At 42.7% G+C, this 72,089-nt stretch overlaps 1 protein-coding gene across 3 annotated transcripts; it reads right to left on the reverse strand.

Annotated features, from left to right (window-relative positions):
* Nucleotides 1–3,789: 3,789 nt before the first annotated feature.
* On the reverse strand, nt 3,790–57,393 carry TTF2 (transcription termination factor 2). Of its 3 annotated transcripts, NM_001080735.1 has the most exons (23): nt 57,314–57,355; nt 57,133–57,235; nt 55,155–55,241; nt 40,963–41,029; nt 38,608–39,609; nt 38,179–38,293; nt 37,442–37,624; nt 35,594–35,721; nt 33,017–33,098; nt 30,440–30,550; nt 28,685–28,835; nt 26,644–26,749; nt 21,297–21,478; nt 20,435–20,588; nt 20,007–20,098; nt 18,890–18,972; nt 18,355–18,488; nt 16,025–16,195; nt 12,074–12,132; nt 11,084–11,234; nt 9,378–9,460; nt 7,709–7,783; nt 3,790–4,147 (listed from the first exon to the last, which is right to left on the reverse strand). In NM_001080735.1, exons 1-23 carry the CDS (start codon nt 57,339–57,341, stop codon nt 4,003–4,005), a joined length of 3,492 nt encoding a protein of 1,163 aa, NP_001074204.1. In that variant the 5' UTR covers nt 57,342–57,355; the 3' UTR covers nt 3,790–4,002. The 3 variants fall into 3 exon arrangements, 2 of the variants coding, with proteins under 2 accessions (NP_001074204.1, XP_059740634.1); XM_059884651.1 differs by having other exon boundaries at nt 57,133–57,393; XR_009493796.1 differs by lacking the exon at nt 9,378–9,460 and having other exon boundaries at nt 4,123–4,147; nt 57,133–57,393.
* Between the last annotated feature and the right edge of the window lie 14,696 nt (nt 57,394–72,089).

Here is a 72,089-nt window from a genome sequence, read left to right on the forward strand (position 1 = left end):
ACTGACTCACAGTAACTAAAATGAATGTGAGCCTGAGACGGATTCCAGAATGCTACTTATAATTCATGAGACACTGCCAGCCCAGGGCTAAGATTTCAGGATGCACATCTGGTAATGACAGTGGCTCCCATCCTTGCTGTATACACCTCACATCAACTGCATCTCCCTGTTACACCAAGACAAAGCTGGGAGGCTTTGCCAGTTTAGAATCTGAACGATGAAAGCTAGAGAAACTGTTTGAGATACCAGAAGGAATCTTATAGTAGATTCCATCAGTCAGTGGGCTCTGAATATCTGAAGAGTGTACATTACAATCCCTGCATCCATCTTCAGACTAAAAGCAAGCATACTTGAACCTCAAAGTTAACACTGCCTCTCTCCTAAACAGGGCTTCACAGGTGGCTCATCAGTAAATAATCTGCCTGCCAATGCAGGAGATGTGTGAGTTTTATCCCTGGATTGAGAAGATCCCCTGGAGGAGGAAATGGCAACCGACTCCAGCATTCCTGCCTGGAGAATTCCATGGACACAGGTGTTAAAGCCACGCGTTCTGGGAAACAAACTCACTCCGAAGGACAATGCAGATAGTGGAGTGCAGTTTATTACACTGGCGGGCCCAAGGCAGAGTCTCCTCTTAGCCAAGGACCCTGATCAGCCCACCACCCCAATTTCCTTGAGACGTACACAAAACAGAGGAAGGGTAAATACAATCACAATAACCCCATCATTCATGCGTTAGGTGTTCAAACAGTTAATAATCAATAAGCCTGCGGTTACATCCCAATAGATACAGAAAGGGTTTATGACCTGTCCGGAGGCAGGCGTGATTAGAGTATGTTTTCTCTTAGGCAATGAGTAACCTGGATGTGATCTTCAAGATTCCCCTGTCCAGAGGGGGTCTTATCCTTCTATTGTAGTTTCCATAGGCACTAACCACAGAGTTCAGAGTCCATTGGAGAGGTGCCCGAGCATGATCAGCATGAACAGGCCTAAGATGGGGTCCAGCTCTGTTTCCTCATTCACAGGAGCCTGGTGGGTTACTGTCCAGAGTCGGACATGACTCTGTGGGGTTACTCGGTGGGTTACTCTGTGGGGTCACAGAGTCGGACATGACTGAGCACACACACACACTCTCCTAAACAGTGCCCGGAAAGGACACTGATAGTGTTGATTTAATGTGCCTTCAACTGACATGACCCACCTGTCGTGTCAAATGGGTATAGTGTGTGTATGTATGTTGTTAAAATCCCTGTGGAGCAGTGAGTGTATGCCAATCCTCACACCTCACAGACGGAAAGAACTGAGGTGCCTGGGGAATCTGCAACTAGCTAAACACCAGACAGTCAGCAAATGTTCCTACCAGCCTGGGAGCCAGGGCTTCTCAGGTGACATTCCCTTTAACCTGGTGTGTGGAACATACAACCAAACTCTCGGAGGGTAATCTTACATCTTCTATTTCCTGATTTTATCAGGGACCTCACTGTAGCTGCTGAAGTTCTAAAAACAATGCCCACCACAGTCACAGAGACCAAAGTGTGGAGAAGGGAATGATTTCTTCAAGGCTACACCCCCAGCTAAGGTGAACCCGGACTCTTTCCCCCAGGCCACCTATCTCTACCTTTGCGGCCTTTAGACTATGTCCTTAGAGGGCACCTTTGCTTAAAAAGGCCCCAGGGCCTCAGTCCACACTGTGACTGGCCTAAACACAGGGCTTTGCCATGTAATCCTAACTCAAAAGAGGGCAACAATTCTAGCGAAGAAGAAATACAACTCTCTTCAGCAGAAATTTGCAGAGTAAGTGCTTTGAAAATGACCGCCAACAGGAAGAAGAGAATCTGAATAGTTCCCCAAAGGGAAATTCTCAAAGAGTTTGTATTGGTTAGGATACAAACTGCTATATAAACAATCCCTAAATCTCATAGCTAAAAAAAAAAAATTATTTCTTGATTAGGTCATAGTCCGACGTGGGTGAGCTGGGATGGGAAGGTAGGCACTGGAAGCCTGTGTTCCGCTGTCATTCAGGAGCGGAGGCTTACCAGTCTACCGAAGGGTCCATGGCCAACAGCAGATTAAAAACCTCTGATCTAGTGGCTCCACAGTTCTCTAGGGCCCTGCAGTTGTCCATCAGTTCCTTTGTATTCAGCGAGCCAACAAGAAAAGAAACAGCACAAAGAATCATATGCAAAGTTTTAGAAGGGCAGATAAGAAATGACTTACACATCGCTTCTCTCCACATTCCACTGACTTAGAACTGCGTAATACGACCCATGTAACCGCAGTGAAGAATAGGAAATGTAGTCTCTGGTAGTGGGGAGGAAAAGGGACATGGGGGTTAGTGGACACAAAGCATTATCTCTGCTACACGTCAAACACATATTTAGTGGATTATGCCAATGATAATACAAATACTATATGGTTCAGTAATCCTGAATATAACAATGAGACTAAGTGCTTCTATACCACAAATGTGTAAAACTATAAATACTATAAAAATACAAATGTTAAACTACATGACACAAATACTACATGACAACAACACAAAATGATATAATAACATAAATGATATATCAAATTCTAAATGATACAATAATATAAATACTACCCAACCACGTATTAGGTAGGAACCCACTTCTGCTCAGCCTATACAGAGATGGTTACTATAAAACTCTTAGAGGAAACACAGGCAGAACACTCTTTTGACATAAGCACTAGGATCTTTTTTGACCCACCTGCTAGAGTAATGAAAACAAAAACAAAAATCAACAATTGGGATCTAATTAAACTTAAAAGCTTTTGCACAGCAAAGGAAACCATAAACAAGATGAAAAGACAACCCCCAGAATGGGAGAAAAATATTTGCAAACAAAGCAATGGACCAAGGATTAATCTCCAATACACACAAACTGCTCATGCAGCTCAACATCAAAGAAAAAAAGACAAACAACCCAATCAAACTCTGGGTAGAAGACCTAAATAGATATTTCTCCAAAGAAGATCTAGAGATGGCCAACAACACAAGAAAAGATGCTCAACATCGCTCATTATAAGAGAAATGCAAATCAAAACTATAACAAGGTATCACCTCATACCTGTCAGAAAGAAAGGCCATCATTAAAAAATCTACAAACAATAAATGCTGGAGAGGGTGTGGAGAAAAGGGGGCTCTCTTGCACTGTTGGTGGGAATGTAAATTGAGACAGTCACTATGGAGAACAGTATGGGGGTGCCTTAAAAAACTAAAAACAGAACTACTGTACGACCCAGCAATCCTACTTTCCATATACCCAGAGAAAACTATAATTCAAAAAGATACATGCACACCAGTGTCTATTGCTTCCATGTCCTGGCTATTTACAACAGCAGAGCCAAGACATGGAAGCAACCTAAACGTCCATCAATAGAGGAATGGATAAAGAAGATGTGATGCATGTATACAATGGAATATTAGCCATAAAAAGGAACAAAACTGAGTCATTGGAGAGATGTATACAATGGAATATTAGCCATAAAAAGGAACAAAACTGTAGTCATTTGGACCTAGAAACTGTCAAAATAATGTAAGTCAAAAAGAGAAAAACAAATATTGTATATTAATGTGTATATGTGGAATCTAGAAAAATGGTCTAGAAGAGATGGTTATAGGAGCAGCCTTGTTGGTAGGAACTGAAGAGATGGGAGGGAGTCTGTGTTAGAAAAGGCAGTAACACCGGGTCCCCATCAGCTGAGAAGAAAAAGGCACAGAGGGCTTTTTAAGTGTTTCCTGAAGCTTAGGTACAACTCTCCCAGGGCTGTTTATCCAAAGTACTTTATTGGTTTTATTTAATACACTGATTGGTTAACTAGCTGGTTAACATGATAATTCATCCTCGCTTGGAGAAGGGCATCAGGCTTGAAGGTGAAACTGAAAGCCAAGGAGAGCTCAAAGGACCAGGGTCAAGTCGCTCCCCGCAGATCCTAGTGCAAACCAACCGTGGCGCTATTCTGCGCCCAAGAAACAGGAAGTTAGATGCCAAAAAGGACTTTGAGGTCAGCCAAGGAGAGCTTGGTGACAAATTCTTCAGATCCTGATAGAATCTGTTTGGCTAAATCTTTCTTTTTTTCTTGGAGTTGCAAGATCTTCTCTTCCACTGTTTCCTCACAAACAAATCTGAAAAACAGACAAGCAAACAATCAAAACCCCAAAGCAGCATATCTCAAGAAATATTCAAACTCTACGTATGCTTAGTTTTTAAAGGAGATTTCTTCCTCTATTTTTCCTTAGGTTTGATTAATAACTCTATGTTTAGGAAACCTAAACAACTTAGACTAAATATATACATGCGTTTAAAGTGATCTGAACTCAGACTGGCTTTTTATTTCTTTTCAAAGCTGAGATAATTGAGAAACGCCAGAATCACAAGAGATATGTGCCTAGTCACTCAGTCGTGTCCGATTTTCTGACCCCATGAACTGCAGCCTGACGGGCTCCTCTGCCCTTGAGGATTCTCCAGGCTAGAATACTGGAGTGGGTTGCCATGCTCTCCTCAAGGGGATCTTGCCAACCTAGGGATCGAATCCAGGTCTCCTGCATTGCAGGCGGATTCTTTACCAACTGAGCCACTAGGGAATATGCCAACCCCAAAAAATAAAAATTGTAGAGATCCACCTTTCACACAAAAAGCTCCATCTTGGCAAGTTCAGAAGGTGTAAAGCTATCAGGCTTCTGCTAGAAATATGTGTACTGGTTAAAGTACAGAGTGTCTTCTTTCACGGCTAATTCACACTGAAAACAGGTTTGACCAGTTGAGGAAATGCCACTGTTGTCCTTTCTTCACTCATTCAATAAGAACTGATGGAGATTCACTGTATGCCACGCACCATGCTAGGTATAGGAACATAAGAGACGAACATGCTCGTGCAGTCAGAGGACACAAGATAAGGACGTGAAAACAAACAGCAAGAATAATGACAGGCCCTGGGAACTGCTCTAATGGAAATATGTCCACTGTACAAGACGAGTGAAAGGAAATCTGTCTGGGCTATTCAGGGACGACCCCATTGACGAGTTAATTCTTCATGTGACTTGTAGGATGAGCAAGGGTTTGCCAGATGGAACAATGGGGAGGGCATCCCAGGGAATGGGAACATGTATAAAACCATGGCTAACATGTGCAGCAACACGGATGGATCTAGAGATTATCGTACTAAACCAGAAAGAGACAAATACCACATGATATCACTTATATGTGGAGCCTAGAATACGACAGAAATGAACATATCTATGAAACAGAAACAGACTCACAGGTACAGAGAACAAGCTTTGGCTGCCAAGGAGGGTGGGGGTGGAGGAGGGACGGCTTGGGAGTTTGGGGGTAGCAGAGGCAAACTATTCTATGATGGATAAACAGCAAAGTCCTACTGTACAGCACAGGGAATTATATTCAATGTCCTGTGATAAACCATAAGGGAAAATATAAAAAAGAATATATATAACTGCCACTTTTGCTATACAGCAGAAATTAACAAACACTGTAAATCAACCGTACGTCAATAAAATTAAAAATAACAAAGAAAAAACAGAATGAATGGAATAGAGAAACTGTCCAACTCTTTGCGATGCTATGGACTATAGCCCGCCAGGCTTCCCTGTCCATGGAATCCTCCAGGCAAGAATACTGGAGTGGGTTGCCATTCCCTTCTCCAGGAGGTCTTCCTGACCCAAGGATCGAACTCAGGTCTCCTGCATTGTAGGCAGATTCTTTACCATCTGAGCCTCAAAGGAAGCAGGAGTATGATTACATGTTTAAGCTATAAAGTAACCACTTACATTTAGAAAAAAAGAAACAAAACCTTTGCCGAGTTTTGGAACATGGTATGCTTGGGGAGGTCATTCAATCTGGCCAGGGCAAAAGGCAAACACTACGCTGTACTACAACGTGGTGGGGGCGGGGTCATGAGTGACCATTCCTGCAATGCTAAGAAACTTAAGAGTTGAAAGAAGGAAATGGCAGTGGATGGGAAGAAAGGGATGGTTATAAGAAACATCTAGGAAATAAAATGAATGGACATGGTTTGTGAAAAGAAGATGGAGTCTGGTTTTGGCTCCATGATTAATAAACAGAGGCACTATTCACAAAGATAAGGAATTCAGAAGAATCAACAGATACGGGGAAGTAGGGAGAAACCATCTCAGCGTGTGATACTGTGAGTCCCTGGAGCATGTAACTGTACTTGCTACAGGGGGACTCCCCACTTTTGTTGTCTGTTTAGTTGTGAAGTCGTATCTGACTCTTTGCAACCTCATGGACTACATTCTGCCAGGCTCCTCTGTCCATGGTATTTCCCAGGCAAGAATACTGGAATGGGTTGCCATTACCTTCTTCAGGGGATCTTCCCAACCCAGGGGTCGAACCCAGGTCTCCTGCATTGCAGGGGAGTTCTTTACCACTAAGCCACCTGGGAAGCCTAATAGGTATTCATTGTTTTGAGTTGAATGAGATAAATCCATGAGTAAATGAATAATGGGTGCGGATGTGGACACTTGGATTCATATATTTTGTGGGGATTTGGATATCTGGGCCTGAAGGTTAGGAGACCTTGGAACTGATGGTATAGATTTTGGACTTGCTGGAGTAGATAGGATTATTGAGAGGTGCATACAAAGTAAGCTGAGAAGACAGCTAAAGACAGAACAACTGACACAACTGCTGTACCTGGCACATTCTGGAATTCATGGGTGCCCCTTAGCAAGAGCAGCTTCAGTGACGTGACAGGGGTGAAAGCCAGTTCATACAGGTTGAGGAATGAATGGGAAATAAGTAAAGACAGACAATGATTTCTAATTCTTCAAGAAACTTGGCCATGAAGATGAAGGAAAGCAGTCCATAACTGGGCTGGATTGCACTGTTAACGCAGGTTCTAACATTGTTTTTAAAAAGAGGAGGGAGTCACGTAGAGGGACATTCTACAAAATAACTGCCCTGTGCATTTTAAAAATGTCACTGTCAGAAAACACAAAGAAAGACTGAAGTGTTGTTCCAGATTAAAGGGGACAAGAGAGTCAGGAGAATTGAATGCGATGCAGGACCTTTTGCTGGTAAGGACATCACTGGAAAAAGTGGCAAAATTGAATAAGGTCCATAGATCAGATGATAGTATTGTATCATTGTTAACATCCTGGTTTTGATAACTTTATTGTGATTATGTAAGAGATGTCATTTTTAGAAAGTGCCTATTTTAGTATTTAGAGGTAAAGGAACATCATGTCTGCAACTTACTGTCAAATGGTCCAGAAAAAAGCTTACACACACACACACACACACACACACACACACACACCACAAATGTCACAGCAGTCAGGAATTTTTTGGTATTATTCTTACAATCAAGAACTCTGGGGTATTTTTGTAAGAATTCTTACATTCTTTCCTATGTCTGAAGTTATGTCAAAATAAAAGCGAAAGAAAGAAAGAGGAGGGTCCTTTCATGGGCAGCCTTGACTGAGATAAGGCTCATCACTGTACTTAAGTTTTCTTCTGCAGGGACCAGCTCCAAAGTTACTCCCAGATTGCTTGAGTTCCCCTCCTGACCATGAGTGCCAAGGAGGATGAGCCCCACAAAAACCATCAGTACAGTGACCACCAAATACTTTACATTCTGTTTAAACACTACCCAAGAAAAGATTTTCACAGGAGCAGATCTTGGCCCCAGGAGACCTTTACATACTTACTTATGTATGACGACATCTTTTTGCTGCCCTACTCGGTAGATTCGGTCACAAGCTTGATCTTCAAGTGATGGATTCCTGTGAGAAGACAGGGTTTGAGCTCAGGGGAACTGACATCCTCGACAAGGGGCGGGCAAATCCCACAGGCCAAATCCAGCCTGCAGTCTGTCTCTGTATGGCTCTTGAGTTTGAAATAGCTGTTACATTTTTAAAGGTTGGTAAAAAAAAAAAAAATCAAAACCAAAATCCACAAAAAAGAATATGTGACAGAGACCTATGTATCTGCAAAGCCTAAACTATTTATAGAAAAAGTTGGTAGATCTCTGTTCTAGTCTATGTGGGGCTTGGAGACTCCCAGATGTCTTCTTGACCTCTCATGAGAAACTGGGCTCAGATTTGCCTCCAATAGGAACTCTTAGCACCACCATCAGCTGAAAACTATAGGTAACAGAGGCTAAAGTGATGCTCAAACCCAATCATTAACTAGCTGGATGACTCTGGGCAAGTCATCTAACCATAACCTAAAAGGCTTGGGAATGGGAGGACTGGCAAATGATCATTAATGCCTTTATCTTTTTTAAGATTTTTTTTTAACTGTGGACCACTTTTAAAGTCTATATTGAACTTACTACAATACTGTTTGCTTTATGTTTTGGTTTTTTAGCTGCAAGGCTTATGGGATTTTAGCTCCCCAACCAGGGATTGAACCCACACCCCCTGCGATGGAAGACAAAATCTTTTAACTACTGGACCATCAGGAAAGTCCCCTCTAATGCCTTTTTCAACTTTTAACTTTCTATGATTCAAATAAGAAGACTTAATTTGTTTCCTTCTTTCTAGATTCTCCTTTTCAATTCCAAACTAGTTTCTCATCTTACCTCTTTAAAAACTTGAATAACATTTCTCCAATTCAGAAACCAGCATGATTCCAATTCTGCTTTCCTCATGTATGGGGGTGGGAGGGGTCCCAAGTAAGACCTAAACACATTCTCCAGGAAGATAACAACAGGTGGGCCTGTCTGTGCCCATCTGGGCTGCCTGGAGAACAAATGACAATCCCTGGCAACGGTGCCTGGTGCAGCAATCCCTAATTGGCATTGAAAAAGCAAAACTGGGACAGATTATGATACTTTCTCCTAGCAACACATGATCATTTGCTTCATATCTAGGAAGGATGCTGCTATGCTCCTGGTGTTGACACTATGAGCGGTGAGTCCAAGACTACGTGTTAAGCATGTATCTAACATAATTAGAAAATTTCTTTGCCTTTTCCTTTAGGAGTAATGGTTCTCCTTCTTTGCCAATGCTGAGATATCCTTGGACGTGAACAAGTATGTCTGAAATACAGTATTTTGAAGAGATAAAACTCTTCGTTGAGTAAAGTAGCTCTTAGCCATGAGAAAAAGCCCTACTCCCAGTTTCCATGGAAACAGACATTAGGTTAACAATAAAGTGAACAAACTATTTCAAATAGTCATTTGAATCCTGCCTTGCTCAGGAATACAGGGCCATCAACTCAGCCTATACCATTTTGATCTGTATCTATATACACATATGCACAGAGGCAGCTCCACAATACGAAAGGAACACACTCATTATGAGGTCAGGTTTTACTGCCCCTCTGGTCTCCCTGCGATGCAGGGACAACTCAAGAAAAATCCATAACTGTTACCAGTGCATGTCCAGAAGAAAAAGATGGTTTCCTCCAGTCAGGTTTAGACCGACACCTCCAGCCAAGAGAGAAATTAGCATAACCTTCAAAAGGAAGCACACCATTCACTTTACACAGATTCGGTCTCATAAAGCATCTCTCCTCCTGTTACAGGTTCAATACCAAGACCAACACAAATAAGCAACATGTTCTTATCAAATTTCCTTCTGCAGTTATAAAGGCACTGTTTCAAAACTTTGAGATGCTATTTTCCCTGCCTCACCTTTGAGAAGATTTTCATTTAACCTTGTTTTGGTGAGTCAATCTCAAGACATTAATTGCGTGCCCGCCAAATATATGAATACTACCATTTAGAGGACTGCAGCTGGTCAGTTCAATACACTTTCCATCAACCAGATACTGTCTAATCCACCAGTCCCCCCCCACTGCTATGACTCTCCTGCCTATCACTCAACTGCTGTTTGGTCGCTCAGTCATGTCTGACTCTTTGTGACCCACAAAGAGGACTCTAGCCCACCAGGCTCCTCTGTCCATGGGATTTCCCAGGCAAGAATACTGGAGTGGGTAGCCATTCCCTTCTCCAATGAATCTTGCCAATCCAGGGACCAACCCCAAGTCTCCCCCTTGGCAGGCAGATTCTTTACCACTGAGCCACGAGGGAAGCCCTAAATTCCCATCATCCATAATTAGATGTTTTTGAGAGGAGAGGGAAAAAATTGGCTTAAAACTCAAGATTCAGAAAACTAAGATCGTGGCATCGCATCCCATCACTTTATGGCAAATAGATGGAAGCAGTGAGACACTTTATTTTGGGGGGCTCCAAAATCACTGCAGATGGTGACTGCAAGCCATGAAATTAAAAGACGCTTACTCCCTGGAAGAAAAGCTATGACCAACCTAGACAGCATATCAAAAAGCAGACATTACTTTGCCAACAAAGGTCCGTCTACTCAAAGCTATGGTTTTTCCAGTAGTCATGTATAGATATGAGAGTTGGACTATAAAGAAAACTGACCACTGAAGAATTGATCCTTTTGAACTGTGGTGTTGGAGAAGACTCTTGAGAGTCCCGTGGACTGCAAGGAGATCCAACCAGTCCATCCTGAAGGAAACCAGTCCTGAATATTCATTGGAAGGACTGATGCTGAAGCTGAAACTCCCATACTTTGGCCACCTGATGCGAAGAGCTGACTCACTGGAAAAGACCCCAATGCTGGGAATGATTGAAAGTGGGAGGAGAAGGGGACGACAGAGGATGAGATGGTTGGATGGCATCACTGACTCAATGGATATGAGTTTGAGTAAGCTCCAGGAGTTGGTGATGGACAGGGAAGACTGACATGCTGCAGTCCATGGGGTCACAAAGAGTCAGTCAAGACTGAGTGACTGAACTGAACTGACTGTTCTCCCACTGCCCTCCATCTTTCCTCATATCAAGATCCCACACATCCTTCCAGGCTTGCCTTTTCCACAAAGAGTTTCTTGATCCTAACCAGTTCTGTCCTTACTCTCTTTAACCTTCATATTTTATTCTCTTAGAGTATTTTCACACTTTGATATGTACCCCTGATAAATGACAAAAGAATCAAAAATACCTGGAGGGATCAAAGCTATGAATATTTTTCAAATGATCTATGTTAAAATTTTCTGTGTAATCGGGAACAATCTGCTCTTAATTACAGAACTCAGCTGTGATCAGCTCATACCTGAGGGCCCCGGGGGCTGTTAAATGCCTCTACCAAGTCCATTCTCTGTTTAGGGTTGACAGAGCCATCGATGGTGGCATAAGTAAATCCACATCTCTTAAGATGCAAGGCTACAACCTTCAGCATGCTGGTCCACTGAGAGACAATGACACTGGAAGAAAGGAGAAAACAGAAAACCAACGCAGATGAAACAAACTCATCTGCAGGGCTTCAACACCTGCTATCCATACGATTCAGTTATCAAATGTGGAAGAAGGAAAGCCTTCTGATACCTAAGGGTACACACTTAGGTGACATAAGATTATAATGCTCCCAGGTATTTCTATATCTAGTCTGCAACTTATCTTGTGTGAAATGAAGTCAGAACAAAGTGGTGGTGAAACTCAAGTGACGGCCGCAGCCTCCGATTATCTGGGGGCCTAGTTCTCATCTACAGGAGGTCTGTCCTCCTGCAGAAAAGGAGGACAGGCCCCTCCCCTTGCCAGTCAGAACCATAAGCCTCTAGGGCTTCTCTGTTCCCCCCATGCTGTGCTTTAATTAGAGTTTTACATGTTTAGATCAAATCTTTCTGATCTACAAATGCAGCAAGTAACACAGAGTAAAGTAAAACAAACAATGACTGAACCTCCTGCATCCCCGCCCCTAGCTCAGCAACATGCCCAGCACTGTGGGGGCTCCCAGTCTGACCACACCCCTCTCCCTCCATCTCCCTCTGTTATTGTCTTGCTTTGTTTAAGATGCTTCTTCTCTGCTCTTAAACACCTCTTCAGATGCTCAGCTTACTTAGATCCTCCAAGGATTGCCTTTGCAACCAGTGTCAGAAATATTTTAATTAGAAATCACAGGGAATTTGTGCTGTAACCTCAGTACTTTCTGCTGAGTGTGACTCAAGGTCCTTGATATAAAAAGCTAAGATTTGTAACCATTCACAATATCCAATTTTCTTGCATAATTACAAGCAACACTTGGATAATGAAATAACACACTTACCTCTTTTGGGACCCTGAATTTCTTCGGACTGCCTCCAATTCTGCCAACAGAGATGAAATCTGGGAAAAGGTTGAATTAACATAAGTAGGTTTAAGCAAATTTGCTTTTCTCCATTTTCTCTCCCCTGAATGAAGGAATCAATGTCCCCCAGGGCCTCTCGGCTTTAAGTATTACTCCTCTCTGGTTCCCTCTCCTCTCTGCAGCCAGAGGACTATTTCCAAAATGCCACTTTCTTATTTTCTTTTGCTGACTGAAGAACCTCCAGTGGCCTCCCACAGAGAATAAAGCCCAAGCTCCTTACAATGACCTCCCAGATTCTCACTTCCTCTCACATCTCCAGCCTTATCCCTCATTACACCCAAATGATGCTTGGGTGATACCAACATTCTCCCTCCACTGAGCCGTGCTTTGTCTCATCTTTGTCCATTCTGTTCCCTCTGCTTAGAACAGCCTTCAGTTCAGTTCAGTTCAGTCCAGTCACTCAGTCATGTCCGACTCTTTGCGACCCCATGAATCGCAGCACGCCAGGCCTCCCTGTCCATCACCAACTCCCGGAGTTCACTCAGACTCACGTCCATCGAGTCAGTGATGCCATCCAGCCATCTCATCCTTTGTCGTCCCCTTCTCCTCCTGCCCCCAATCCCCCCAAGCATCAGAGTCTTTTCCAGTGAGTCAACTCTTCGCATGAGGTGGCCAAAGTACTGGAGTTTCAGCTTTAGCATCATTCCTTCCAAAGAAAGCCCAGGGCTGATCTCCTTCAGAATGGACTGGTTGGATCTCCTTGCAGTCCAAGGGACTCTCAAGAGTCTTCTCCTACACCACAGTTCAAAAGCATCAATTCTTCGGCGCTCAGCCTTCTTCACAGTCCAACTCTCACATCCATACATGACCACAGGAAAAACCATAGCCTTGACTAAATGGACCTTTGTTGCCAAAGTAATGTCTCTGCTTTTGAATATGCTATCTAGATTGGTCATAACTTTCCTTCCAAGGAGTAAGCATCTTTTAATTTCATGGCTGCAGTCACCATCTGCAGTGATTTTGACGCCCAAAAAAATAAAGTCTGACACTGTTTCCACTGTTTCCCCATCTATTTCCCATGAAGTGATGGGACCGGATGCCATGACCTTAGTTTTCTGTTGAAAACTAAGATCCTCCTGCCCCCAATCCCTCCCAGGGATTGGGAGATTGGGAGTGGGAGGAGAGGGAACCAGAAAGGAGTAATACTTAAAGCCGAGAGGCCCTGGGGGAGACTGATTCTTTAATTCAGGGGAGAGAAAATGGAGAAAAGCAAATTTGTTGAGTTTTAAGCCAACTTTTTCACTCTCCACTTTCATTTTCATCAAGAGGCTTTTGAGTTCCTCTTCACTTTCTGCCATAAGGGTGGTGTCATCTGCATATCTGAGGTGATTGATATTTCTCCCGGCAATCTTGATTCCAGCTTGTGTTTCTTCCAGTCCAGCGTTTCTTATGATGTACTCTGCATATAAGTTAAATAAGCAGGGTGACAATATACAACCTTGACGTACTCCTTTTCCTATTTGGAACCAGTCTGTTGTTCCATGTCCATTTCTAACTGTTGCTTCCTGACCTGCATACAGATTTCTCAAAGGCAGGTCAGGTGGTCTGGTATTCCCATCTCTTTCAGAATTGTCCACAGTTTATTGTGATCCACACAGCCTTAGGTGCCAGCTTAATGTCATTTCTTGGAGGTCCTCACCAATCCAAGGTGCCCACTGACTATGTGCAACTATACACCGTTTCTTTCTATTATCATGGTCTTTTAAAAAAATTATATACTAATTGCTTATTAGTTATCTCTTGCTTTCGAGGCCAGAGATGCTCCAAGGAGGCAAAGCTGGCATGTGTCTGGTTCATCTGCACCCTTAGCACCCAGCACACTGCGGGACCACAGAAGATACTATCCTAATATTTGCAGAAGGAGAAAGTAAAAGAGCCTGACCTGGTCTGAGGCCTGCTGCACATGGTGTTGAAGAAAACCTTTCCAGATTGAGGAACACTTGCTCAAGCTTTGTGACAAGCTCCCTGGCTATTTATCCAAAACTGCTCAGGGCACATTCAAGTCAATGAAGGAACAGACAGTAAGAACACATGGGCAGGACTTCAAAGAGTAACTGAGTTCATTCTTCCTGACTGCTAAGGTGAATGACCTTTCTAAAGTTTCTAAGAGGCCTAGAGTTCATCTCCAGAGTGGTAGAAGAGGAAGAGCATTAGACTAGGAACCAGGAGATGAACAGCGTTCCTACTTTGCAATCACAGGGCTAGATCACTCTGAAACTCCTAGGGAAGAGTTCAGCTTCCTCATGGGTAAAAGGAGCTGACCCAGAGCAATGGAGATGCGCTTAGCTCTTCCCCTCTATGCTGTCATGACGTTACTGGTAACCTGTAGAGGCCCCCACGTGAGGCTGCATTCCAATCTAAACAAACATTCCCATGACTGGGCAGAAAGACAGTCATAGGACTGTATCATTTTGAATCAGTAGGAATTAAAAAAGCATGTACGTGAAGTGCCTGGTGTTCTGACAACTTGAGAAAGTTGTCAGAAATCAGAAAGTTGACAACTTACAGAAAGTTCTTGAATTGCCACGTAAAAAACCTAGCCATAGGTATTTTGAAGGAAAAAAATGCAGTGGGAGAGCAGGATTTATGGTCTGTGAGATGTAGACTTATTCTAATAACATTCTGTATGAGTTTTGGTTTGTGCTATCGAACAAACTCACTTCCTTACGTGAAACCACCTTAAGAGGTTTGAACTATGAGTAATGTGCTCACAATAAGAAGGCTTGTGAATCATTAACTGAGCATCAGACAAGTTGTGAGGAACACAGATTATTAGGAATGTGAGGTTTCAAGCCATCTGCTAACTGAGGGTGCCAGGGCCTGAAACCTGGCCACACAGGGTGCCCTTCACATGTTCCCATCAGTTACTGATGGTAAAGACTTAGGTAAATATTTTTAAATCTCTAATTAAAAGTAACTCTTAGGTAACACCATTTCCTTGGCAGTGACCTCCTTCCTCAGTTCAGTTCAGTTCAGTCGCTCAGTTGTGTCCAACTCTTTGTGACCCCATGAATCGCAGTACGCCAGGCCTCCCTGTCCATCACCAGCTCCCGAAGTTCACTCAAACTCATGTCCATCAAGTCGGTGATGCCATCCAGCCATCTCATCCTCTGTCGTCCCCTTCTCCTCCTGACCCCAATCCCTCCCAGCATCAGGGTCTTTTCCAATGGGTCAACTCTTCACATGAGGTGGCCAAAGTATTGGAGTTTCAGCTTTAGCATCATTCCTTCCAATGAACAGCCAGGGCTGATCTCCTTCAGAACAGACTGGTTGGATCTCCTTGCAGTCCAAGGGACTCTCAAGAGTCTTCTCCAACACCACAGTTCAAAAGCATCTCAGTGTCCTATCTTTTTGCCTTTTCGTACTGTTCATGGGGTTCTCAAGGCAAGAATACTGAAGTAGTTTGCTATTCCCTTCTCCAGCTCCCGTGGGAATAGAGTGACTAATGAGGACAGAAGGCTGGTAACAATCAAACCTGGCAGATTGAAGCCTCTCAACAAAGGAAAGCAATTGGCGCTCAGACATAAGACATTGTCTCACGGCTCAGGTCTTTGCGGTTTTCCCAAAACAAACTGCTCACTTGCCCAGGCCCCGTCGCCATGTAAACCTGACAGACTCTTTCCCCAGGAATCCACGCCAGAAATCTGCCTTGATGTGAGAGGTGGGCCCAGGCCACTCTCTGAAAGCCCACTTCCGTTCTATTCGTGAAATGAAACCAGAATTCAGGACTAGAGGGAGAATTTGACCAGCCAACATCTGGTAGCTCCAGCTCTGCCATCAAATGGCTAGACCCACTTGGACAAATACAGCTCTCAGGGAAATATGTGAGGAGTTGAAGTCTTTCTACTAGAATAGAGGTAATCATACTACCTTGGTGCTCTCTCTCTTGTCATCAAAAAGCTCCACCTTGAAGGATTTGCCATTAAGGGAAACGGAGGCAGACGGCTCTGAGTTGTGGAATTCGGACAAGGTCAAAGCACTGAGCTGCTCCTCCAGGGAAAGGGCCAGACCTTCACTCTTCAGCTCCGTCGGATCCAGGGCCTGACCAGAATCAGACAGGGGATACAGCAAATGGGCGGCTGAGGCAGCAAGCCATGGGACTTGCAAAGTGCTGACTGTTCAACACTGCACGTGGCAAAATGTTTTGTAATTTACCATCAGTACCCCCTTGAGTAAACCCAGATTAAAATGAAGCCTTAACAAGTTTTACTCACTAGATCAAAAATAAACCAAAGTGGAACTTTTTAGAAAATTGCCAGATTGACTACAAGATTATTCTATTTGCCCCAGCTAGAACAATAGAGTTAATTAAGCTATTGATAATCAAGACATAATTTACAGTACTACCAAAAAAAAAGACACATTACTTCAATGCCTCAAAAAGATGATATATTTCAATAAAAACTTTTTAAATAAAAAGAATTTTCAAGTACTAAGTAGTTTTTTTTTCTGTTCATAAAAATGATATATGCTTATTACAGAAAATCTGGAAAAGTTCAGAAGAGTATAAAGAAAAGAATCATTGATAACCAAGGAGAAAATAATATAAATTTTAACTGCCAAGGAGGAAAAAAAGTAACGTATTTCTCTTTTTTTCATTGAAGTATAGTTAATTTACAAAGTTCTATTAGTTTTGAGCATATAGCAAAGTGATTCAGTTTTATATACATATATATTCGTTTTCAGGTGCTTTCCCATTATAGGATATTATAAGATACTGCGTTTAGTTCCCTGTGCTATACAGTAGGTCCTTGTTGCTACCTATTCAACATATAGTAGTATGTATATGTTAACCCCCAACTCCTAATTTATTCCTCCCCCTAGCCCTCTGCTATCCCCTTTGGTAACTATAAGTTTGTTTTCTACGTCTGTGAGACTATTTCTGTTTTGTAAATAGTTCATCCATATCATCTTTCTGGATTGCAGTTGTCTTTCTCTTACTTAATATGAACTCTCTAGGTCCATCCATGTTGCTGCAAATGGCATTATTTCATTCTTTTTTTCGACTAATATTTCATCGTATGTACGTCTGTATGTATGCATGCATGTGTGCATACATATATATGTATATATATATGTATACATATCACATCTTTTTTATCCATTATTCTGTTGATGGACATTTAGGTTGCCTCTATACCTTGGCTACTGTAAACAGTGTTGCTATGAACACTGGGGTGCATGTACCTTTTTGAAATGGTTTTCTCTGGCATGTGCCCGGAGCACAATTGCTGGATGGTGTGGTAACTCTATTTTTAGCTTTTTAAGGCACCTCCGTGCTACTTTCCATAGTGGCCGCACCCATTTGCATTCTCACCAACAGGGTAGAATGGTTCCTTTCTCTCCACACCATCTCCAGCATTATTTGTAGACTTTTTAATGATAGCCATTCTGATCAGTGAAAGGTGGTAGCTCATTGTGGTTTTGATTTGCATTCCTCTAATAATTAGCAATATTGAGCATCTTTCAATGTATCTGTTGGTCATCTGTATGTCTTCTTTGAAGAAATGTCTATGTGAATCTTCTGCCCATTTTTCGACTGGATTGTTTGGCTTTTTGATATTACCTCTATTAGTTATTTGTGTATTTTGGAAATTAATCCCTAGTCAGTGGCATTGTTTGCAAATATTTTCTCCCAGTCCATAGGTTGGTTTTTCATTTTGTTTACAGTTTCTTTTGTTTTGCAAAACCTTTTAAGTTTAATTAGGTCCCATTTGTTTATTTTTGCTCTTATTTCCATTACTCTAGAGAACAAATCCAAAAACATATTGCTGCAATTTATGTCAGAGTGTTCTGCCTGTAACATATCTTCTTAATTATGAATGTGTCTCTATCCATTATAGAGACAACTTTTCCAATTGTATAAATGCTTGAGTTTTCGTAACTAAGCTTATTAGCTTTATGACACTCCAAAATTCCAAAGTATTCACAAATGGTTTCCTTTATAATGAGGTACTATTTTCTATTCTAAAATAAAGCTATTTTTAAAAATAAAATAAAAAATAAAAACTGTTCTCCACATCACGGGAATTAGCTCAAGATCACTAACAATTAAAATACAGTAAAATAAGCAGTCTCCTCTTTGCTGCCCCACCAAAATACAAAATACCCTCAAATCCCACTTTCCTTGAGCCCAGCTACAGGAGACTGAGGCGGCCTTCTCCGCAGCCCTCGAGGCCCCACACGGGCCCTCTGCTTACCGACTTCAGCAGAGACAGGTGGCAGCAGCACTGGCGGAGCCTCAGCAGCTGGGACAGTATGTGGACGGCGCTGGATGTCGCCTGGCTGCCTGCCGTGGAGGGCCCGGGCCCGCTGGACCCAAACTCCTGGGCCACTTCCAAGAAGGAAAACAGACACAGGAAATACTACAGTGTTTAAAACAGAAACATGGGGAAGAACCCTGAACTAAATGAGGAGATCTGAAACCTTCTTTGATCTGAGGTTCAATAACACAGTTCTAACTCACTTCTCTACTAATGAAGAAAAACAAAATACTCATTTTCTCTACAGACTTACTGTATTTGCATTTTAATAAAACAGACTTCGGAAATAACTAAAAACAAGTTCACATCACCAGGTCTGGTGCTTGCAGATTATATTTTACTTTAGTCTGAGGTTCTAAGCTAAGGTCAAGTCTCTGCTATCAAGAATTCATGACCCCCCATTTCTGTAAGTTTACCAAACCTGCACCCACATTTTCACGAGTCTCTGTATTTACAAGTGCCCACTGCTCACCTCTATTGAATGGATTGTCAGGGCTTCTTCCAGACTGGCTGCTCCCACTTTCATGTCTTTTTAGATAGTACTGCAGAGCCAACCTGCCTCAGATCGAGAAACAAAATGCACGTGCAATGGTCACTAAGACCAAACAGGTCTACCATGGTCACTGCTTAACTGTGATAGTGGCGGGACCTTGAAAAATTATAGAAGTGGACTTGGCCTTCCCTGGTGGTCCAGTGGTTAAGGATCCACCTGCCAATGTAGGGGATATGGGTTCAGTCCCTGCTCTGGGAAGATCCCACATGCAGTGGGGCAAGTAAGCCTGTGTGCCACAACTACAGAGCCTGCACGCTTTAGCCCATGAGCCTGTGCTCTGCAACGAGAGACGCCACCGAAACGAGAAGCCAGCGCAGCACAAGGAGGAGCAGCTCCCGACTGCTCCAGCCAGAGAAAGCCTATGTTCAACAACAAAGACCCACCACAGCCAAAAATAATTAATTTAAAAAACAGTGGAAAAGTGGACTTGTTAAATGAAGGCAGGCTCACAGCAAGCACTGGCCAAAGGTAATAAAAACAACTACTGTAAAAGCTAAACCATTTAAAAATGATTAATAAATATTAACAAGCTTATTGATACTATAAAATATTATTACATTCTATATCAATTTAATATTAAATATGTAACAGTAATATAGTTGATTAATATTAAAATGTTTATTAATAAATATAAGATCTACAAAGAGAAAAAACTTAATCACTTTGGAAGGTTTGATGAACAGCTTCTTAAAAGCTCTGCTGAGAGGCTGGATGACAGGTCAAAGGTCAAAGAGATGTACTAAGTTGGCCAATACTTTCCTAATACAGCCCCACAATGACCAGAAAGACCTGGTGACAGTGTGCACACCCTAGACCTTCTATACAAGAAAGCCAGTGGAGAACAGGTTCACAGTGTATATGAGATGAAGGTGAGCTGGGGGCGAGGTGAGAGAACAAGGGAGCTTTTTTAAAAAGAACACAGATATTCAGCTTGTCAATAATACCATAATTGCAGTTAGAAGAACCTTGACTCAATCCCAAGCAAGAAGAAGAATAAAACAACAGCTGTGAGAAGGTGCTTCTTCACAGCACATACCTCGATCTTGCAAAAAGGACACTATAAACAGTCTCTTCATCTTCAGAGAGTTTTAAATGGTGCAACTGAAATTTACGGTGGGGCAGCACCACCTGGAAGAGTAAAAGACAAAAGTAGCTGCAATGAAGTTCTACAAATTAACTGAATATTACAGAGCACGTTCCCCAGAGTTGACACTGGAAATCTAGTCAACCCTTGGACGGCAGCTCCCGCCCTCCCCTGAAAGCAGAATGGCTCTAACACACCACAAAACAGGACAGCTATGACCCCGGGGGCAGGACAGCAATCAAGGGCCTCTGTGTAGGAACACGGGAGACTCAAAAGCTCCTAAAGCAAAGGCCATGGCGGTGCAAGCACAGTCAAGGCCATGGTCACCCTCCTTCCTGACCCCCCCACATCCACACAGGGACAAGTGTCAGTGGGGTTACCAAGGGCTTGCCGGTGGAGTCCAGCTGGTCCTTTGTTCTCCTCAGCAAAAGGCTCCTGGTTAAGATATTTAACCGTTCTCCTCCTTTCTTTGAGCCATTGTCTACTTGACTCTTCCACAGCTTAAACTCATCAAATGGAGAACAACGGAGAAATCTTTTTCATTAGAGGACAGAGAACAGGAAAGAAGCATGGGAGGATGGAGGAGAGAGTCAAAGACAGACATAAGATGAAAGGCAAATCAGGTTTTACATGTCATCCCAATCAATGTTAAAAGTCAATTTCATAGCAAAGCTCTGCTAGACAGAGCAAAAGGATCCAAGTCAATAACCACATCATAAAACCACATTATAAAAATGTGCCTTTTCCCATTAAAATGTCTATATCATCATAATAGGACATATAACCAATAGCTAGAACTCATTCCTAAAGGTTCAAAGGCTAATATAAAAATTCTATATCCTCGTATGAGCTGACTTAAATAAAAGCAAGTATTTAAAAATCAGCATTCTTTTCTGTTTGCTTCAAATAAACTGTAGCCCTGACCTCAGGCCATATGTTTTAAAGCAAAAGTAGCTCAAAACATTACTAGGTCTGAAGAAAGTGACTTCTGTTTCCTTTAATTTAACTGGTCCTGTATTTTTCCACATAGAAGGACTGCATGTCATAAAAGCCCTGCATCAGCCAGTCAATCAGCAGATTATATTCTCATAAATATTAATTCCCTTGTCCTTTACACGTTGACAGGTTTGTCACCTGCTACACACGCTAATCTGGTGCACACACCGGTGATACGAGATATGAAATAATCAAGAAGGGTACTGAAAGGGCTCACAACTACCTAATCTCAAAGAGTTTACTCACTTCAGCAGTGAATACATGTCCAACAAGTTGTTCTGAATTGGGGTTCCAGTGACAGCCCAACGGGCTTGGGCCTGGAGCTTACACACGGCCATGGAAGTCTGTACCCGGGGATTCTTAACGTTGTGAGCTTCATCCAATATGAGTCGAGCCCACACTACTCGAAGCAAAGGTGATGATGTGCCCTGGAAGAAACACAAGTGAAATCTAGCAAAAATACAGGAAAACATGTGTGTCTTCCAGGAATAAGGGGAAATAAGCAAATTTCAAAGACTCACTCTTATCTTCAAGTTTGAGGACCTAGATCAGGTACACTGAAATAAGGATTAAGCTTAAGAAACCAAGAGCAGAAACTCAATGAGTACAAATAAACAAGTCATTTGACTTCCCCATTGTTGAGCATAAGATGTTTAAGGGTAAAATGTTTCCTCATTTTAGTTTTCTGTATTCTTTCAACCCACTTTTGAGCAATGGCCACAGGTAAGGGATACACTAGCTGTCAAGGCTGCAAAGTCATTCAATCAATAAAATATTTACTCACTTTCCCTAAATTTACAATAGTTCACTAAAAATTTACTAAAAGTCTGCTTTGTTTCCTTTTTTGGCCATACCACACAGCATGTGTGATCTCAGTTCCCCAATCAGAGATCAAACCCACGCCCCCTGCAGTGGAAGCGTGGAGTCTTAACCCCTGGGTCACCAGGAAAATTCCCTAAAAGTCTCCTTTTACATGTAAGATACTAAGCCAGACACAAAGATCATTTCTTCTCTTCAAGGAGTTCACAATCTAGCGGGGGAGAAAAAAATAAAACAAGCATAAAGATCATTATATACAATGTATATACAGCAAGTCCTACTAGATGATTTAATACACAACAGTAGGAATCTAGTGGGTCTTGCTCACTGCTGTATACCTGCATCTGGTACATGGTAGATACTCAGTATTTGCAGAATGAATGGAGTGTCGAGGTATAAGCCAGCAGTAGGTGCCAGGAGATGCATCTGAGCACGGAGGGCAGCAAAGCACTCCATTCAGAGGGAGAATGGCTCAATAACACGACAGAGTATGGAGGGAAGTACAGCCCTTGGTACAGCTGAGCATGGGGTTGCCCCTGGGAGGGAGGCGGGCAGGTAGGGGACTAGGGACACTCAGGAAGGGCAAGACTGTACAAGGCCTAAAAAATCATTTAAAGGAATGGTTTTAACCTGAAAGCTAAGAGAAACCATTGAGGAATCTGAAAAGTTAATCATCTGCAAGAAGGCAGAGCTGGTCAAGAGATGGGTAAGCACTCTAGTCAGTTCAATCACTCAGTCCTGTCTGACTCTTTGTGACCCCATGGACTGCAGCACACCAGGCTTCCCTGTCCATCACCAAACTCCCGGAGTTTACTCATTCATGTCCATCGAGTCAGTGATGCCATCCAACCATCTCATCCTGTCATCCCCTTCTCCTCCTGCCTTCAATCTTTCCCAGGATCAGGGTCTTTTCAAATGAGGCAGTTCTTCACATCAGGTGGCCAAAGTATTGGAGTTTCAGATTCAGCCTCAGTCCGTCCAATGAATATTCAGGACTGATGTCCTTTAGGATGGACTATTTGGATCCCCTTGCAGTCCAAGGGACTCTCAAGAGTCTTCTCCAACACCACAGTTCAAAAGCATCAGTTCTTTGGTGCTCAACTTTCTTTACAGTCCAACTCTCATATCCATACGTGATTACTGGAAAAACCATAGCTTTGACTAGACAGACCTTTGTTGGCAAAGTAATGTCTCTGCTTTTTAATATGCTGTCTAGGTTAGTCACAGCTTTTCTTCCAAGGAGCAAGTATCTTTTAATTTCATGGCTGCAGTCACCATCTGCAGTGATTTTGGAGCCCCAAAAAATAAACTCTGTTTCTGTTGTTTCCCCATCTATTTGCCATGAAGTGATGGGACCAGATGCCATGATCTTAGTTTTCTGAATGTTGAGTTTTAAGCCAACTTTTTCACTCTCCTCTTTCACTTTCATCAAGAGACTCTTTAGTTCTTCTTTGCTTTCTGCCATAAGGGTAGTGTCATCTGCATACCTGAGGTTATTGGTATTTTTCCCAACAATCTTGATTCCAGATTATGCTTCATCCAGCCCAGCATTTCATATGATGTACTCTACATATATGTTAAATAAGCAGGATGACAATATACAGCCTTGACATACTCCTTTTCCGATTTGGAAACAATCTGTTGTTCCATGTCTGGTTCTAACAGTTGCTTCTTGACCTGCATACAGATTTCTCAGGAGGCAGGTCAGGTGGTCTGGTATTCCCATCTCTTTCAGAATTTTACAATTTGTTGTGATCCACACAGTTAAAGGCTTTGGCGTAGTCAATTTAGCAGAAGTAGATGTTTTTCTAGAACTCTCTTGCTTTTTCGATGATCCAACGGGTGTTGGCAATTTGATCTCTGGTTCCTCTGCCTTTTCTAAATCCAGCTTGAATGTCTGGAAGTTTATGGTTCAAGTAGTGTTGAAGCCTGGCTTGGGGGATTTTGAGCATTACTTTTGCTAGTGTGTGAGATGAGTGCAATTGTGCAGTAGTTTGAACATTCTTTGGCATTGCCTTTCTTAGGGATTGGAATGAAAATTGACGTTTTCCAGTCCTGTGGCCACTGCTGAGTTTTCCAGATTTGCTGGCATATTGAGTACAGCACTTTCACAGCATCATCTTTTAGGATTTGAAATAGCTCAACTGGAATCCCATCACCTCCACTAGCTTTGTTCATAGTGATGTTTCCTAAGGCCCACTTGACTTCACATTCCAGGATGTCTGGCTCTAGGTGAGTGATCACACCATCATGGTTATCTGAGTCATGAAGATCTTTTTTGTACAGTTTTTCTGTGTATTCTTGCCACCTCTTCTCAATATCTTCTGCTTCTGTTAGGTCCATACCATTTCTGTCCTTTATTGAGCCCATCTTTGCATGAAATGTTCCCTTGGTATCTCTAATTTTCTTGAAGAGATCTCTAGTCTTTCCCATTCTATTGTTTTCCTCTATTTCTTTGCCTTGATCACTGAGGAAGGCTTTCTTATCTCTCCTTGCTATTCTCTGGAACTCTGCATTCAAATGGGTATATCTTTCCTTTTCTCCTTTGCCTTTTGCTTCTATTCTTAGCTATTTGTAAGGTCTCCTCAGACAACCAAGTTGCCTTTTTGCATTTCTTTTTCTTAGGGATGGTTTGATCACTGCCTCCTGTACAGTGTCATGGACCTCCATCCATAGTTCTTCAGGCACTCTATCAGATCTAATCCCTTGAATCTATTCCTCACTCGCACTGTATAATTGTAAGGGATTTTATTTAGGTCATACTTGAATGGTCTAGTGGTTTTCCCTACTTTCTTCAATTTAAGTCTGAATTTGGCAATAAGGAGTTGATGATCTGAGCCACAGTCAGCTCCCAGTCTTGTTTTTGCTGACTGTATAGAGCTTCTCTATCTTTGGCTGCAAAGAATATAATCTGATTTCAGTGTTGACCATCTGGTGATGTCCATGTGTAGAGTCGTCTCTTGTGTTATGGAAGAGGGTGTTTGCTATGACCAGTGCGTTCTCTTGGCAAAACTCTGTTAGCCTTTGCCTTGCTTCATTCTGTACTCCAAGGCCAAATTTGCCTGTTACTCCAGGTATCTCTTGACTTCCTAGTTTTCATTCCAGTACCCTATAATGAAAAGGACATCTTTTTTGGGTGTCAGTTCTAGAAGGTCTTGTAGGTCTTCATAGAACTGTTCAACTTCAACTTCTTCAGCATTACCAGCTGGGGCATGCTGCTGCTGCTGCTGCTGCTGCTAAGTCGCTTCAGTCGTGTCCGACTCTGTGCGATCCCATAGACGGCAGCCCACAAGGCTCCGCCATCCCTGGGATTCTCCAGGCAAGAACACTGGAGTGGGTTGCCATTTCCTTCTCCAATGCATGAAAGTGAAAAGTGAAAGTGAAGCCGCTCAGTCGTGTCAGACTGGTAGCGACCCCATGGACTGCAGCCCACCAGGCTCCTCCATCCATGGGATTTTCCAGGCAAGAGTACTGGAGTGGGGTGCCACTGCCATCTCCAAGTTGGGGCATAGACTTGGATTATTGTGATATTGAATGGTTTGCCTTGGAAACAAAGATCATTCTGTCGTTTTTGAGATTGCACCCAAGTACTCCATTTCAGACTCCTCTGTTGACCATGATGGCTACTCCATTTCTTCTAAGGGATTCCTGCCCACAGTAGTAGATATAATGGTCATCTGAAGTAAATTCACCCATTCCAGTCCATTTGAGTTCACTGATTCCTAAAATGTCGACATTCAGTCTTGCCATCTCCTGTCTGAGACAAGCCATGCTGTGTAGTGCTGTACTGTATAGAGCCATACCGTGTGGGGCCACCCAAGATGGGCGGGCATGGTGAAGAGGTCTGAGAATGTGGTCCACTGGAGAAGGGAATGGCAAACCACTTCAGTATTCTTGCCTTGAGAACCCCACGAACAGCATGAAAAGGCAAAATGATAGGACACTGAAAGAGGAACTCCCTAGGTCGGTAGGTGCCCAATATGCTACTGGAGATCAGTGGAGAAATAACTCCAGAAAGAATGAAGGGATGGAGCCAAAGCAAAAACAACACCCAGTTGTGGATGTGACTGGTGATGGAAGCAAGGTCCGATGCTGTAAAGAGCAATATTGCATAGGAGCCTGGAATGTCAGGTCCATGAATCAAGCACTCTAGAGATCACCCAAAATATAGGAAGCTGTGAATATTCTATTGCACTAAGAATAAAAGTGTATGCAAAACAGCAGGTCTTGGAACAACACTGCATTTTCAGGGGGGAAAAGCACATAAGAGTTATGCAATAAAGCCCCTACATAACTGAGACTAGCCTGGACACAGCAACATTCAGGTTTTTTCCCCTGGTTATTGTTTAGCCTCTGGCTCATTGTAGCCTTTTTCTTAGCAACCCCTTTTCCTGGGAGGTGGAGTAAAGGAAGGGAATAATGCCTTAATATCAAAATACTAGTCCTGACACTGAATACAAAACACATCCTGAGAGTACACCCCAAAGACTCTCAAACACTGCAACAAGTGAAGCTTCCCTATATTTACACCGTGATCAATGCAAATGCAAAGTAGTCATTATTTCTAAAAAGCAGCAAACTGCATCTCCACCTTCAGCACTGAGGAGGACGCCTACAGTAAAAGAGAAGGGACAGAGGAAAGAACTGTTTCCACAGGAGAAGCAGCACGAATGCCCCCGACCCCAGGAAGGGGACCTTTCCATCTCTGATGCTTGAAAAGACTCCTGTTATCTGCGGTTCTGACCCTACTTCCCCAGCAGGGTCCACGCCTCACCTCCACACTGGGGTTTGCACCCGGGATCTGTTCGTCTTGTTTCGCTGTGGGAATCTCCTTGGCCAGGAGGCTGTAGGTGGTGATCACGATGTCATACGTGGACAGGCTGCAGATATAACACAAAGCAAAAGATAAACCATCCAGCATGACTCTGACAAAATAAGACAGAGTTGATTTCCTTCACAAAAATCCCTCCAGCAGAACTCATTAATTTGTGTCAATTCACACACACACACTCACACACACTCTGAAGAGGTAAATTTTACACTCTTGACTTCCTTATCACTTACCACTGGTCATTTTTAGAGACTACTCACTGTAACTAGAACAGCCCCCCTCTTCCCAGCCAAGTCACAAAGGATCATCTCTGGCTGGGGTCAAATTAAGCTTGATGAAATCTGACAAGAACAGAAAGTTGGGCAGGATTGGAATTTAATATTTAGTTAATTTGACACAGATGATTCTAAAGTCCCAAGGAAGTAAGAAAACTCTGAAGTCATGTTCATCTTATATCAATGGTGCTTTCTCCCCATTGTTCTGTAATGGATTCGTGAAAACCCATTCATCTAGCTTTGATATTTGGGCACAAAAATACATGCTGTACACTTTCAGCTCACCTCGCCTATACTCTTTACATGTAAAGATTCTTAATGAAAAGCACAAATCTTTCTCCAAGGAACCTTAATATTGTGGACCTGAGAGAACTTCAGTAAATACTTTTGATAAAGACGACATGCGAATTTGGACAGGCAGTGATGCCTACTTGTTGCCTGATTGAGAATGATTCCTATCAGTCAGCTAGTGCGCTCAGGACACCAAACCCAGTACAATCAAAATGCAAATCATATAAGATGGAACTGACTTCTAAAGAAAAATCTATAGTACCCAATGCCAGAGAAGGCGTGCAGAATGGCCACAACTGCCCTGATTCCTTTCGTCTGCTGAAATGACTACCAGTCATGAAAGCTGGTGTGCCCTTAAGACTTAGGGTCACGATTCTGGCAATTCACCCCCGAGAGACTACTGTGTTGTTCTTTAAGAGATAAAATATCCAGTATCAGAGGTTGGGGAGAGAGATTACTTAGATGGAAAAACAACTCAGTTCTTGACTAGATCAGCAAGTATTCAATCCAGACCATCATATCATAATTAAGAACAAAAACAGGTCCTTTAAAACCGAAAGACAAAGAATAGGACTACAATCACCATCTGGGGAAACATTTTCTTTCCTCCTTCCTGGACATACCCTTTTAGGAATTCAGTTAGGTTTAATCCTAAACTTTTGAATCTAAACTTCTTAGATGGTTCACATATGAAAAATACAGCCACAAACATTTAACTAGCATATATCCGGAGAAGGCGATGGCACCCCACTCCAGTACTCTTGCCTAGAAAATCCCATGGACAGAGGAGCCTGGTAGGCTGCAGTCCATGGGGTCGCAAAGAGTCGGACACGACTGAGCGACTTCACTTTCACTTTTCACTTTCACACATTGGAGAAGGAAATGCAACCCACTCCAGTGTTCTTGCCTGGAGAATCCCAGGGACGGGGGAGCCTGGTGGGCTGCCGTCTCTGGGATCGCACAGAGTCGGACATGACTGAAGCGAATTAGCAGCAGCAGCATATATCAACTAACCATTAATAGTATATCAAGATGCTCTGTTAAGACTGAGTTGGTTCCATTTACACTAACAGAAAAAGAATGTGGATTTGGAATCAGATATTCAATCATGAAATAATTGTGACATATCCCTTTTACCAGGGGAACTCCGCTACTGCCTAGCTGATGATTCAGGCATCTCAGGCTAACTTGCACGGCAGCTTGTTGAGAATGGTGACGGGATATAGCTCCAAACACCAATCCCTCTCAAGATGCATCCCTCAGCACAGGCGAAAGCTGTTGGGCGATGACAGTGCCTGTGGTCTTCACAAATACCATTAGCCTTGATTAAATGAAATACCAGAGCACACAAAGGCCAAGATGACCCTTCAGCCAAGACGCTGGACACCTCGTACTGACAGCAACGTTTCTGCACTTACACTTTTGCATGTTGATTCCGGTTTGGCCCATGATAGAGACAGACTCTTAATCTGTTGTGGCTCACATGTTTCTCCACCTCGTTTTTCCAATGATGGATCAGAGAAGCAGGACAGATGATTAGTGTTCCATGAGAAGTGAACTCAGAGGAGTCTTGAGAGGGGGGAAAAAATCAACACCCAGTTACACTCATTAAATAGCTTTAACTTCTTCAAGGCATTACCTCTTTTCCTTGACTGATGTCTATTCATTTAATCAATATTTTAACAACTGTTGCTCTTATTTCTTCATATAGCTTATACCTTGGAGATACTGCAAGCTGGGATCCAGACCACAGCAATAAAGTGAATATCACAATAAAGAGAGTCACACAAAACATTGCGGTTTCCCAGTGCATGTGAATATTTATGTTTACACTACAGTATAGTCTATTAAGTGTTCAATAGTATAATACTTTTTAGATACGGTTTAAAAAGATATATAGTTTAATTTAAAAATATATATTTATTGCTAGACAGTGCTAACATCATTTGTAATCTTTTTACTGATAGAGGGTTTGAAGTATTCCAACAATTACCAAAATGTGACATGGAGACATGAAGTGAGGAAATGCTGGTGCAACAACAGTGCCAAAACCACAGGGTTGACACAGACCCTCAACATGTAAAAACAAAACAAACACTATTTGTGAGGCACAATAAAATGAGGTATGCGTGAAGTAGAATAGAAACTGGAAAAAAATAATCTTTTAATTCAAAACAATTATTTGTTTCTTTTCCCCTATAAAAGTGGAAGAAAAAAAAAAAAGTGGAAGAAAGAGAGGCTAAAAAGGGAGAGGAGAGTGGCTAGTACATTTCTTCAGTTTAAAAAACCAAAAAACCTCAATGCACTTTCCCAGTGGCGAGAAGATAGAAGCTGGGTCATTTCCTAACTCTTCGTTGATTCATTAGAGGGCAGTATTATTACTCTTCTTTGAAAAGCAAACCTTAATTACATTCATACTGAAGAGTAAGTACCAAATCCTCTAGGATAAGCAAGCATGACTTCAGAACCAGATGGTGATGGCGTGTTTGTGCCCGTGCCCCTGTGCATCTGCAGTGCACACAGGCTGCTGCTCCACACAGGGACAGAGGACCCAGCTGCAACAGTGGTCAGTGGAGGCCCTGAGAGCAGACGGCCAGATCCTTTGACTATCTAACCAACTGAGAAATGTACTTGTGTACATGCAGTTTACATGTGGTGTCATCTCTATGTAATATACAGGACCTTTAAAGTACTTATACAGTTATTACATTTTAAAAGCAGAGATAGAAATAAGAAAAACTCTCTAGAATATGGAAATTTCTGGAATTTCAGAAACATGGAAAACTGTCTACTATGGTGGCTGAAGTCTGAATTTGTTACAGATCTTCCTTCAGAAAATAATATTTTAATTATTTGGGTCTACCCTGTAGTTATGTTCTCAACATTAACAAAAACAATCATTAGGTTTAAACTAACATTTTCAGACTTTGAGCTGCCACCATAAAACTGTTTCTAATCACAGGCCAAGCTAATCTTATATTTAAAGGAAAAAAATGATCACTTCTAGTTAGCATATTCAGTGTCAGAAATGATACTATAGGAAAGTAACAGTTTTCCAAAAAATTAAATATGACCAAAGGCATCCTTTCATGGCTGAAAAACTTCCACTCCCCACTGCCTTCCACCCACACGTGACTTAGGAAGCAGCAGGCAAGCAAGACACTTGGGAATACCATTTTTGGAAAGCCAAGTCAAAGCCGTGGTTTCGTCCTTTTCTTTGCTTTTCTTTTGGGTCAGAATGAGTGCAATCATTGTCAGGGTTTTTCCTAACCCCATATCATCCGCTGGAAAATGAAAACAAAAATAAGAGAGGTAATTACTTTGGGCAAGGAATCAGTTCAACTTCAAGAGATGCGGTCCGGGGTAGACACCAGCCTGGTCCCCCTGCTGTCAGCACCACTCCAGTCGCTGTGCTTTGCCTCCTCTAAGGAAGTCTTTGTCTTGTTAAAATGAACAGTAACCGTTGCCATTTTTTTTGCGATCTAGGTCACAGACATTTATTATGACCTCTGTAAAATTTAAAACTTATTATTTAGATCTTATTTGAGTCTCTGTGTTTTATTGTCACTTATCCAGTACATTCATTGGTATCTCTCTCAGTATGATGATGTTGCCTGTGTGTATGCTAGTCTCTCAGTCGTGTCCGACTCTTTGCGACCCCATTGACTGTAGCCCACCAGGTTCCGAAGTCCATAGAATTCTCCAGGCAAGAATACTGGAATGGGTTGTCATTCCCTTCTCCAGGGGATCTTCCTGACCCAGGGATCAAACTCAGGTCTCCTACATTGCAGGCAGATTCTTTACCATCTGAGCCACCAGGGAAAGTTCCAGATGTTACCTAGTTGCCTTATTTATTACCATGCAAAAGCAAAAAGGTCCCAGTAGATATATCCTACTACCCAATTTATTACTGCAATTCTGGAGTTAGAGTTAACTCAAGACAGTCCTCACCATCCCCTTAACTTGAATTCATCAGTGAAGCTCATAAATTAGCATTTCTTGGGTACCATCATCGTGCTAGTTGCTGAGCTTATCCAATTTACCATTTACACCCCATAAAGTGGTATTATCTTCTTTTTAACGGATTAAATATGCATTCTGACATAAGCAGAAGTAAAATGTCATAACATGGGCTCTGGTTCAAGTTCTGGCTCGGCCACTGTGCAGAAGAGTTACCACAGCAGCTGACTACTCTCCTCTGAAAGGCCAGCTTACAAGGCTGGCTCTCGGCTAGTACTTGGAACTCATTTCAGGAGGGGTGCCCCCCTTCCCAGACTGGGAAGAGTGGCTCACTGTACCTTAACTGCTTGGACCCACAGTACAGTTTATACTGAATGCCTGCTTTCCCTCTGGGAATCTAGAATTTCAGTACCTGCCAGCCTGAAGCCGCCTATGTGGGTTTTTATCCCGCAGTAAAAATCCTGGGTGCCAAGTCTCTAACAAGCTTCCGCGGTTGGCAACGTTTTACCTGTGTCTTCATACACTGCTGCTGGGAGATTAAGTACACAGAGTGACTCCACTGGGACAGGACTTGAACCCGGTTTCCCCTAGACTGTGCCCCATGTGCCTTTTTCCCTCGCTGATTTTGATTTATATCAAATCAAAATAACTAAATTATTATTCAGTTTATTTGATTGCAATAAATTACACCCATGAATATGACGCTGGGAAAGATTGACGGTGGGGGGCGACAGAGGATGAGATGGTTGGATGGCACCATCAACTCAATGGACATGAGTTTGGGCAAACTCTGGGAGATGGTGAGGAACAGGGAAGCCTGGAGAGCTGCAGTCCATGGAGGTCACAGAGAGTCGGACATGACTTAGCGACTGAACAACAACATATGACTATATGCTGTGCATTCTACAAATCATCCAACCAGGAGGTGAGCTTGGGGACCAAGACACAGCCACTTACTAGCCGTAGTGGACCTCTGTCACGTTTTCTGGAAGTTGAACACCTTGGAAATTTTTAGTGTGATGAGGCTCCAAACCAGAGCCTGGAAAACTTGCTTCCTGCCTCCTCTGTAGCTAAGGCACCAGCAGCAAGACCAGGCTCTACAGAGACTTACACTCACAGCAGACTTTGTTTCAGATGTCAGCAACTTCAGAAGATGAGGGTCCCCGTGAAGCCCTCTCAACAGGAAGGGCTGGAAACAGCAGTGTGTGGCCCTGGGGAGTGGTGCTTTCCTCTACTGCTCCGAGGCACGGAGCAGCCGTATCATTCTCACAGGACATTCCATTGGTAACTTGACTCTGGCCATTGCTCCTAGAAGTCTGGCCTCCAAGCTTGGCCCTGCACATTTTCCAAAGATTCCGTGGGCCACCAGAGAATAAACCCTCCCTCTGCTTCATCAGCCAGAGTCAAGTCTCTACTGCCTGCAACCAAGACCTGACTGATGCTATGGCAGTGTACTCTGGAGCACGTAACTTAATCTTCCTGATTGATGTTATAGCTGTGTACTCTGGAGTGTACAGCTTACGCTGCCTGACTGATGCTATGGCTGTGTACTCTGGAGCATACAGCTTAAGCTTCCTGACCGATCTTATGGCTGTGTACTTTGGAGCACACGGCTTAAAGTTTCCTGACTGATCCTATGGCTGTGTACTCCGGAGCATGTGGCTTAAGCTTCCCACACTACAGTTTCCTCATCTGTCAAACAGAGTGTTAGAGTAGCTACCCACAACAGTTGTTGAGAGGACTGAACAAAGCAATGTATCTGTGGGCTCTTATCCTAATGCGAGACTCACCCAAAATTCCTCCTCGTGGCTTCTGGCTTTCCCGCCATAGCAGCCAGGCTAATGCCTGCTTCTGGTGTGGCAGCAAAGAGATCTGACAAAGGTAATAACCGAAAGTTAGGTACCGATTTCTGATGAGAGGCTATGCTGGCGCCTGGCCACATGGACTCCCTCCTCCACTCGTTTATTTTCTGTAAGTGACCCTCCCAAACTTCTGGTTGTCAGATAAGCCGCTCCTTTCACCTTGAAGTCCTGGACTCCACTCTCTCACTGAGGGCCACATGTCCTGGCCTGCCCAGGACAGGTTTCATTCATGCCGACTGCCCAGACTGTCTATCAACGGCTGCCTCTGTTCCTCTCAAGTGACTGCTGCTTTGTCTGCTTCATCAGCCCAAGTCAAGATCTCTGAGTAATCACCCTACTTCCACCAGCCGTCCTGCTGGCTCTTCCTCGTTATCTCTGCAATGTGATTCTCCTCTCTGTGGGCAATGTCTCAGTCTACAGTGCTAGTCATAAACTGATGGCCCTTTAACTGGCGGCCTCCCTGCTAGTCTTCCCTTCATCCAGTTTATCTGGAATTCTGCGACATAAGTAACTTTCTTAAAATGTCCCTGTTCAAATTTCTACAGTGATTCCATAACATCTCTTAAGCTGTGCTATGCTTAGTCATGTCCAACTCTTTGCGACTCCATGGACTGTAGCCCGCCAGGCTCCACTATCCATGGGGATTCTTCAGGCAAGAATACTGGAGTGGGTTGTTATGCCCTCCTCCAGGGGACCATCCCAATCCAGGGATCAAACCCAGGTCTCCCACATTGCTGGCAGATTCTTTACCATCTGAGCCACCAGGGAAGCCCAAGAATACTGGAGTGGTTAGCCTATCCCTTCTTCAGGGGAATTTTCTGACCCAGGAATCAAACTGGGGTCTCCAGCACTGCAGGTGGATTCTTTACCAGCTGAGCTACTAGGGAAGCTCCCTCTTATGCTGCTGCTAAGTCGCTTCAGTCATGTCCGACTCTGTGCGACCCCAGAGACAGCAGCCCACCAGGCTTCCCCATCCCTAGGATTCTCCAGGCAAGAACACTGGAGTGGGTTGCCATTTCCTTCTCCAAGGCATGAAAGTGAAAAGTGAAAGTGAGGTCACTCAGTTGTGTCCGACTCTTCACGACCCCATGGACTGTAGCCTACCAGGCTCCTCTGCCCATGGGATTTTCCAGGCAAGAGTACTGGAGTGGGTTGCCATTGCCTTCTCCTCTCTTATGCTATCCTAGTCTAAATTCCTCCACCAATGCTAGGCTCCATAGCAAGAGACTCTTTGTGCTAAGTTACACCACCTGCTGCTCCGAGCTCAGGGGCTGCTGTTACCTGATCATCACTTATTAATATCAATATCTTATCTTCCCTCTGACCACCACTCCCTCTCACTGGAGTGTTTGGTTTCTACCCTATCTAAAGGCTTGCAGTTTCTTTAAGGCACAAATAATACTGCTGACCTAGAAAAACTTTTCCTTTGTTTCAAATGCCTTTGTACTTTGCATACACTTCACAGTATGTGACAATGCACATTTTCTGTCTTACAATGATTGTCTAATCATCTTACATTGACTGTACATGCATTTTCACTCCAACTAGTTCATTAAAAGCAGCAATTCCTCTGCATCCTTGTGGCGCCTACTGAAGCTCAATAAATGATAAATGCATCTGTTACTGCTACAGACATATAACATAATGATGTTAAAGAAAAAAAAAAGTGTTTTTTATTTTAACTGCTAAACAGAAAAAAAGAAAACACCATAAGGGAAACCACTTGAGTGTGATTTGTAGAAAAGATATGTCAGAATAGCTCTCTGGGACATCCCTGGTGACAAAGTGGAAAAGAACTCACTTGCCAACGCAGTGGACACAGTTTCCATCCCTGGTCCAGGAAGATTCCACGTGCCGTGGAGCAACTAACCCCAGCACCACAACTCCTGAAGCCCACACCCTGGAGCCCATTCTCCACGACAAAAGAAGCCACCTCAATGAGAAGCCTATGCACCTCAAGGAAGAGTAGCACACCCTTGCCGCATGCAACCAGAGAAAGCTCATGTGCAGCAACAAAGACCCAGAGCAACCAAAACAGCTGCTGCTGCTGCTGCTAAGTCGCTTCAGTCGTGTTCAACTCTGTGCGCCCCCATAGACGGCAGCCCACCAGGCTCCTCCATCCCTGGGATTCTCCCGGCAAGAACACTGGAGTGCGTTGCCATTTCCTTCTCCAGTGCATGAAAGTGAAAAGTGAAAGTGAAGTCGCTCAGTCGTCTCTGACTCTTAGTGACCCCATGGACTGCAGCCTACCAGGCTCCTCCATCCATGGGATTTTCCAGGCAAGAGTACTGGAGTGGGGTGCCATTGCCTTCTCCGAACCAAAACTAAAAACACATAAATAAAACTTTTAAATAGTACATTAAAAAAGAAACCAAAAAGGACTATTTAAAGAAAAACAACGAAGAATGGCACTCCGGTAGGCACTTTCCCAATGGTTGGGCCCCCTCCTCATGGGCGCTAGGGCATTATCCAGGATACTCTGGCCTGCGGGCCTTCCCAGCTCACCTTCAGCCCAGCTGGATCCTCTGCCATGGCGGTCTCCCCAGGACAAGACTCAAGAGATCGATGCAGCTCATCAATGGCTTCACTTGTGATCTTCCACACTGCGTGAAGGCCATTCTGGCTCACAGCGCCTGCACGCAAATCAAGGTTGTGAGTATTACGTCCTGACCAGAGCTGCAAAAAGGCAATTCCTTATTTGCCAGATGATGGATCTGTATGGGCTAAAAAGTCTTGCCTCCAGATTCTCCCAGCCACTCCGGCTCCTTTAGCCTCATTCTCTGTATGTCTTTTAAAGTTCACATTAACAAGTGCTCTAATAAAGTCTAATAAAGGACAAAGTAATAGAAAGTATAATTAAAATATAAGATAATCTACAATATTTTTTATTTTTTTTTCAGCTTTGAAGAGGTGGCAGAGAAAACAATACCATCAGGATTTTTGGAAAAAAAGACCCCTGGGGCTGGATTCCAAGAAGAAAAGCCAGCAATAGAAGAGACCAAACTACAAGTTGTCAAACTTCAGGCAGAGAGAGAGCCCCAAATATGCACATCCCAAGATGCCTGCTCTGCACCAGGAATACTTCAGTGCTGGAGACCACTCATTCTATTAATACACAGAGAACTTCTACTGAGGTTAGGTAATAAATACAAGCACCTTAGCTGGTTGCAAATTTAGGGATGAAGTACCCAAATAAGAGATTTCTAAATGAATAAAAATTAATTATCCAATTAAACGTGAAAATGTTTTTAAATGAAAATCTATTTTAATGGGATTCTTTCCTAAATATATTACATAACTTCTTACCTTAATAATCCACCTTAATTTCTCTAGGCAACTCCATCACCATGGTGATGACTGAATGATGCTGTCATGCAGCAGGTTTCTTCAGTCTGAAGCATAGCTTAAGCATGCCACTGGACTAAATATGTTTTCTTTTTTGTTTCAGTGGAAGTAGTTAATTCACAACACTGGGTTAGTTTTAAATGTACAGCAAAGTGACTCATTATATGTATTTTTTATATATATTCTTTTCCATGATAGGTTATTATAAGATATCCCAGTGCTATACAGTAGATTCTTGCTGCTTATCTATTTTACCTATATAAGTACATTTTCTCTGTGCCCTTTTAGAGGGATCCTTGTGTCACATGGCACCCTGTCTATCCCTACCCTCTTCTGACTACTGCTTTTCAATTTTTCTCCCCTCCCTCCGGTTTTCTTTTTTCTCTCCTTTCCTTTCCACATCCTGAGCAGTTCTCAGGAGAAAGCTGGCTTTTGCTTTTCTCATCGCTGTCAGCCCACCCAAGTTCCTGTGTCCTGGTCAGTAAAACATATGATCATATTACATAGCCGAGGCTCTCATGGGGATCTTTCTCCTGCAGCTGCTTCAGAATTCATTGCTGTCTGTAGAGTTCAGGATGGAAACGCTCATTTAAATAGGGTGGTGCTGCTCTCTGTGGGTTTATTGGTCATGGTCACATACTCCCCTACTCTGCCTCTGCGCACATGCACACACACACACAGGACTACAAACATATCCCCTGGTTTGCCTTCCTCCTCATGATGTGAGTTTGAGTTTTCACTCACAAACATTTAGTAGATGACTCCCACATGCCGGCCACCAAGCTGGTTGATTAAGGGCCATGAACAAGGTCAATGAACAGGGCAGACACAGTCTCTGCTCTCAAGAAGATCTAAATTACACTGTGCAAAAACTCAGCTGCGCACCACCAGCTTTATTACCCACCACAGAACGGCTTCTCCCTTCTCAGGGACACAGAGGCAGCTATGAGGCCGCACTTCACTTGTAGGTGTAGCTATTCCCCCCAGGGCCAGGCCCTCGGATCTCACCTCCACAGCACTGGCCAGACCCTCCGGCAGCTTCCTGGTGGGCAGCCTTCAGTCCTCGAGAACCCAGAGGCCAGAGATCCTGACCCTGCAGGGGTTTGGGAGGCACCAAGTGGGGAGGGTGAGTGGTCTCTTTGATGAAGTTACTCTGCTGAGGTTCTTGAGTGTTACTCTTCTCCTTAGTGTCTGCTCAAAACACAGGGAAGAACAGATTACACTTCAGGAAAGTGAAGGAATTCTATGAGCGAGGTGAGGTCAAGAGGGTGGGATCACCATGAGCAGGGGAAGGCTTCCTAGAGAGTGTAGAATTTAAACCGCTTCTTAAACAATGGGAAAAGACTTGAGTCCACAGGAAATAGGAGGAAATTTTTATCAATCACAGATGCAACTTAAAAGGAAGCTCTGAAACAGACAACGAAATGGGCAGGTGAATGCATCAGCCTATTCTTTTAATGTCAGGAAGTGGTCCTCACATTTTTTTTTTAATTTAAGTATTTACTGAACTTGTTCCATTGCTCCTCTTTTTAGGTTTTGGGTTTTTTGGGGGGTGTGGGGCCACGTGGCATCTGGGATCTCATCTCCCCTATCAGGGACTGAAGCTGCACCCCCTGCATTGGAAGGTGAAGTCCTAACCACCAAGCAGCGAAGGAAGTCCCCCAACCTCTTCTTCATCGAAAGGGCCCTTGAATATCTTGTGAAGTTCATGCAAACCCCGAGTTCAGGGGCAGAACCCCTTTTACCTTGCTCTGGGGAGAGGGCCAGGGCACTGAGCACTTCCTCCAGCTCCTGAATTTGCTTGAACAACTTCTGACCCTTGTCTGGAAGAGCCTGGATGTTCACCGATGCCAGTGTGCTCTGGAAAACAGATCCTATAAAATGGGTCACTCGCTCCTCTCGAGGTGTCAGAGGTAGTTTCAGATTAAAGCAGCCCAGAAAGCTAAAACTGTGACATTAGTCTTTTAGCCGTATGTGTGAAAACCAGAGCCTTTCTTCTTTCTAAACCCAGCTGATTTACCAATCCTGAACATATAAGCACAGCAAAAGGCAGAAACTAAACATCCACCTGTGAGACCTTCCTTACACTGATACATCTCACTTGCCCGTGGCGGACCCTACCTGCCCACAGAAGCGATGCTCCGACCTTATAGACACACACAGGTAGTAGTTACCTTCCTTTGTTGCAGTTGTGTTGTGAGGAACACACGTTGGGCTGCTGGGTCTGAAGGCTCTCCCTTCTTGGAAACACCCGGGGCTGAAGACACTTTTCTTTGCACACTCTGACCAGGGAGTTCAAGGTTCTTCTTCTCCTGTGTGTCTGGAGGCAAGTCAAAGAGTAAGGGGCTCCTTGGCTTAGATGAAACAAAAACAACGTCATCGTCCTCACTGTCACCACTGCTTGTGCCAGCGTCTCGCCCCTCTCCTGCGGGATGCCCCGTGGCCAGTGGTGCAGGCTGAGCAGCTGGTTCCTTTGGAGCAGGCATGTCCCGGGTCTCCGACTGAGCCTGAAAATGGCCCTGGAGCAGACTCTTTTGGAGGGTCTGTGTGCTTGGGTCATTCCCTGTCTTTGTTTCTCTAGCCTCCCAGCTCTTAGGGTGCTCCTTGTTGAGGTGCTCCTCTTTCAGGGGCTGGCTTATTGAGTGTTGACTGTGAACAATTGGAGGCAAAGGCTTAGTTTCCTCTTCTGTCGGAGGTTCTGATTCTTTCTGGACAGAATGACTCTCACTATCTGACTTCACCTGAAATGCAGATGGTTCTCTGAGCACATTTCCACGGACCTGTTTGGATTTCATCTCTAAAAGGTTTCTTTTGTGCATCCCCTCTATCTCCTTTGCTTCACACTGAAACTCTGTCTTCTCCCTTTGCTGCTTGTCTTGAATTGCAGATTGTTTTTTCTTTACTCCCAGGCCAGATGAGAGCTCCTTCTCCGTCCAGCACTTAGATTCTGGCTTCTGTTCCTTCTTTGGATCCAGGAGTGGATCTCCCTTTTCTCTTTGCTTCTTATCAGCTGTCTTTTCCTCATCTTCACCTTTGATGAACTGTTTCCAGACGGATGGTTCTTGATTCTTATCAAGTACCTTGAACGGGTTTCTCTGGTGGCTGGAAGGATAATGAGATGGCTCAGAGGCAAGCTGAGACTTACTGGCTCCAGAATGTTCTTTAGAATTAGGATCCTAAAAGACAAAGGAAATAATCTAATCTTAATATAAAATATGAATGCAACCTTCACACCTAGAAGGCCTTTCTTTAGAGGAAATGGAAACACAGTAAAAGCAGTCCACTTTTTCTAAATGTTCCTGGGATCATTTCTTGCTCTAGAAAGGACTGCCAAACTCGTTTCTATTTTTTAGTTTTTTTTATTTCTTAACAGTACTTAAGTATTCATTAAGTATTCATTTTTTAACAGTACTTTCAATGCTTGGTTCCTTCTCTGTCCGTGATCACTGCTTTTATAGGTCTCAAGGAAAAGCAGTGTCCAGGTCAAACTTTTAATAATAGCAATAGTCACAATGTGTATTTTTCATGAAAACGACTCTCTCAAGATGAACTTTTCCCCAAACCTAAACAGCTCTGATTTTGGCTTTAGGATGGTTTCACAGTGCAAATCTAGGGCCTTATGTCCAAGCTATCCCTCTACAAGTCTCAAGACCTCCCTCAGTCTAGTTCCTCATGTAGTAGACATCTGCAGGGTCTCTCCTAGTTCTTACATTCCAGAAGCTTATGAATTACACCCAGTTTATACAAACATCAACTAGATATCAGTCTATAAAAACATGTTGGGACCTCCCTGGTGGTCTGGTGGCTAAGCCTTCATGCTCCCAATGCAGGGGGTCTGGGTTCAATCTCTGGTCAGTGAACAGATCCCACATGTCATAACTAAAGATCCTATATGCTACAACTAAGATAAGAATAGCCAAATAAATAAATATTAAAAAAAAAATCCTGATGTTAGTCAACTAAATTTAAATTTTTTCCCTAAATAGGAGAATGCTAACTATAGAATGGGCTTCCCTGGTGGTTCAGATGGTAAAGAATCTGCCTGCAATGCAGGAGACCTGGGTTCAATCCCTGGGTGGGGAAGATCCCCTGGAGAAGGGAATGGATACCCACTCCAATATTCTTGCATGGAAAATTCCATGGACAGAGGAGCCTAGCAGGCTATATAGTACATGGGGTCGAGAAGAATCGGACACAACTGTGTGATTAACACTACTATTATTAACTATAGAATGGACAGATGTTTATGTATGACTGAGTCCCTTCGCTGTTCACCTACAACTACCACAACATTGTTTGTTAACTAGTCATATTCCAATATAAAATTAAAAGTAAAAAAAAAAAGATCCATAGTCCTTTGAATTAAGAGTCCCAACAGGGTCTACCTTGCTGAAAGAAGAGAACTGTCTTTCAGAGAAAGTACGATGAAGACCAATCAGTTTACAATGGACTTTAGGGTTTTTTCAGGTGATCCCACAGGTTAAACATCTTTACACAGTCAGATCTGAAAACAGGTGAATAATTCCTACCTGCCATGGGATATTTCCACACCACTGCTTCCCCTCAGCTTTACTTTTAACACATCGGAAGAACAACCTGATAAAGTATAAAACACAAATAATCAAGCTTGTGAAAATCCATTAAAATAAAAGATGAACTTGTTTTTAATTCAAGAAACCCTTTTATAATTATTTGATAACAGCTTTGAAAGGTGACTTGAAACCAATTACTCTTTTTTTTACTTTACAACATTGTATTGGTTTTGCCATACATCAACATGCATCCACCACGGGTGTACACATGTTACCCATCCTGAACCCCCCTCCCACCTCCCTCCCCATACCATCCCTCTGGGTCATCCCAGTGCACCAGCCCCAAGCGTCCTGTATCCTGCACTGAACCTGGACTGGCGATTTGTTTCTTATATGATATTATACATGTTTTAATGCAATTCTCCCAAATCATCCCCCCGCCTCTCCCACAGAGTCCAAAAGACTGTTCTATACATCAGTGTCTCTTTTGCTGTCTCGCATACAGGATTGTCGTTACCATCTTTCTAAATTCCATATATATGCGTTAGTATACTGTATTGGTGTTTTTCTTTCTGGCTTACTTCACTCTGTATAATAGGCTAAAGAGACACCTGTACCCCAGTGTTCATCGCAGCACTGTTTATAATAGCCAGGACATGGAAGCAACCTAGATGTCCATCAGCAGATGAATGGATAAGAAAGCTGTGGTACATATACATAATGGAGTATTACTCAGCCATTAAAAAGAATACATTCGAATCAGTTCTAATGAGGTGGATGAAACTGGAAACCAATTACTCTTACATGTACTACATTTAAAAATTCTTTACCACATAGGATATTTACAAGACCTGAGAAGTGAAAGAATACAGATGTCATAGTAACCAGAGGGTATTCATAAATTTATTCTTTTAACTCTACAGAATGACTGACATGGGAACACTGATCCACAAGGGCTGCTAAAATCAGAAAAAAGGAGATAACCAGACATTATGTGTCCCTAATGAGAAGCCACAATACTTCCTATAAAGTAAAAAAAAAAAAAAAAACACAAACAAAAAACCAAGCCAAATCAAAACAAAGATTTCCCAGGTCATCCAATGGTTAAGACTGTGCACTTCCTCTGCAGGGGGCCTGGGCTCCATCCCTGGTCTGGGAACTAAGACCCCACAAAACCTATAGTGGCATGGCCAAGAAAAGAAAACTAAGACAAAAACGAACCTGAATCTGGTCAAACCCCTGGATTCAATTAACAATTTACAGGAAATGCAAACAGATGAAAACATAAAACTAGACCAGGGGATGTAATCTGCAAACTCTTAACAGTGGGAAATGCTATAAGACAAACAACTTGATTTCTTCAACAAGTAAATCACAAGGGAGAAGAAAAAGACTGGTGGGACCTATTTAAAAGACTTAAAAAAATATATCAATTAACTGCGATCTGTAGACCTTATTAGAATCCTGACTTAAGCAAACAAGCAAAACTACCAAAAATAAACTATTTATAATATTTATGAATCTTCTGGAAATCTGTACTCCAACTGGTTAAGAAAACAAAATAACAGTCCGGATTTTTTACAGCTACACACTGAAATATTTACAGAAGAAATGACATTATGTGGAATCTGTCTCCAAACATGGAGGAGCTGGTGGGTAGGGTGCAAGGATATAGATGCAACAAGATTTGCCATGAGTATGCCTGCTGAAGCTCACCTGCAGTAGTTCTATCCTGTCTACTTTTGTATATGTTTCCAATCTTTCATTAAAAAAAAAAAAAGACTGACTACAGGCCTACATCCCAGGGCAAGGCAGTCCCTGCTCACACGAACACTACCTATATTCCAGCTATGCAAAAATGGCTGTGCTGTCCGAGCGCAAACTAAGCCACACACTCTCCATCCTACTGGACTTTGCACGTGTACCACTCTCCATCCAAAGAGTGTCCTCCTTATCCCTATTTGCCCAGCATTACCCCATCGCCAGCTGTCAGTCCCACAGGTCCCTCCACACTCAGTTCAAGACATACCACCTTTGCATGCTCTCTGCCCTGTTCACTGTACTGCTTCTGGATTTTTGTTGTATATAGTTGTATTATGCTTAAATCTGCCTGTCAGCAACTAGAATGTGATAACTCTCTCTTTATCCCTAAGCCTCACTGTTTGTACATAATAGTTAAGTATTGTTGAATTAAACAGAACCAACTGAATTCTTCCTTACCCCAAATAACTCCCCAAAAACATTTAATCAGTTATACAAGAGCCTTTGACATATGTATTCCATTTAACTGTTTAAATAGGTAAAATGCTCAACCAAAAAGCATAGAACGACAGTGAAAAGCACCTCCTCTCCATCTGTTCAGTTCACATCCCTCCCAAGTAACCATTTCTCTTAGTTTTTGGCTTGCCTTTCCAGAGATGGCTTTAATGAATATTCAGGTCAATGTATTTTCTTTATTTCTTCCTTATTTACTCAACTGGGTAGCATAGTATGCTGTGCTGTGCTTAGTCACTCAGTTGTATCCAACTCTTTGCGACCCCATGGGCTGTAGCCCCCCAGGCTCCTCTGTTCTTGGGGATTCTCCAGGCAAGAATACTGGAGTGGGTTGCCAAGCCCTCCTCCAGAGGATCTTCCCAACCCAGGGATAGAACCCAGGTCTCCCACATTGAGGGTGGATTCTTTACTGTTTGAGCCACCAGGGAAGCCCAAGAATACTTGAGTGGGTAGCCTATCTCTTCTCCAGGGGATCTTCCAGACCCAGGAATCAAACTGGAGTCTCCTGCACTGCAGGCAGATTCTTTACCAGTTGAGCTACCAGGGAAGCCCAGGTAGCATAGTATACATACTACTAAATATCTTGCTTGTTTTTTTTTAAATAAACTGAACAATATGTCTTGGAGATTTTTCTATAAAAACATATACATAAAGGACTTCCTTATGTGTACAAATTTTCTACAATTGCACAGTTTTTTACACAGCAGCAGTTTTCCATTATAAGGATGTTCCATTATTTATTTAACCAGACCCTTCTGGTTATTTCCAATCCTTTACTATTAAAAACAATATCACAATGAATAACCTTCTGCATATGTCATTTAACATGTGTTTTAATATATCCATTGGGAAACTCTCTATATTTCATGCTGTATATTAGAGCCTTCTCCGTTTTTCTTCATCAATTAGCTTCTAGATTTTATTTATTAGCTCACTTTTTTTTCTTTTCTACCTCATTAAGTTCAATTTTACCTGCATTAATTCCTTCTTTCTGTTTTCTTTCTGTTTAATTTGTTGTCCTTTTTCTAACTTCTTAAATTAGTACTGTGACACACAACATAAGGGCTTCACTGGTGGCTCAGCGGCAAAGAATTCGACTGCCAATGCAGGAGATGTGGGTTTGATCCCTGTGTTGGGAAGATTCCTTGAAGAAGGAAATGGCATCTCAATCCAGGATTCTTGCCTGAGAAATCCCAGGGAGAGAGGAGCCTGGGGGGCTACAATCCATGGTCGCAGAGTCGAATACAACTTAGTGACTAAATAACAAGTATAACACAAATCACAACAGTCTGAGTCCTAACTCAAAATGAATCCCGAGCAGATCACAAGCCCTCAATGCCATTACTTTACTTGGATGTAAAAGCAAAAATAACAAGCTCCAAATGGGCAAGTGTTTTATAAGAGTGAGAAAGAAGACATGGACTTTTCTAGTGGTGCAGATGATAAGAATCCACCTGCCAAGGCCGGGACACGGGTTTGATCGCTGGTCCGGAAGGTTCCACATGGCACAGAGCAATCAGGCCCGTGCACCACAACCACTGAGCCTGCATGCTCTAGGGCCCACAAGCCACGACCACTGAGCCTGCATCCTGCAACCACTGACATCTGTGCACCTCGATTCTATGCTCCACAACAGAAGAAGACCCCACACTGAGAAGCCCACACACAGCCTCAGAGAGCAGCCCCCACTCTCCACAGCTAGAGAAAGCCCATGCAGACAACAAAGGATCCAATGCAACCAAAAAAAACCAAATAAAATTATTTTTAAAAAAGAAGAAAGAACCAGCTCCTATCATACAAACTCATAATTTTCTCATTCAAGTTCACAATAAAAAACCTGTGTTGGTATCTTTAATTTGTTCTTACTGCAATAAGAAAATTTAGTTCTGAAAATTCCTGAAATGCCTTGATTGCAAAAAACTCAAAGGCTACTATTAGGGAGTACTGCTGCTGCTGCTGCTAAGTTGCTTCAGTTGTGTCCGACTCTGTGCAACCCCAGAGACGGCAGCCCACCAGGCTCCCCCATCCCTGGGATTCTCCAGGCAAGAACACTGGAGTGGGTTGCCATTTCCTTCTCCAAATACATAAAAGTGAAAAGTGAAAGGGAAGTCGCTCAGTCGTGTCCGACTCCTAGCGACCCCATGGACTGCAGCCTACCAGGCTCCTCTGCCTATGGGATTTTCCAGGCAAGAGTACTGAAGTGGGTTGCCATTGCCTTCTCCGATTAGGGAATACTACTACTTATGAAAACAAGTCAAGAACAAATTCTTGCTGTTGAAAGTGTATCAAGTACCTGAAACCTTAACTGAAAGAATATTTTATAAATAGCATGTATTTTAAAGCCCAAACTTCATAGACTTTCAGAGAAGGGCAAGATTTGGAGAAAGAGGGAAGTAAACAACACACAATGAGCATCAATTATGTGCTAGGCACGCTGCAAAAAATGTTTCTGCTTGCATTTTTATTAAAAACAATCTAGATGAGCGTCTCTGTTTTTAGGATAAAAGTTCGTCAAGTTTATTAAATTGTAAATCAATAGAGAAAGCGGTGGAAATACCTTGTCATAGAGAAAGCAAACACTGAGTCCACTATGAAGAAGAGCATAATTTCTACAGTATATTCACTAATTATTTTCCAAGGCATAGGTTATGAACAAGAAAAATGAAGAAACCAGACAGGTGTCATTCAAGGCCAAGTTCAAGTCTCAATTCCTCCACTTTCTCAGTAAGCTTCATCAGCCTTAATCTCTTACTGTTGGTTTTACAGTCAGAGAAACATCTGGCATTCGGACACATACAATTTAGCACTCTAACATGCAGATCAGACTGCTCACCAACCTTCCCGTGTCTAACTCTTAGCCCAATCGTGTCTTAGGGCCCTTAGAAATACAGATTCACTTCTCCACATGGAGCAATGGAAAAACATAAAGCTGGATTTCTACCTCACCTTTTACACAAAAATTCAAGATGGAACAAAAATGTATAGAATAAAACTGTAAATGTTCTAGGGGAAAAAAAAACGGAGATGAATATTTTGGCAATCCTAAAGTAAAAAGGGAATGACAAAATCCTGTGGCTGAGAGATAAAGGATTTAGTAATTTGACTACACGGAAGTATTAAATGTCCATACAGTAAAAATACCATAGGCAAAATTGCAAGAGCAAAGGCAACCTGGGGAAAGAACCGCTGTACACATTATAAAGGGTTAATATCCCCTCCAAGGGCTTCCCAGGTGTCCCAGTGAGCCTGCCAAGGCAGGAGATGCTGGTTCAATCCCTGGGTCAGGAAGATCCCCTGGAGAAGGAAAGGGCAACCCACTCCAGTATTCTTGCCTGGAAAATCCCACGGACAGAAGAGTGGGGCGGGGCTACAGCCCCTGGGGCCACAAACAGTCGGACACAACTGAGTGAGTGAGCACACACACATAATAACGTTTCCGTACAAGGATCGCTTCTGTGGTACAGCCAGTGCATGATACTCCACAGTACCTAGTCACAGCACTGGCTTTGTTGAGTGGGATTCTTTATGGGTTGCTGGAGCCCGAGGTCCTTCTGCATGTGTCTGCCTCAAGTCCCAGTGTCTCTCTGTCATCAGCCTAGCTAATAATCATTGGGTTAGATAATCTGCAGCCCAATTTTACCCAGTAATCAACCGACCACAAAAGGGGTGTCCTAGGTGTGTGCAGATTCATATGCTATTAAAAATGAAGCATTTTGGGGACCTCTCTGGTGGTAGAGTGGGTAGGAATCTGCCTACCAATGCAGGGGTCGTGGGTTCCATCCCTGGTCTGGGAAAACCCCACATGCCTTGAAGCAACCAAGCAGGTGAGCCCCAACTACTGAGCCTATTTGCTACAACTACTGAAGCCCGCTTGCCTAGAGCCTTTGCTCGACAACGTGAGAAGTCATTGCAATGAGAAGCCTGGACACTGCAACGAAGAGTAGCCCCTGCTCTCCACAACTAGAGAAAGCCCCTGCACAGCAATGAAGACCCAGTGAAGCCAAAAAAAAAAAAAAAAACCCTCTTAAAAAAAAGCAAAAACATAAAAGTATTTTGAACATCCCAGTACAACCAGTTATTTAAAGAACTAAAACCTGTTTTACCAATCTATAGACGAAGAATATTACCATCTGTTTGGATCCTTGAGAATAAAAAAAAGAGAGAGTGAAGAGAGGAGAGAACAGGAACTCAGGAGCTTGACGACCATATCCAACATCTGTATATCAACATGTGCCACATCATTCATGTCAAGGCAGGAGCTCTTCTCTCTGGTTTTACTGAGCAACAATTATAGTTTTCTTTAATGCCCAACAACAGGGTCATGGCTGAAGGGCCGGTCAAATGCTGATGAGTGGTACCATCTGGTGTTTAGTAAGAGAACTACACAAAAAAGTAGTTTCATGCCAAGGTAGGAAAAATGGGCACCTTAGTGCTACTTTCGTTTACACCTCCCCTCCACTAACCTGCTACACCTGTCTTCTAGCTAGGTTAACCATTAAATGTAACAGTACTAATTCAAGGATATAAAGTCCTTTAAGTTCTTGAAAAGAAAACCCAATTCTGGGGAAGAAAAGCTTGTGCTACCTGATTTCTTTCTCCAGAGTGCAGGGATTCTGGCTAAATGCTTTACTGTCTACTAAGGAAGTCACCATCCATAGATACATTACCTATTTCTTTTTTAAATTTTCAGCCTATACCACCTATCAGGGTATACCTATTGGATTTTTTGCTGTTCGTTTTTTGTTTTTTTACTTTGTTGTTAATTTGTTGTGTGCTGTAGAACTGTTTTTTATTTGTGCTAAAACAATCTTTTGAAAGCTCTAGAAAGTACCTCTTAATAAGTGTTCTAGACTTGAGCTAAAAGAAATGCATTCAAGCATTCTTTTTCTATTTTTAATATAATGAGCACCTCAGCCTCGTCTACCTTGTGTGAAGAGTGATAGAGACAAGTTTTCAAGATTCTATCCTCAGCCTAGACCTCTCTTTGGAGCTGCCCACTCACTTTTCCAGCCTGCTTCATGTGTACATAAGACACAATGAGTCCAAAGCTGTATGTGTCAGCCATCCTCTACTGACGTCAACTTTCCTTCCTTGTTTTGCAGCTGAAACTCCAGTACTTTGGCCACCTCATGCGAAGAGTTGACTCATTGGAAAAGACTCTGATGCTGGGAGGGATTGGGGGCAGGAGGAGAAGGGGAGGAAAGAGGATGAGATGGCTGGATGGCATCACTGACTCAATGGACGTGAGTCTGAGTGAACTCTGGGAGTTGGTGATGGACAGAGAGACCTGGCATGCTGCGATTCATGGGGTCACAAAGAGTCGGACATGACTGAGCGACTGAACTGAACTGAAACTCATCCAACCAGGAAACCATTTCCTGAGCACTGACCATGTGCTAAACACCAAACGAAGTGATCACAGACATGACTGCACTGACCCTCACAGCCCAGGGAATCCAGTGCTACCATGACCGCTATCCCAGCTGAGTAAATGGAGGAAAGAACATGCTTAACCACCGGGAAACATGTTGTATCAATTCTCTTTCAGCAAGTGTTCTCCAGTCTGTGTGTGTGTGTTAGTCGCTGAGTCGTGTCTGACTCCTCTCCACCCCATGGACTGTGGCCTGCCAGACTCTTTTGTCCATGGAATTCTCCAGGCAAGAATACTGGAATGGGTAGCCATTCCTTTCTCCAGGAGATCTTCCTAATCCAGGGATCAAACCCAGGTCTCCTGCACTGTAAGCAGATTCTTTACTGTCTGATCCACTGGCCTAAGCACACCCAACTCTACTGCCAGGGCTTCAATCCAAGTTCATCTTTCACTTAGAGAAAGTGGGTGTGCCTGGAGTTGGTCAGATCTAGGCTCAAATCCCAGGGGCTTCCCTGGTGGCTCTGTGGCAAAGAATCTGCCTGCCAATGCAGGAGACGTAGGTTCAATCCCTGGGTTGGGAAGGTCCCCTAGAGAAGGAACTAGAAACCCACTCCAGTGTTCTTGCCTGGGAATTCCCATAGACAGGGAAGGCTGGTGGGCTACATTCCATGGGGTCACAAAACAATCAGACACAACTTAGCACCTAAATAGCAACAACTGCTACTGCTAAGTCACTTCAGTCGTGTCCGACTCTGTGCGACCCCATAGACAGTAGCCCACCAGGCTCCCCTGTCCCTGGGATTCTCCAGGCAAGAACACCGGAGTGGGTTGCCATTTCCTTCTCCAGTGCATGAAAGTGAAAAGTGAAAGTGAAGTCGCTCAGTCGTGTCCGACTCTTAGCGACCCCATGGACTGCAGCCTACCAGGCTCCTCCATCCATGGGATTTTCCAGGCAAGAGTACTGGAGTGGGGTGCCATTGCCTTCTCCAATAACAACAACAAGGCTCAAATCCCAGCCATGCCACATTATAATGCTGGGACCTCAAATTCCTTTTCTGACCTCTCTAAATGTTTCCTCATCTGTCTATAAAACAGGGATACTGAAACCTATCATAGTAGATTCTATGAAGAGGTCATGAACATGCCATGTAGTAGACACTCTATAGCCCCAAGTAGTTCAGTGGGCTCCTTGCCTCCACTGCCATCACTTCCTAATCTAACTTCCATAGTTCTTCTTTTGATGCAAATTGAATAAAAAATTCTTTAGCGTCTTCCTACCACATAGAACAGTATTTCTGTATGATCCAGGGCCCCCAGTAGTATGTAAAGGAGATTGTTTTAAATTCAGGCACTAAAGGCTTACTGGCTCCACTGTACTAGCAGGAAACAACAGAAAAGTGAAATTTTTAAAAATTCCACTTATAAAGACCTCTCTGGTGGCGCAGTGGATAAGAATCCGCCTGCCAATGCAGGGGACACAGTTTGGATCCCTGGTTCAGGAAGATCGCATATGTGCGGAGCAACTAAGCTGGTGAGCCCCAACTACTGGGCCAGTGCTCTAGAGCCCACAAGCTGCAACTACTTAGCCCGCATGCTACAAGTGCTGAAGCCTGAGAGCCTAGAGCCTGTGCTCTGCAACAAGTGAAGCCGCAGCAATGAGAAGCCCGCACACTGCAACCAAGAGTGGCCCTCACTCACCAAAACCAGAGAAAGCCTGTGCAAAGCAACAAAGACCCAGCACAGCCAAAAATAAGTAAATAAATGATTTTTTTTAAAATTCCATTCATAATAAGAGTGTCACGCATTGCTGAAGCCTGGCTTGGAGAATTTTGAGCATTACTTTACTAGCATGTGAGATGAGTGCAATTGTGCGGTAGTTTGAGCATTCTTTGGCATTGCCTTTCTTTGGGATTGGAATGAAACCTGACCTTTTCCAGTCCTGTGGCCACTGCTGAGTTTTCCAAATTTGCTGGCATATTGAGTGTAGCACTTTCACAGCATCATCTTTCAGGATTTGGAATAGCTCAACTGGAATTCCAACACCTCCACTAGCTTTGTTCATAGTGATGCTTTCTAAGGCCCACTTGACTTCACATTCCAGGATGTCTGGCTCTAGGTGAGTGATCACACCATCGTGATTATCTGGGTCGTGAAGATCTTTTTTGTACAGTTCTTCTGTGTATTCCTGCCACCTCTTCTTAATATCTTCTGCTTCTGTTATGTCCATACCATTTCTGTCCTTTATTGAGCCCATCTTTGCATGAAATGTTCCCTTGGTATCTCTAATTTTCTTGAAGAGACCTCTAGTCTTTCCCATTCTGTTGTTTTCCTCTATTTCTTTGCATTGATCGCCGAGGAAGGCTTTCTTATCTCTTCTTACTATTCTTTGGAACTCTGCATTCAGATGCTTATATCTTTCCTTTTCTCCTTTGCTTTTCGCTTCTCTTCTTTTCACAGATATTTGTAAGGCCTCCTCAGACAGCCATTTTGCTTTTTTGCATTTCTTTTCCATGGGGATGGTTTTAATCCCTGTCTCCTGTACAATGTCACGAACCTCCACCCATAGTTCATCAGGCACTCTATCTATCAGATCTAGTCCCTTAAATCTATTTCTCACTTCCACTGTATAATCATAAGGGATGAGGATATTCAAGCTGGTTTTAGAAAAGGCAGAGGAATCAGAGATCAAATTGCCAACATCCGCTGGATCATCGAGAAAGCAAGAGAGTTCCAGAAAAACATCTATGTCTGCTTTATTGACTATGCCAAAGCCTTTGACTGTGTGGATCACAATAAAATGTGGAAGATTCTGAAAGAGATGGGAATACCAGACCACCTGACCTGCCTCTTGAGAAACCTATATGCAGGTCAGGAAGCAACAGTTAGAACTGGACATGGAACAACAGACTGGTTCCAAATAGGAAAAGGAGTACGTCAAGGCTGTATATTGTCACCCTGCTTATTTAACTTATATGCAGAGTACATCATGAGAAATGCTGGGCTGGAAGAAGCACAAGCTGGAATCAAGATTGCCGGGAGAAATATCAATCACCTCAGATATGCAGATGACACCACCCTTATGGCAGAAAGTGAAGAGGAACTCAAAAGCCTCTTGATGAAAGTGAAAGTGGAGAGTGAAAAAGTTGGCTTAAAGCTCAACATTCAGAAGACAAAGATCATGGCATCTGGTCCCATCACTTCATGGGAAACAGATGGGGAAACAGTGTAAACAGTGTCAGACTTTATTTTGGGGGGCTCCAAAATCACTGCAGATGGTGACTGCAGCCACGAAATTAAAAGACGCTTACTCCTTGGAAGAAAAGTTATGACCAACCTAGATAGCATATTCAAAAGCAGAGACATTACTTTGCCAACAAAGGTCTGTCTAGTCAAGGCTATGGTTTTTCCTGTGGTCATGTATGGATGTGAGAGTTGGACTGTGAAGAAGGCTGAGCGCCGAAGAATTGATGCTTTGGAACTGTGGTGTTGGAGAAGACTCTTGAGAGTCCCTTGGACTGAAAGGAGATCCAACCAGTCCATTCTAAAGGAGATCAGCTCTGGGATTTCTTTGGAAGGAATGATGCTAAAGCTGAAACTCTAGTACTTTGGCCACCTCATGTGGAGAGTTGACTTATTGGAAAAGACTGATGCTGGGAGGGATTGGGGGCAGGAGGAGAAGGGGACGACAGAGGATGAGATGGCTGAATGGCATCACTGACTCGATGGACGTGAGTCTGAGTGAACTCCGGGAGTTGGTGATGGACAGGGAGGCCTGGCGTGCTGTGATTCATGGGGTCGCAAAGAGTCGGACATGACTGAGCAACTGAACTGAACTGAATAAGAGTGTCAAGAAACATAAACACTGAGGACTAAATTTCACCAAAAGGGTATATAGCACTCTATAATCAGAACTATTCCACAATGCTAAAAGAAATTTTAAATGTCATAAATAAATATACCATGTTAATGGACTGGAAGATCAAGATTAATATCAGTTCTCCCTACACTGATCTATACAGATTCAACAGAATCCCAACGGAGTTTTCCGAGGAAACTGTAAAAGATGATTCTACATTTTATATGGAAATGTAAAGGACCCAGAATAGCAAATCTTGAAGAGGAAAGTTGGAAGACTGACAGGATCTTATCTGATCATGTCAGGATAGGCGAAAAGATCAATGGAAGAGATTAGCAAGTCCAGAAACAGATCCACACATGGTGGTCAATCAATTTTTCACAAAGTTGCCAAGTGTTTCCATGGGAAACATTCAAAAAATGGTGCTGAAACAATTGGATAGTATTCATTCAATACCACATGAAGAAATAAATGACCTTCTATCTCATAAGGTATGTCAAATTAATCTGAGGTAGGGCACAGAGAGATAGTGAAAGACAGAAAAGCCTGGTGTGCTGCAGTCCATGGGCTTGCAGAGCTGGACAAGACTGAGCAACTGAACAACAACAAAAGGCGTAGACTAAACAAAAAAGTCATCAAAAAAAATAAAGAAAACAACTATAAAACTTCTGAAAGAAACCACTGAAGAACTTTATGATCTTGAGATAGGCAAAGATTTCCCACAGAAGACAAAAAGCACAAATCATAAAAAAATGATAGGTTGGATTTCATAAAGTGAAAAGTTTCTACTCTTCAAAAGACAGTCAAGAAAACCAAAGCCACAGACTGGGAGAAAATATACACAATATATATATCTGCCAAAGGACCTGTGCAGAGAATACATAAGGCACTCTTCCAACTCAGTAACAAACAACAATACAATTTTAAAGATAGAGAAAATCCCCCAAAGTTACACTGTATGATTCCATGTATGTAACATTTTGAAATGACAACATTTTAGAGCTAGAGATCAGGTTCATGGCTGCCAGGAGTGTACAGAGGGAAATAAGAGGAAGGTGGGTATAGTTACAACAGGGCAACAAGAAGGATCCTCTGGTAAAAGAACTGCTCAATATCTTGACTGTTGTTGTAAATACACAAAAGGTGGCTCAGTTGGTAAAGAATCTGCCTGCAATGCAGGAGATCTAGGTTCAATCCCTGGGTTGGGAAGATCCCTAGAGAAGGGAATGGCAACCCACTCCAGTGTTCTTGCCTGGAGAATCCCACAGACAGAGGAACTTGGCAGGTTACAGTCCATGAGGTCACAAAGTGTCAGAGATGATGCGGCAACTAAGCATGCATGCATGCACACATGATAAAGTTGCAGAGAACTAAATGCATAAATGTGTACCTACTGTTAGGCAGAGTCTGCAGAGGATCTCCTTGTACTATTTCCTGAACTGCCTGTGAATCTATAATTACCTCAATAAAAATTTCAATTAAAAACGAGCAAAATTTTAAACAGACACTTCATCAAAGATACACAGAAATAGCAAAAAACTACATGAAACAAAATGGCTTTCATAAATGGTATTTAAAATGGTATTCTGGGCAATAATGAAGACTGAATTACTGATAGATACAACTACATGGACAAATCTCTATAGACACTGTTACATAAAAGAAGCCAGATACAAAAGAATACGTGCAGTATGAATTGAAACAGTGATCAGCTATGATGGGTGGGGGGATTATCTAGATGGGATCCAATGGCACTTAATGGGGTAATGGAAATAAATATTCTATATTTTGACTGGGATCTTGGTTTTAAGGATGGGTATATACCTTTCTTAAAACTCAATCAGAAAACAAACAAAACTCAACTAGTTGAACACTTAAGAACTGTGCATCTTATTGCATGCATAACTCAGTAAAGGAATATAGTAGTACAGGCAGTTTTCAGTTATATAAAATTGTGAGGATGGTACTTGAGTGCCTATATTTGGGTGGGGGGGGGATCAATCTAGAATATATAAATTTCAAACTGTCATATAAAGACCATTACATATAAATGTCATATAAAGACCACTACATATGGCCCCTGACTTCCTGGCCAGTCTTATCTTCTGAATTCTCCACTTAAATATATGCTAAATGACCACTGAACAGAGTTTCCCTGATGGCTCAGTGGTAAAGAATCGGCCTGCCAATGTCAGGGACGTGGGTTTGATCCCTGGGTGGAGAAGATCCGCTAGAGAAGGAAATAGCAACCCACTCCAGTATTCTTGCCTGGGAAATCCCATGGACAGAGGAGCCTGGTGGGCTACAGTCCATGGGGTCGCAAAGAGTCGGACACAACTGAGCAACTAACTTTCACTTTCGTTCTACTACCAGAATGAGAAAGTTGACAAGCAAGTGCAAATTAATGACTGTTGGTGAGCTGATGTTATTTGCTACATGAAAGCTGGAGAGGGAGGGAGGTGAAGCAGTTTATCCAGAAATTAACCAGAGGTCAGGCTTCTCACATCAACAAGTAGCTCAGAAGTTAGGAAGTGCCAGTCCAGAAGATATTCAATACATACAGAAACACCATTTGTTTTTTACTGACTTTTAAAGACTAGTCAATCCTAGGAAAACACCTGACCATAACCCTTCCAGGCAAAGGAAAACAAAAACAAATACAGTTAGCTGTTCCTTTTGGACACTTACCTGTATTCTTTCTTGCCCTGTGATAGAGACAGACCCTGAAGCTCTACCACAAAGTCCTCATGCAATAAACAGTGAGAAACAGGAATGCTAGAAGAAAAATTAAAAAATGGAAATTTGTGTTTTAGGAGGCAAAGAATAGAGGTCAATATCCTAAAATGAAATCTAAAATATATTTTAAACATAAGGGCCCATGTATAATCTCTACTGGGTTTGTAAATCCCACATACTTTCTTGTCCATGTGCATTCCTCTGGGGAAAGGGCCCATCTTTTCATCTTTTCTCATGCCCCCAAAGAAAGTATGACAATAAACATACCTATCTTTTTCCTAAGGACTCAAGTTTAAAATGATATTGTGCTATGTACCACTATCCTGTAAATTTTTCCCAGGTTCTCCTACCATCCTTCTCCCTCTAATAACCTGCTGGCTGTCACTATCAACATGAGGACTCTGGCAACACATTCTACTAATTACACTTCATGCTTGATTGGCCTAAGTTTAACTCCTCCTTTCCAACTTCTTAATAGGAAAGAAATAATGTATAATATTTGAGAGTGAAAATCTAAAGTACTCTCATATGACCTGTGGTATTTTCCTTCTTTTTGCTTATAATCTGGTTATCAGACATATTCTAAATGGGTCAAATTATCAAATAACCATCTTTGAGTCAAATATTATTATACTAGTTTGTATAGCAATATGTTCTCATAAATGTTACTTTACATAAGGGCATTTTCCTTTTCATTTAAAACCAAATCTTATGCTTCCATTAATATTTAATTTCTACAAATCTGAATGTGCTTTCATGTCTCATGCAACTTGAGCTAGGTATTGAACCTAAGAAGCTCCATATACATATTAGAAACTAAACAGTAAACCCTGACATAATGATGTTTATAGCTTGAGTAATCTGGTCCCTTCTATCTTAAGATTTAACACTAATTTAAATAAAGTCATTTTGTATTTAATTTAAATGGATCCCAGTAATTTCTTTCAAATGAAAAAACAACTTATTAGAAGACTAAGAAAATACTTCCTCTAAAAAATTTATTTTCTAAATCTGAAAAAAGGTAAAAATCTTCCACTTAAGTTTCAAAGTGTAACAAAAACACAAATCATCTAAATCATTTGGGGAAAACATGAGAAGCTAATATATGTATTGAAAAAAAATACTTTATTGATATCCTTAGTGTCTTACACATGTAGAAAATGCCTTTTCTAAACCAAGTTCAGTAGAAAGCAGGAAAAAATGCATAATTTTGTGATAGTCTAAAATTTCACATAGAAACTGTGGATACCAGGTACTATGAAATACTAACAACACTTATGAGAACAGTATTTTCTCACTTCAAAGAAGATGCTTATTATTTCTCGGTCGCAGCTTTTAATTTTGTAAAAACTAGAGTGCTGAATCAGATTACTTATGTCTTTTCAGCTTTAATCCCTAATTTGTTTTTTTCGAGTATCAAACTCACCACTTAAATGGAAAGAATCCTGTTTTTAAAGGGTCCCGTTAATCTGACTACCAGGGTGTTTTAACCTCAAACATTTGGCAACCAATTCGGCCTAAGACTAGTGTAAAGCTGGAGCCAATTATTTTCTGCCATGTCTGCACGTTCTCAATTATAAACGGGATGGGAGTAATGTCCCAACAGGTCAAGGCCAGGCCAGTGAACCCAGAACTGAAAAAAGGTCCAGAAGGATCCAGATGTAGCCAATCCTCCAGATTACAAGTGACAGCCCTGGAGGCCCAGAGAGGGAAAGTAAACAGCCATGGGTCACATAGCAAGCAGTAGCGGAGCGTGTCCCTAACATATTAGCAACTATGTCCCTAACAGATTACCAACTACTTCAAGGGCCCTGGCTCTGCAGACCAGGAGTCCCAGCTCTCCTAGTCCTTTTGGGCAGCGGGGGGCCGGCGACTCCTCCTGAGTGGCCACGCGAAGACCCAGGGAATTGTGCCTAGCTCGGAGACCTACTCGGTGGCCCGCACAAAGCTGCATGTGTCCGCCCGGCACACGTAGAAGCTCTTCCCTTTATTCGGGCCTTCTCGGACGCCGGTCTTCAGGAGACATAAAGTCCCTAAGGAGAGAAGGTCGACAAAGATTACACCACGATAGGCTGGCAGACCCCTTGGACCCTTGGACCCTGACCTCCTACCATGCTCCGGACACCTAACTACTTCCATCTCGCTCCAGCTTTTGTCTTCTCCGAAGCCACCGCCTCTCCCAACGCCTGCTTCCGCCTTTTTCTCCGCCCTCCTCATTCAGGAACCAATCGTCACCCACCTCCTCCACTCTTAATCCCCCATAATTCACCGCCGCGGCTTTAGCCACACCCACCCTAACTACTATCAGCCAATCAGACGGGAAATGTGCTCACCTCCAACCAAACACGGCCGCCCTGAGATTCGCGGCGCGCCGAAATCAAAAATGGGGCGGGGGAAACCTGGTCTTTGGCCGGTGGGGCGTGGCTGAAGCTAGAGTGAGTTTTGGAGGTTGGCGGGGCTTTCCGGAGGAGGGAAGCTTTGCGAGGAAGGAACTGGTCGACTCTACCTTGCACGCATTTAAGACCTAGAGGCATCCCTAGAGGAAGCAGGCATTACAGACTGCAGAGAGGAGCTCTACAAAGAAGACTCTTCTCCCCGAGGCCGAGAGCGCCTAGAGCTTCGCGGTCTTCGGGATGCCAGCCGGGTCCTAGCGCTGGTGGGCGCTCCGCCTCCGCGCTCGATCACTAGGGAGGGGAGTCCCAGAGAAGCCGCCGCCTCAGGAAGAGGCACTGGATTTGCATGTGGAGGCGAAGCGGGGTGCGAGTGATGGCCGTTGGGGCGTCCTTTATAGCTAAGCGGTGAACTGACAAGTCTGTGGTAGAGCGGATCTAAAGACCTCTCTAGAACCCACAACATAGTCCTTATCCATACACGTCTGTCTTGACAACCTGGTGGGATGCGCAGCATTTTAAGGACCCCGAGATTCAAAAGTTTGAGTGAGTCCCCCCAGGTCAGAGAATTAGTGAGTTGGCAGTTGGCCGACATTGTTCAGAAAACTGCCTCCTGTGTGTCCTGTATGTTCTCTAGGCACCCAATGTAGGAGACCTGAGTTAGAAATGTCAAAGTGGAAACAACAGGAGGAATGGATCGCCTTTGGTGAAAGGGAGTTTTATACTGTACATTTTGTATTGTCAGACTTTTTCTATTGGTATGCGTTTGTAATATTAAAAATCGAGGATGTAATTAAAAGAAAGGGGACGATTTGAAATCGTAATCAGATCTCTTAGTCAACAAAAAGGGAGGAATAGGAATCAGACATGGCAAGAGAGACGGCTTAATCTTACAACTATTGAGGACCATATGTACAGACATATGGTGTGGCGTGTGTAACTGTATTTACAGAGACAGTAGGACAGGAAAATCTGCAAGTTCTAGGAAATCTGAGCTAAATGGTGAATGTAAATGTCGTAGGGAGCCAGAGGACGGGAGACAAACCTGAGAACAAACAATTCTTCTTGTTTATTAAGAATTAAACAATTTCTTAATAAATAGCCTTTTGTATACTCAATGTGGACTAGGTGCTTAGGAAATATACAATCTATTTATTCACATATAAAGTTTAAGACGGCTGTTCTAACCACAAAGAACTTGATCAGTATTTGGAGGAGACTGGTCTAGCACATACTGAACACTTACATAACAGTGTAATAGCATTTGAATGGCATGATGACTGGAGATCCCAGTAAACTCTTAGGATTAAAGATGTGTCTGGAATCAAAGTAGAGTAAGTTTATACATAATTATCCCTTCTGAAACACCTATAGATAAATGTAGAAATAGGAAAGGAGTAAAAAAGCAAATAGAGACAGTTTCATTATACCCAGATTGTAATTCTTGCATTGAGAGATTTCTATTCATATGTTTAATAAATGCTATATTAGGAGAAGTATAACATGAATATTGGATTTACAGGACAAGGGGCATGATAATTTAATTATTTCTTTAAAAATGCCTTTTTGAAACAAGACAAAATCAGGGCCTCTTAAATGTCCCATTAAGGAGGGAACTCTTCCTCTGTCAAGTATTCAAGCTAGTGTCTCAGGTCAAACCCCATGAAAGGGTGCACAGCCAAATCACAGAATGGGGGATTATTTCTCCCATAAATTTGGTCACAGTCCACACTGACTAACACACATAGAGAATTATACAATATAAACTTTTCAAAATATATACATTAGTGTGTGTATATTGTTTATATCCTTAATTAGCCTATAGACTGTTGGAGAGCCCTTTGGACACAATGTGCTTTATGGACCCTTATTTTGAGTAAAGTTGAGACTTTGAGTTTGTTTTGCTTCAAAACTTGATGTATTCAAAAATGAATGCGTAGGCTAGGTCCTAAAGCTCAGTGGTTTAAATCCACAGGTTAATGAGCCAATAAATTATTTGTCCATGGAGGTGGTCAGACATAACGTGTATGATGGAATTGTTCTATAACTTGGTTGTGGTAATGGCTGCACAACTGTATACATTTCCTAAGACTCAGAGAACTATACACTTTAAATAGGTGAATTCTATGGTGTCTATTCTTCAGTAAAGCTGTTAAAAACAGTGTATAGGCAATACCAAAACATCTGCAAGGAAAAGAAAATCTCGGCTCAATCACCTAAATGTTTCAGCATCCTAAGGGCTCTTTAGTTTTAGATGGTATTAATCCTTAAGCAGACTGGTTCTCTGACCTGTGGAATAAAATCCAGAGTGGTACAAACACACGTTTTAATTCTTGGGAAATAAAGCAGTTGTATATTATCTAGTCAGCATTGTGCTGGGTGGCATATGTTAAACATGAAAGGCATCTATAAGATACTGGTGGTGAGGGTATCAGCTAGAAGTCACCCCTTGACTTTCTTGTCACTTCTGGTTTTTCAGTCACTAAGTCATGTACGACTCTATGTGACCCCATGAACTGCAGCACACCAGACTCCCCTGTCCTTCACTATCTCCTGGAGTTTGCTCTAACTCATGTCCATTGAGTGAGTGATGGAAATAATCAGCAATTCTAAGTTTTAAGTTATTTGTAAAATTCACGTTCTATGCAACTGATGCCTCCCAAAATCTTGGCTTTCTCTGCCCACCGAAGCCAAATAAAAAGTATGGAGAGAGCCTTTGGAGGAAATAGAAAGGTGGCTTTAATCCTCAGCATGTAGAGGGGAGACAAAGCAGACTCAAGCCCCCCCACCATGAGAAATCTGAGGGGTTATATGGATGAAGACTCGAAATCAGAGGTTGGTGATGACCAAAGCTGTTCAAAGGTGTAAGGATCTTTTATTCTTCCTCTTGCATTGTTTCAAAAAAAATGGTCACAGGCTGGTGTCAGGTAGCCTGGTAATTGGGTCCATTGTCTTCTGTGTATTGTACTGTGGCCTTCTTTCTATTAATATAATGCAAAAAGAGAAAAACTACAAGGGATGGTCTCCAAGAGAGTGCTGTAAAGGTGAGCACCAGATATAGGATGTAATTAGCATAGAGTTAAAAGAAGTAGGTGCAGAATGTAGCTCATGCAGCACTAGAGGGCAGAAAAGCAAACTTAAGTTGTAGACAATAATTAGGAATGGTTACAGTGAAAACTAGGAATGATCAGGCCTGCTCACTGTTCTATCTTCTTTGTTCTCAGGAAAGAATAGAAAAACTCATTCCTCTTTTTTCCTTTTCACTGTTTTAAACATTAAGTTGTCCAAATATGCCTCTCCAATTAGCTGATAATCTAAGTTTATTTCGATTTTATATCCTTCTGGGTTTTTGCTCATTGCTTTGGGGTGGGGTGGGAGGGTTAACTAATTTTAAAGAGTAGGTAAAGGATTTTTTGTCCCTGTGAGGCATATTTACTGTAGGGAAACATCACTGTAGCCTACTTCTGCAATATATTTTGAGGAAGTGCTTTCAAAAAAAAATTATTTACTTATTTATGGCTGTGCTAGGTCTTTGTTGCTTCATGTGGGCTTTCTCTAGTTGCAGCAAGCAGGGGTTACTCTCGAGCTGCAGTGCGCAGGTTTCCCATTGCAGTGGTTTCTCACGGTATGGAGCACAGGCTCAGTAGCTGTGGTTCCTGAGCTCTAAGGCATAGATAGGCTCAGTAGCTGTGACACATGGGTTTAGTTGCTTCATGCCTGAGGGACCTTCTGAGAGCAAGCGTAGAACCTGTGTCCCCTGCATTGCAAGATGAATTCTTAACCATTGAACCACCAGGAAAGCCCTGAGATAAGTGCTTTTACAGACAGCACTTCTAAGTGATTTTAATTCACACAGCTACCCTGGGAGCAGGTATTCCTTTATCCCCATTTTAAAGAATGGAACACCAAAGTTTAGAGAGCTATTAGCCACTTTCTTACCGAGCCCCACTACTTGAACTTTGGAACCAAAAGATTAATCTTTTCCTGCCTCCAAGTCACAAAGCTGACATCAGACAGATCAGGAACTGGAAGTCACTTTGGAGGGACCCCTATCCCAGTTCTTGCCACCACAGTATTTTTAGGAAGCATAAATTGTTTGGTGATGCATTCAGACATTTAACCTATACATAGCCAAGCATTCAGATATTGTGTTTATACAAATGCAGCCCAACAAACCCAAGGAAACAAACAAACCAAGTCCTGCTGTTTTATAAACGATCACTAGGTGGCAGCATATTAACATAGAAACCGAACACAAGGCCCACTTCTGTCTTCCCCGCTCTTTAGTGATAAGCAATGGAAATTCAGTTTCATTTTGTTTTGTGCCTTTCAAATATATGACCATTTTAAACTTTACCATTGATAAAGGCATAGTCAAGATGAGACTGTAGTAAGGACAAATTTGGTTATTTGGAAAAGGAAAGAGATTTTACAAATTCTTTTGTTGTGCCAATATTTTCTATTAGGTTCCAAATGTCACTGGTGTTAAATTATTATCCCCAAAATGGTTCAAACCTGGCACCCCTTCTCTATTTTTGTTTTTCATTAAGTCCTAGTCAGTACTGTTTTTAGTACATTTATAAAGTTGTGCAACAATCACCACAATCTAGTTTTAGCACACATCCATCATCCCCAAAACTTCCCTCAAACCTGTGTATACTCAACTGACACAACACACTTGTTCTCAATGAATTGAAGGTTTTTGCTTCATCTTGAGAAAGAATTCAGAGAGGTAGCAGGGAGATTAAGAATGTAAAGTGAGAATTTATTTAAGCTAGAATATGCTCTCAGACATTTCATGGCAAATAGATGGGGAAACAGTGGCTGACTTTATTTTTCTGGGCTCCAAAATCACTGCGGATGGTGATTGCAGCCATGAAATTAAAAGACGCTTACTCCTTGGAAGGAAAGTTATGACTAACCTAGACAGCATATTGAAAAGCAGAGATATTACCCTGTCAACAAAAGTCCGTCTAGTCAAGGCTATAGTTTTTCCAGTGGTCATGTATGCATGTGAGAGTTGGACTGTGAAGAAAGCTGAGCGCTGAAGAATTGATGCTTTTGAACTGTGGTGTTGGAAAAGATTCTTGAGAGTCCCTTGGACTGCAAGGAGATCCAACCAGTCCATCCTAAAGGAGATCAGTCCTGGGTGTTCATTGGAAGGACTGATGTTGAAGCTGAAACTCTGATACCTTGGCCACCTGATGCAAAGAGCTGACTCATTGGAAAAGACCCTGATGCTGGGAAAGATTGAGAGCAGGAGGAGAAGGGGATGACAGAGGATGAAATGGTTGGATGCATCACTGATTCAATGTACATGAGTTTGGGTAAACTCTGGGAGTTGGTGATGGACAGGGAGGCCTGGCGTGCTGTGATTCATGGGGTCACAAAGAATCAGACACGACTGAGTAACTGAACTGAACTGAACTGATGCTCTCAGACGGAAAGCAGGCAGATGGGTGAGGAGTTGCTCTCCTGGGTTTCTGTGGCAAGCCAGTTTTGAGGGGCATACAAATGAAGGGACGGGATATTTCACTGGAGAAGGAGGAGTTTGGGGATCACACTGTCATATTCCCTGATTTTCATTCCAGCTCCATCTTCCCAAAGGGAGGAGGGATTTTTGTCTTTATAGACGTGTTGGGCTTCCCTGGTGGCTCAGTGGTGAAGAATCCACCTGGCAGTGCAGGGGACACAGGTTAGATCTCTGGTCTGGGAAAATTGCACATGCCACAGCCATGCGCCACAATTACTGAAGCCCACGTACCCTAGAGCACGACAAGAGGAGGCGCCACAGTGAGAAGCCTACCACAACTGGAGGGCAGCCCCTGTTTGCTGCAGCTAGAGAAAAGCCTGCACAGCAACAAAGACCCAGCACAGCCAAAAATGTATAAATACATAAAATTAAAAAAAAAAGAAGCATCAGTGTCAGTGCATGATGGGTACTTCTTATCTGCAAGGCTAATTTTATTGTAATGAGATCATGATGAGCAACAGGTTACATTCCTATGCAGGGGATTGCCACCTTCCCTCACCTTTCTTTGTACGCTTCCATGGCACTTATCATCCAACATCCTGTGTATTTTCCTGTCAGTCTGGAGGTTTCTGCTTTTCTTTGTCTGCCCCTGGACCCCTGCTGTTTACAAGCTGCCTGATTTCCTGCCACCAGGCCCCTTCCCCCATTTCTCTGCTCATACCTAGCTACCTGCCTGCTGTAAGAACCCCAATGCCAAGGCCACCACTGATCTGTTTTCTGTGTTTATAAATACGCCTTTTGGGAACATCTCTTTTTTTTATTTTTTAACTTTACAATATTGAATTGGTTTTACCATATATCAACATGAATCCACCACGGGTATACACGTGTTCCCCATCCTGAACATCTCTTATAAGTAGAGTTTACACTATGTAGCCTGTTTCCTCTGTTTTCTTTCATTTAGCACAATGTTTTGGAGGTTCATCCATGTTGTAATGCACATCAGTGTTTCACTCCTTTTACGGCTGAACAGTATTCCATTATATTCATCACCGGTTGATAGATCTTTGGATTGTTTTCCCTTTGCATTTACTAGGAATAATGTTGTTATGAACATTAACAAGTCTTTATGTGGGCATTTGCTTTCATTCCTCTTCTATAGATACCTATGAGAGGAGTTGCTGGTCAGGTGGTAAGTTTATGTGTAACTTTTTAAGAAATTACCCAGCTGTTTTCCAAGTGGTGGTACCATTTTATAATCCCAGGAGCAACATATAAAGGTTCCAAGTTCTCCACGTCCTAACCAACACTTGTTATTGTCTTTCTTTTTTATTACAGTCATTCTAGCAGCTGCGAAGGGGTATCTTATGTCAGCCTTAATGTACATTTCCTAATGACTTCTGAGGTTGAGCTCCTTTTCACATGCTTATTAGGCATCATCTTCCTGTTTTATGATGGTCTTGAAAGGCTTTCTCCTTTAAAGGTTTGTATGAAACAAACCAAAAAGCAAAAATGACATTTGCTGTAGTTGTTCAGTCGCTCAGTCATGTCTGACTCTTTGCAACCCCATGGACTACATACAGCATGCTAGGCTTTCCTGTCCTTCACCATCTCCTCGAGTTTGCTCAAACTCATGTCCATTGAATCCTTGATGCCATCCAACCATCTCATCCTCTGTCGTTCCCTTCTCCTCCTGCCTTCAATCTTTTCCAGCATCAGTTCCTTTCCAATGAGCCAGCTCTTCGCATCAGGTGGCCAAAATATTGGAGTTTCAGCATCAGCATCAGTCTTTCCAATGAATATTCAAGACTGATTTCCTTTAAGATTAACTGGTTTGATCTCCTTGCAGTCCAAGGAACTCTCAAGAGGCTTCTCCAACACCACAGTTCAAATGCATCAACTCTTCAGCGCTCAGCCTTCTTTACAGTTCAGCTCTCACATCCATATATGACTACTGGAAAAACCATAGCCTTGACTAGACGGACCTTTGTTGGCAAAGTGATATCTCTGCTTTTTAATATGCTCTTTAGGTTTGTCATAGCTTTTCTTCCAAGGGACAAATGTCCTCTAATTTCATGGCTGTAGTCACAATCTGCAGTGATTTTGGAGCCCAAGAAAATAAAGTCTGTCACTGTTCCCATTTTTCCCCATCTATTGCCACGAAGTGACGGGACCAGATGCCATGATCTTAGCTTTTTGAATATTGAGTTTTAAACCAACTTTTTCACTCTCTTCTTTCACCTTCATCAGAAAGCTCTTTAGTTCCTCTTCACTTTCTGCCATTAGAGTGGTGTCATCTGCATATCTGAGGTTATTGATATTTTTCCTGGCAATCTTGAATCCAGCTTGAGCTTCATCCAGCCTGGCATTTTGCATGATATACCCTGCACATAAGTTAAATAAGCAGGGTGACAACATACAGCCTTGACGTACTCCTTTCCCAATTTGGAACCAGTCCATTTTTCCGTGTCTGGTTCTAAGTGTTGCTTCTTGACCTGCATACAGGTTTCTCAGGAAGCAGGTAATGTGGTCTAGTATTCCCATCTCTTGAAGAATTTTCCACAGTTTGTTTTGATCCACACAGTCAAAGGCTTTAGCATAGTCAGTGAAGCAGAAGTAGATGTTTTTCTGGAATCTCTTTGCTTTTTCTGTGATCCAACAGATGTTGGCAATTTGATCTCTGGCTCCTCAGCATTTTCTAAATTCAGTGTGTACATCTGGAAGTTCTTGCTTCATGTCCTGTTGAAGCCTAGCTTGAAGGATTTTGAGCATGACTTTGCTAGCCTATGAAATGAGTGCAATTATGCAGTAGTCAGAACATTCTTTGGCATTGTCCTTCTTTGGGATTGGAATGAAAACGGACCTTTTCCAGTCCTGTGGCCATTGCAGAGTTTTCCAAATTTGCTCCAAATTTGCTGGCATTAATTTTTATTAACTCAAGGAAACCAAAGAAATATTAATGCATAATGTTAATGTTTGTACATTAAGTAAGAAAATTGAATATATACTATAATATAGTTCTGTGGGAAAAAAAAATATATATATATATTTTGGCTGTGCCACCACATGGCATTTGAGATCTTAGTTCCTTGACTAGTGATGGAACCCATGCCCCCTGCAGTGGAAGTGCAGAGTCGTAATCACTGGACCACCAAGGAAGTCCCCTGTGAGAAATATTTTAACAACAAGCTATTAACGTTTTATAATTGAGGTATAGTTGATGGTTTTTCCAGTGGTCATGTATGGATGTGAGAGTTGGACTGTGAAGAAGGCTGAGCGCCGAAGAATTGATGCTTTTGAAGTGTGGTGTTGGAGAAGACTCTTGAGAGTCCCTTGGACTGCAAGGAGGTCCAACCAGTCCATTCTGAAGGAGATCAGCCCTGGGATTTCTTTGGAAGGAATGATGCTAAAGCTGAAACTCCAGTACTTTGGCCACCTCATGCGAAGAGTTGACTCATTGGAAAAGACTCTGATGCTGGGAGGGATTGGGGGCAGGAGGAGAAGGGGATGACAGAGGATGAAATGGCTGGATGGCATCACTGACTCGATGGACGTGAGTCTGAGTGAACTCCGGGAGTTGGTGATCGACAGGGAGGCCTGGCGTGCTGCGATTCATGGGGTCGCAAAGAGTCGGACACGACTGAGCGACTGATCTGATCTGATCTGATCTGGTGTATAATGTTATATAAATTACAGGTGTACAATATAATGATTCACAATTTTAAAAGGCTATATTCTATAGTAATTATAAAATGTTGGCTATATTCCCCGTGTTGTACAATATATCCTTGTGGCTTATTTTTTTTAATATTTGTATAATTAGTTTATTTATTTGCCTGTGCCACATTGGGTCTTATTTGCAGCATGCAAACTCTTAGTTGTGGCATGTGGGATCTAGTTCCTGGACCAGGGTTCAAACTCAGGCACCCTGTATTGGGAGCTCAGAGTCTCAGCCACTGAACCACCAGGGAAGTCTGCCTTGTAGCTTATTTTATACCTAATAGTTCGTACCTCTTACTCTCCTACCCCTGTGCTGCCCCTTACTTCTTCCATTTTTTCACTGGTAACCACTAGTTTGCCCTCTATATCTGTGAGTCTGCTTCTTTTTTGTTATGTTCACTAATTTGTTGTATTTTTTAGATTCCACATATAAGTGATACCCTACAATGTTTTTCTCTGACTTACTTTGCTTAGCATGATGCCATCCAAGTGCATCCAGGTTGCTGCAAATGGCAAAATTTTCATTCTTTTTTATGGCTGAGTAGTATTCCATTGCGGAAAAGGCAATAGCACCCCACTCCAGTACTCTTGCCTGGAAAATCCCATGGACAGAGGAGCCTGGTGGGCTGCAGTCCATGGGGTCGCTAAGAGTCGGACAAGACTAAGAGACTTCACTTTCACTTTCACTTTTCACTTTCATGCATTGGAGAAAGAAATGGCAACCCACTCCAGTGTTCTTGCCTGGAGAATCCCAGGGACGGGGGAGGCTGGTGGGCAGTTGTCTCTGGGGTCGCACAGAGTCAGACACGACTGAAGCAACTTAGCAGCAGCAGCAGCAGTATTCCATTGTGTGTGTGTGTGTGTGTATGTGTGTGTGTGTATCATATCTTCTTTTAACAAACTATTAACTTTTAGGACTATATTCCATTTATATACCTCTGAGAGATTGTTTTGGGTGCAGTTTTCATTTTCTACAGCTCACATGTATTGCTCTTATGACTTAGAAAAAATCCAATAAAGATCTTAAAAGCAGACACAAAGGAAAAATAACAAAGAAATACACAAAATTAATAATGATGCCAATCGAAGGTGGAAGGATTATTGGTAGCTTTTTTCTCTTTCTCCCCCTTTTACTATACAGCCTGCAGTATTATGATACTGTTGGGTAAAGTGACTGTGGGAACCACATCTCCATGCCTCACCACAGCCCCTCTTAAATCTGCTTAGTTCTTAATCTAGCTATTCAATCCTGACCTTCCAATAATTGATCCTTTATTTTTTTTTAAATTCATCCCATTTCCCTCTTGGTATCTAATTTCAATTTTATAGCAAATCCCTCTTCCCTTAACTCTATTCTAGTTGTTATTTTGCTTAATTCTAACCATATCCTCAGTTCCAATTCTAAATATTACTAGAGAGCAAAGACATTTCTCACTTGTTTTCTAAGACCTTTACCTCTTTAGAAATTATAGGTAACCTAGAGTCTCAAGGATGGCAACCCACTCCAGTACTCTTGCCTGGAAAATCCCATGGACGGAGGAGCCTGGTGGGCTGCAGTCCATGGGGTTGCTAAGAGTCGGGCATGATGGAGCAACTTCACTTTCACTTTTCACTTTCATGCATTGGAGAAGGAAATGGAAACCCACTCCAGTGTTCTTGCCTGGAGAATCCCAGGGACAGAGGAGCCTGGTGGGCTGCAGTCCATGGGGTTGCTAAGAGTCGGGCATGATGGAGCAACTTCACTTTCACTTTTCACTTTCATGCATTGGAGAAGGAAATGGAAACCCACTCCAGTGTTCTTGCCTGGAGAATCCCAGGGACAGAGGAGCCTGGTGGGCTGCCGTCTATGGGGTTGCACAGAGTCGGACACGACTGAAGCGACTTAGCAGCAGCAGCAGAGTCTCAAGGTGTCTGAGGCTCTGAACTTGTTTGCTGGAATTCACCCTGCGTTGCACTTCTTCTAGAAGGCAACAAATGACACTAGGGTAGATTCCATGTTCTCAAGTTGAGAATGCATACACTGCCCAGTGCTTCAGAGGCTTCCGCCATGATGTTTTGAGCCTCACTAGAGGCAAAAGTACTGGAGTGGTCGCCATGCCCTCCTCCAGGGGGTCTTCCTAACCCAAGGATCTCACCCACATCTCTTATGTCTCCTGCATTGGCAGGCAGGTTCTTTACCACCAGTGCCACCTAGAAGGCTACGGAGGGCCTTCCTAATTGATCTCTGTCTCAGCATCCTAACGTAGTCGGTTGTCTCCTTACCTGTTGATTGTCTATCTCCTCCATCGATTACATAGGTAGGTGCCGAGAGAGCAGCTTCTGTTCTGCTCACCACTCACTATATACACAGGACATAGAATTTCAATATATACCTTTTAAGTGAAATAAATTAAACCATAGAGTGGAAGAGACCCCGAGGTCACCTAGTGTATCTTCTCAATTCCCTCCACATCTTTCCTAACGAGTTCAAGATAGAAACTTTGGGTCACAGCAAACGCTGTATTTGGATATCTCAAAATGTCAACTAATTCTAAAGTATATTGAATAGAAATCTATGTTTCTGTCTGAAACTTCCCTTTACTTGTCATCTGGAGGTACACATAATAGACGTAATTCTTTTCAATGTCACTTTCAAATATTTGAATATGACTATCTCTTCCTCCCCACACTCCACACATATTCTCATTCCTCAGAGAAACGGCTCCAACTGCTTCAATTACTTTTCCCCCCACCACACCCCCTCACCAGCATTTTTCAATGAATGTTTGCTTAATTTGAGGCATCTCAAATAGAATTCAATATGAAGAATACTGTGGGGTAATTATCTCCCCTTTTTTTTTTTAATACGACCCCTTTATGTATGTAATAAAAGCTGCAAAAATTGTTTTCTCTCTTTTCTAACAAATGTCATGCTAGTAATTTATATCAAGAGTGCAATCAGCCAAAACCACTGTTTTCATTTCTCATGCATGTACTCAAGTCTCCCTACCTGGTGCATCTAATTGCTTGAACTTAACTATGGCTTCCATCTTTCATCTTGTTAGTTCTGATCCATCATTCTAACCTGTCTAGATCTCTTTGAATCTTGTTCCTGTCAGCTGACTTATTAGTGCTATCTCATGGCTCTTTGTCAGCTGAACCCTTGACAGGCTTGCTCATTTTGACTTTATCCAAGTTGCCAGTAAAAATGCTGAACAACGCAGACACATTAGCACAACTTAGACAGATCTCTTCCAGGTAAACATGGCGCCTTGGACATCACACTTTGGGTTTGGTCATTCAGTCAGGCGTGGAGTCTCATTAATGCATATTGCTCCTTTTTGTTCAAATGCCTCATTGCAGGCCATTCACGTTCTATCTGTATAGCTATCCCTTGATATCTCAGCCTGCAAAGCATAGCAGAAAAGGAAGTGAGGTGAATCTGGGTGACTTTTTTTTTTTCTTGGTGAGCAGCACAGGAAGCAGCCTAGAACCCTCAGGGGGATGTGGTTCTTCAGGATAAAGGCTTGTGCTTTGCACTGGCCTAATGATTCGTTCAGTCACAACATCTCCTGTCTCACTGATTTGCCTCACAGCACCTCTCACTTCTCACTTCTTATCTAATCTGCCACCTGCTGCTTCTCTCTCTTGGTCCTCTCTCAAGATTTACATGCATTTGGATGAAGGCTAGGAAGTTCTAAGGGAGTGATTTGCTTCAGTCCAAAGATGAGAAGAAGAAGAGCTAGTAATCCTTTTGATGAAGATCTGAGGCAGCCTTCCTGGGTAGCCCAGGACATCCCCTTCAAAAGATGTAGCTCTTCCTAGCTCTTCAGTTCTTCTTTATACTCTCTCACCCTCCCTTTCCTGGACTGACTCCCACATTACTCTAAGCAGAAGTTGACGGGTCTGTTTCCACACACAGTAGATGGAACTTTCTCTACTATTCTGGAGACACAGTGAGCCTTGCCCCAGGGCTGTGGGACTGCTGCCTCCCTTGGCATCCAAAGGGTTTCTTTCTGAAAGCTTTTTCCTTCAGAAGCCACCAGCACCTGGTGCAGGGCATCAAGAGAAGAGCTTGGATGGGGCTGGGGCTGTGAGGGTCTTCTTTCTGTAGTTTGTGGCTTTAATTTCTGCTTTCTTGCTGTATGTGCTAATTGCCCATTTCTTCTCTCCCATTCCCCTTTTTTCCTCATTTCCCCCCCACTACACCTCCTCCAACCCTTTGGTCCAGAAGAGACAAACCCAACATTAATGATTGGCTGTGGAGGATGATATTCCAGGTTCTGTATATTCTCACCCAGAGCTCTGCAATAAGCAGTCCCTTTTCAGCCTGCAACTTTTCTCATGATGACACCATACCTGCCACTTCAGTCATCACCTTTTTGTGACGGAAGAGCTGAAGCATGGCTAAGTAGGAGGTGGGAAAATGCTGCAGGTTTGAATGGCTTTGCTTCTAAGTTGTACACCCTATCCATGTGTGTGCAGTAGAAAATACCAAACATGTAGCACTCAAATAACTTTCTCCATCTGACACATGTAAACAGGCATGAAGGGCACAGGTACAGGGCAAACCACAGTTCAGGTCATCACGTTGCACTGTCAGATCCCCTGTGGGCTTAACTGTGTTCCCTCGAATTCTTATGATGAAGCTCTGCATCTCAGTGTGAGGGTATTTGGAAGTGGGGCCATTGGGAGATAATTAGGTTTAGATGAGATCATGAGGGTGGAGCCCTCATGATCACATTAGTGTCCTTAGAAGAAGAGATACCCGAGAGCCTCTGTCTGTCCATCTCTTTCTCTCAGTCCTGTGAGGACACAGTGATAAGTTGGCAGTCTACAAGCCAGGAAGAAGACCCTTGCCAGTGACCTGGCACCTTGGTCTGGGACTTCCCAGCCTCCAGAACTGGGAGGGAATAAATTTCCGTTGCTTAAGCCACCCAGTTTATGGTGTTTGTTACGGCAGCCAGAGCAGACTGATACAAATTCCCAGGCTAATTATTTGCTATCTGCCATAGCATTTGTTTTCCAAATGTGCCATTTGCACTCAAATCTACATGTAAATTGAATTAGCTAATTAATACAGGTATAAAATACCTCAGGATAGGAGTCCCTGGTGACTTCATTTTCCATTAATTCCTGTATATTTATATGTCTTCCCTTGGAACTCCTGGATTAAACTATATTGGCTTCTCATTTAACTGTAAAGCACTCAGACAGTTCTATCTAAATGTTCTCCTGTCCCTGTTACCTTGATATCCTGACCGTTTCCTGAAACTTTACACCTATCTATCCCTAAATTAGCCTCTTGGACTGTGGGCCCAAAAA

The sequence above is a fragment of the Bos taurus genome, chromosome 3, assembly GCF_002263795.3.
Source record: "Bos taurus isolate L1 Dominette 01449 registration number 42190680 breed Hereford chromosome 3, ARS-UCD2.0, whole genome shotgun sequence".
Lineage (NCBI taxonomy): Eukaryota > Metazoa > Chordata > Mammalia > Artiodactyla > Bovidae > Bos > Bos taurus.

Coding starts and splice junctions, on each gene's coding strand:
- TTF2 (XM_059884651.1), bottom strand. CDS start 57,341: ATGGAAGTAGTTAGGTGTCCGGAGCATGGTAGGAGGTCAGGGTCCAAG. Junction 38,294..38,607: donor CACAACTGCAACAAAGGAAG/GTAACTACTACC, acceptor TCTGTTTTCCAG/AGCACACTGGCATCGGTGAA. Junction 9,461..11,083: donor ACAGCCCCCGGGGCCCTCAG/GTATGAGCTGAT, acceptor TTCCTTTTGAAG/GTTATGCTAATTTCTCTCTT.